The 62,959-nt window shown below is 37.1% G+C and overlaps 2 protein-coding genes across 5 annotated transcripts; both read left to right on the top strand.

Annotated features, from left to right (window-relative positions):
• The first annotated feature begins 8,795 nt into the window (after positions 1 to 8,795).
• Positions 8,796 to 26,391, top strand: LOC103718551 (cysteine synthase-like). 4 transcript variants are annotated; one of them, XM_039117461.3, is made up of 11 exons: positions 8,796 to 8,938; positions 9,533 to 9,582; positions 9,700 to 9,809; positions 9,890 to 9,947; positions 10,299 to 10,562; positions 10,635 to 10,772; positions 10,934 to 10,985; positions 23,709 to 23,788; positions 24,009 to 24,068; positions 24,238 to 24,318; positions 26,028 to 26,391. In XM_039117461.3, exons 2-11 carry the CDS (start codon positions 9,538 to 9,540, stop codon positions 26,118 to 26,120), a joined length of 981 nt encoding a protein of 326 aa, XP_038973389.2. In that variant the 5' UTR covers positions 8,796 to 8,938; positions 9,533 to 9,537; the 3' UTR covers positions 26,121 to 26,391. The 4 variants fall into 4 exon arrangements, with proteins under 4 accessions (XP_038973389.2, XP_088560337.1, XP_038973390.2 ...); XM_088704211.2 differs by having other exon boundaries at positions 8,849 to 8,938; positions 10,071 to 10,562; XM_039117462.3 differs by having other exon boundaries at positions 8,923 to 9,026.
• A 19,955-nt stretch (positions 26,392 to 46,346) lies between these two features.
• On the top strand, positions 46,347 to 51,695 carry LOC103718374 (small ribosomal subunit protein uS13z/uS13y/uS13x-like). The gene is made up of 4 exons (XM_008807165.4): positions 46,347 to 46,490; positions 46,580 to 46,740; positions 47,256 to 47,444; positions 51,342 to 51,695. Exons 1-4 carry the CDS (start codon positions 46,488 to 46,490, stop codon positions 51,445 to 51,447), a joined length of 459 nt encoding a protein of 152 aa, XP_008805387.1. The 5' UTR covers positions 46,347 to 46,487; the 3' UTR covers positions 51,448 to 51,695.
• The last annotated feature ends 11,264 nt before the right edge of the window (positions 51,696 to 62,959 follow it).

Raw genomic sequence — 62,959 nt, 5'->3', positions numbered from 1 at the left:
TTGTGTGACATATACGTTGGTTGTCTTCTTAACCAAGGAGTGTGGAGACACTGATATGTCACATAGATGAAGTGTAGGAGTATATTTTACTAAACGTGACCAATTTCGGAACGCTCTACTGTCAAAAAATGTTCCGAGTGGATATGGGTATAAGTTTGACCCTCTGACCTGAGACCACAATCTCTGACTAGCAAGCAACTTACTGTACTTTGGTACCGGACTATCTGAATTTCTAATTCAGTGACGGAAGGTCACTGGGTACAGTCAAGTACTTGCATAGTCAGTTGTGAGTCAAGATGGAATTGACCCCTTCTGGAAACAGGAGATAATGCCTTATGTTCAATTTAGCAAAACCTTAGCCAGGGTAATCTTTGTGAGGAGTCACAGGATTTTTAAAGTTGAATCACATCATGGATGCACTTATTACAGAGTTGACAGAACTCTGAAGTCATCCTGGCATTTAGGAGTCATAGGGATAAATTATACGGTAACCATAGTCCAAGGGTTCTTGAATGTTACTTTGCAATCATTTGGCCTATCCGGACGTCGGGTACCATTGCTAGATGGTCATTTCGATTAGTACAAGAAGTTGTTCTTGTGCTACCGGCTTAGCTTCGAACCTATGGGGTCACAGGCATAGAAGTTTCTAGGTTGATCAAATGGCTGATTGATGATTAAGAATCATTTAGGGGTAATTTGGTTAATTCGATTGACAAATTATCCTAAGCAAAAGTTGCATTAAAATAATTATTGAATTATTGGAGGGTTAATTAGTAATTGGATTACTAATAAATTCAATTTGATTGAATTATTGGACTTTAATTAAGCCAAATTGAATTAGATTCAATTTGGGCTAAATTAGGGTTTGACCTAATTCGATCGGATTCGACCCGAGCCGATTGGACATAACCTAATTGATCGGACGTGACCCAATTGGATTGGGATTGACTCAAATCAATTAAGAGTCCTTATTGATGAGGATTAAGAGTTTAAATAATCAAAATTTATCATGGAGAAGAATTACTAAAATTTAGGACCCTAGCTTTCTTTCTTAGAGAAGAAAGACACCTCATCCTTATCCCTAAAAGCAGTGGTGCCTATCCTCTTTATTTTTGGCAAATTTTTGGCATGAGGAAAGAGGAGGCGTGGGGCTATTTTTCAGAAAAATATGGCACATCAAATCTTCCTAAAAAGATAGGAATCAAATTCCTAATTTGTAGGGATTGCATTACGCATCAAGTAGGGTGGTGTGCAACTGAAGTTTGGGGTGCAATAACCCCCTGATTTTTAGGGATTCTTGGCACAAGATTAAAAGAGAATTTGTTCATCTCTTAGCTGCCGATTACTAGAATTTTTTGAAAATTTTATCAGCCAAATTTCTTGGCCAAAAGAGGTGTGAGGCATGGGGGGTCTTTTGGCTATAAAAGGACTCCCACACTTAGGGTTTGTAGAGATGGTCTTTAGAAAGGGTTCTAAATTCTGAAAAAATTCTGAGAGCCAGCCACCTTCTCTTCTCCTTCTTCTCCTTCATCTCCATCCTTCATCCTCTCGAAGAAGAATCAAAAGTTGAGTGCTTCGAGGGAGAAAAGTTTAGCCACTGCAGCACCTCTGCACGAGCTAGCACTCCTGCAGTTGTGGATCTTCCTAGAGCTTCGCGTGGACTATCTATAGAGGCCAGACATGTGTGTAGCTATACAAGGTGATCAAGGCATCATCAAAGTTCTCAAAGCAAAAAGGTATGAGATCTGATCTCATTAAAAATTAAAATTAGAAATCAACTAGGTTGCTGAAATTCTGCATGACTACATGCTAGACATAGAATCATGCCTACTTGTTTAAGATAAATGTTTAAAGTTCTGGATCTATTTTTGTTGTAGAGATATGATCTCTAGCATGCATAGAAATTAAATAGTTTAATTCATGCTTCCGCTGTAAAATTTTTAAAAATATATGCATGCGACCACCAGGATTTCCAACAAGAGAAAGATTGACAAAGGATGGAGTTCCTCAGGAAAGTCTTACTATCGGAGAGAGGCTTGGGAGAGGGAAGGAACGGAGAAAGCAAAGGGAACGATCAAAGTTCAAGAAAGGCAAGAAAGAGTTTGGATGCTACAAGTGTAATGAAGCACGACACTTGAAGCGAAATTGTCCGCTTTGAAAGAAGCTTCAGGGAGAGAAGAATGGCAAGGATTCAGTCAGTGCCGTGGTTGATCTCAAGATGAAGGATGACCTTTTGGTAGTTTCGAATGATCACAGAAATAACACGGATATCTGGACAATGGATTCAGCCTGCTCTCATCACCACACACCAAATCGGTCTTGGTTTGCTACATACACCAAAATCGATGAGGGGAGTGTGACATTAGAAGATGATCATCCTTGCAAGGTGGCCGGCATTGGGACCATCAAGGTGAGGATGTTTGATGGGATGGTGCGGACTCTTACCAATGTAAAGCACGTCCTGGATATGAAAAAGAATCTAGTGTCACTTGGCTACTTGGAGAAGAACAGTTACAGCTTTAGTTGCCGTTCCAGGAGTGGTATTTTGAATATATCCACAGGAGCCATAGTTGTGATGAAGGGGAGGACGTTGGAGAATAATTTGTACAAGATGGAAGGGTCCGTGGTGTGTGAGGGATCCGAATTAGCAGCAGTGGCACAGGGCCAGCAGGAAGCATATCGTTTGTGGCATTACCGCTTGGGCCACATGGGAGATTGTGGTATGAAGATGCTAAGCAAAGATGGACTGATATCAGATCTGGATGGAGGAGTTTCAGAGGTATGTGAGCCTTGCTAGTTAGGGAAGCAACACAGGGTGAAGTTTTCTACCAGTACTACATGCAGCGGTGGTCCCCTGGAGCTAGTGCACACGGATGTTTGGGGACCGGCCCCAGTCACAGCCAGGAATGGGAAAAGATATTTTCTAACCCTTATTGATGACTTTTCAAGAAGAGTTTGGATGTACTTCTTGAGGGAAAAGTCAGAGGTCTTCTCTAAGTTTAAAGCCTGGAGGGCAGAGGTAGAGAAAGAGAAGGAATGCTGCGTGAAGTGTGTGCGGTCCGACAATGGTGGCGAATTCACAAGTAAGGAGTTTCTGAAATTTTGCGAAGATTGTGGAATCAAGAGGCAATTTTCAGTAAGAAAGACTCCTCAACAGAATGGGGTGGCCGAAAGGATGAACAGGACTCTCATGGAGAAAGCTAGATGTATGAGATTGCAGGCAGGGCTTTCCAAGGTGTTTTGGGTGGATACTGTAGACACGGCCTGCTACTTGGTGAATCGATCTCCTCATACAAAGCTAGATGGGAGGATTCCAGAGGAGCTATGGTCTGGAAAGAAGGTGGAGGTTGGCCATCTTAGAATATTTGGGTGCACGGCATTTGTGCGTATTGATCCCAGTGAGCGGAGCAAGTTGCATGCCAAGTCACGAAAGATGGTGTTCATAGGATATCCGCATGGAGTCAAAGGTTATCGGTTGTGGGATCCCTTGGAGAAGAAGACTACTATCAGTAGGGATGTGGTCTTTGATGAGAATTCAGTCCTAAAGATACAAAGGGTGGAAGAAGAGTGGGGGGAGAACCAACCGGACATGGTTGGACAGCTAACTTCTTATTCAGTTTTACCTCCTGCAGGTGCACCAGAAGGACATGAAATTCAGGTGGAGCACCAGTCAGAGGTGCCTCCACATGTGGATAGGAGCGAGATGCTAACTCAGAGACAAAATGTGCAAAGAAAGGAATAAGATCCCAGCAGAAGCATCGAAGTTGCACTACACAAGCCTAAGCGGATTATGAGGCAGCCGGAGAGGTATGGTTTTGGCGAAACCATGTCTTATGCATTGGTTGCTGTGAATGGAGATCCGAAGACCTATGAGGAGGCATTGGCACACCAGGATAGCGATAGGTGGTCCAAGCTATGGCAAAGGAGATGCAATCTCTTCAAAAAAATCAGACTTGGCGGTTGGTGCAGTTGCCAAGTGGAAAGAAGCCCATTGGATGCAAGTGGGTGTTCCAATGCAAGAAAGAACTTTCAGATAGAGAAGGCATCAGCTACAAGGCCAGGTTAGTGGCTAAGGGATACTCCCAGAAGGAGGGCATTGATTATAATGAAGTATTTTTTCCAGTTGTTCGACATACTTCTATTCGGATGCTGTTGAGCATTGTTGCCATCCAAGATTTGAAGTTGGAGCAAACGGATATTAAAACAGCCTTCCTCCATGGGAATTTGGAGGAGAAGATTTATATGGAGCAGCCAAAAGGGTTTGGTGAGCCAGGGTCAGAAGAAAAGGTTTGTTTGCTGTAGAGATTACTCTATGGGTTGAAGCAATCATCAAGGCAATGGTACTTGCAGTTCGACACATATGTGAGGAGCATTGGCATGACCAGATGTGAGTATGACCCTTGTGTCTATGTGAAGACTCTTGAAGATGAATCTAGATTATATCTACTCTTGTATGTAGATGACATGCTGATTGCTTGCAAGAGTAGAGGAATTGTGGAAGACTTAAAGGTAGCCTTATCTCGAAAATTTGAGATGAAGGATTTGGGTCCAGCCATGAAGATTCTAGGCATGGAGATTCTCAGGGATAGAACCAAGAAGGTGCTGCATTTATCTCAAGAAGGTTACATCAGAAAGGTCTTGCGGAGATATGGCATGGATGGAGCGAAACCGGCGGCATTACCAATAGCTGGTCATGTCAGTCTTTCGAAGACAATGTCACCACATACTGAGGTAGAGGCTGAGGATATGAAGAGAATTCCATATGTTTCAGGAGTTGGGAGTTTGATGTAAGCCATGGTCTGTTGTAGACCAGATCTTGCACATGCAGTTAGCCAAGTCAGAAGGTTCATGGCTAACCCTGGCAAGGAGCATTGGAGAGCACTGAAAGGTGTTTTTAGATACTTGGTGGGCATAGTTAGAGTTGGCATTTGCTATGGACTGAAAGGTAGCAAGGAGAAGAATTCCAACATGACCAAGGAGAACCAGAGCCGGATGATTGGTTTTGTGGATGCTGATTACGGAGGAGACATGGACGCACGGCGTTCTACCACAGGTTATGTATTTTGCTTGAACGGAAGTCTAGTGTCATGGAGATCAAGCTTGCAACCAATCACGATATTGTCTACAACGGAAGCGGAGTATATTGGCATCACAGAAGCTGCCAATGAAGCTCTATGGCTGAAAGGATTGGCATTGGAAATGGAATTTGCACAGGGGGCTGTCAGGGTGCATTGTGATAGCCAGAGTGCATTGTGTTTGGTTCAGAACTCGGTCTATCATGCAAGGACCAAACACATAGACATCAGGTACCACAGGATTAGGGAGTTGGTGGAAGAACGTAAAGTGGAGCTTGCCAAAGTTCATACGAAGGAGAACCTGGCAGATGCACTGACCAAGTCTCTTCCAAGGGATGGCTTCCTCAGGTGTGTGGCGCTGATGGGATTGATGAACCAGGAGAAGTTTGCGGAGGCTTTGGAGTGCCAAGGTGGAGATTGTAGGCTCAAGTGTGGCGCATCCAAAGGAAAACAATAAGTTTCTGGGCTGTGAACAGTATTGGAGTCGACTCCGGCACGCTGTGAGGACTTGGCACAGTGCAGGGGTCGACCCCAGGACTTTAGGGGTCGACTCCTTAAGAGCGACAGGAAAAAGTCCGAGAGCTGTTTTCTGGGACAGCTTCAAGGGTCGACCCCAGGACAGCAGGGGTCGACCCTAGGACTGCAGGGGTCAACCTCAAGACAGCAGGGGTCGACCCCAAGACTGCAAGAGTCAACCCGAGCACTGTTTTCACGGGATTTTCAGGCATGAAGTAGGCCAAGTCAAAGTTTTTCAAGTCTCAAAGGGTCTAAGTCATTTTTGGGCTAGATTTAGGCTCAAAGGGGGAGAGCATGTAAGTCATGGACTTGGGTTGAGTGCTTTCTAATGTGACTTAGGGGCAGATTGAGTTGGTGTATGATTAGACTAAAATTGGGTGCCTATATAAAGGTTTGATGTAATCAGTTTTAAGGTTATCACTTGGATTATTGCTTGAGCAATAAAGAAGCCGCCAGAAAACTTTCTCCCACGTTCTCTCTTCTCTTCCTCTTCTTCTCCATGAAAATCCTAGTTTGTGATTGTGATTCTCCATCTCTTCTTCCTTCTTTCCCCACGTGGCCTGACGCCCTAGGGGATGCCCTAAGTTAGCGGATATCAGGGATCCACATGCTTTTGCACAGCGCCAACAATGGTAGGGAAATTTTTTGTATGTATCAAAAAGTGCCATCTTATAACATTACTCCAAAGAAGAATAAGTGAATCAATGTTACTTACGCTAGTCTTTATTATGCTACAAGTGTCATGCACGTTTGAATGAATGAAAGCAGATTAACTGGATATATGGCTCTAGGATTTCTACTTAATTTATTAGATTGGGGGAACAGGAAAGGACTTTTACTTCGGCCCTATTTGGGGGAGCTGTTAGCAGTAGAGCTTTTGGAAGTAGAGCTGTTGGAAGTAGAGCTGTCTGAAGTAGAGCTTTTATAAAAAGCTGTTTGCTGTTTAGTAACTAAATTTTTAAAGTATTGTAGCACTTTAACATGTGTTTGGTAAACAAACTGAGAAAATACTTTTGTATGACAAAAAGATCATAAAGAAGATTACTAGTATTATACAACAAAGCATAATAAAATATAAGATATATTAATATATAAATATATAATATTAATGTAATGTAATATAATATAGTACTACAACATTGTATACTATAGGATAATAATTTAATATAATATTAAATTATTTAACATAACATATCAATGTATTATGATATAATGTAATATAATATTATATTTATAGTATAATACACTAATAAATATATAAAATATTATAATTATTAGTGTAAAATTATTTTTCACCCTTCTGATGACCATTTATCTCTCTAACAAATTTTCTAGCTAGGTGATAAAATTGGTTAAATAATTACTAATATTTATTTTTATTTATTTACTTATTTATTTATTATTTTATGTCATTGAAATATATTTATTTATTATCTTATTTATTTATTTATTTATTCGTTCATTTATATACATATTTATTTATGCATTTATTTATTATATTATTTATTTATTTCTCATCATAGAGGACAGATTATTTACGACTCATTCATCATTTTCCATTTTAATTTATTTATTATTATTATTTCATTTCATTTAAATACATTTATTATCTTAATTTTCTATTTATTTAATTATATATTTATTATTATTATTATTATTTTCTTTTTTTTTTCTTTTTCTCCTCTTCTCCCTTCTTCCTTTCTCGAGCCTCTCCTCTTCTTCTCTTTATTTTATTTATTTATTTATTTTATCTCTCCTTCCCTCTTTCTTTTCCCGTAAGGGGAGATCGGGCTCGGGAGGACCGGGCAGCAGCAGGCGGCGACCCCTCGGCCGCGCCTGTGGCCGACGCCCACAGCCAGGCTTGTGGCTTCACGGCGGTTGTGTGGGATCCGGCCATTTTCTTCCTTTCTTCTCCGAAGCTCACTTGTTCCGAGAACCCCCTCCTCCATGTTTCCTCCTTGCCCTTGGATCGGGATGTCACCAGATCTGGGCACTCCGGTGGCCTGATGTTCGCCGCCGTCTTCGCTCATGCTAGGTTCTACCTCCGGTATCCTCCGTCGGCGCCTCTCCTCGTCGGACTTCGGCGTTGAGAAGAAGAAGGAGAGAGGGAGAGAGAGAGGATGGTGAGAGAGGAAGAGGCGATGGGATGGAGGATTCTGGGAGGAAAAGAAACTTTTAAATAGGGGTATTTTGGTCAAAAAAATAACTTTTCGATAAAGCTATAAACAACGTTTTCGGAAAGCTCCAAAATGGAGCTTTTTCCAAAAAGTTATTTTCAGCTTTCTGGAAAAACTAAAACAGCTTCCTGAAATTTTTTTCAAACACTTTTTTTCTTCCAAAAGTATAGTTAGAGGGTCAGAAAGTACTTTTTGACCATCTAAAAGCTCCTCCAAATGGGGCCTTCTTCATTTACTTTTTCATTCTCTACCTGATTGTTAGGATTCTCACTGCATCTTTCACATGAAAGAATGGTCCTCTTTTTTTTTTTTCTCGCGACTATTGGATGACATCATGCAAAACCCTCAAATATTGCAAACTTTATTCATTCACCTGCGAAGACCTCAAAAAAAACAAATTGTTGCGTGATCCAATTATAGATTCACATAAAGAAAAGATAATTCTTCTTTCATGCCGAAAATACAATCTTGTCCTAATTACTATAGGTCTCTACTAAAGAATCATGTTTCATAAACATTCATGCAAGAGTATTCCTATCATTGATGAGAGAGAAGAAATTATTCAACGCATGAACACAGCCGAAGCTGATCGCCGGCACCTGGCAAGGAAAAAAATAGAAAACTGCTGATCGCGAAAAGCTAAAGAGTCCGTATTCAACGCACGTCTCTCACGAAAGTCCAAATACAACTTTCCAGAAACCACATGTTTGGACTCTGGAAAACGGAGGGTATCGATAGAATAAATTAGCTCACCAGCTCCTCAAACAGCAAACAGCCTTTTGTCCCTTCTTCGTCTCCTCCGGCAGCATTGATGGTGGGACCCATTCCTATTGCCATAACGTTGTATGAGATGGGACATTAACTCGTGCTTGGTGTTTGAGACGACACAGAATCCGATCCAAGATTTGCCAGTTTTAGTTACGTATCTGTCTGTTCCGTTATGAATAAATAAATGGTAATGTCGCAGGGCAGCCATCACCAAATCCAATGTGAAGCGTCCAAACAAGCCGACTATTTTGACGTGGGTAGAGGAATTGGGCCCCGAATTCTTAGAACTAAAAGGAAACGGACGATTTAATTACTCTTCAGTTTTTTTTTTTTGCTTTCGATTCTCTGCCTTCGCCTCCTCCTCTTCTTTTATTACCACTGCTGCTACTTGCTGGATTCTCGGTATCGCTTGATTTCTTTCTTTCCCACTAATATTTCAGCGTCTTTTTCCATTGATTTCACAATCTTTTTTTCGAATTGAAGAATTAAGGTTTGAAGTTCAAAATCTTTTTTGCCATACCGTTTATTTTGGAAATTTTGACGATTTGAGGTATTTTTATTAGTGAAACTTTCTTCCGAAGTAATATTAAGAAATTTTCTTCTCGCGGCCATTCGTTTTCTGATGGCAATTTGAGGTTTTCTCTTTTTTCCTTAAAAAAAAAGCTTTTTAGTCCTTGTCATAGATTCTGTTTCCTCTTTCCTATTTTTTTAAAAAAAATTGTAACGGAATTTCCGGTTATATAATCCTGTTGTGAGAATAGAATTATTGTTTTTCAGGGAAGTTCAGATTTTATAGATCTGTTTAACATATGATATTGTTCTGATTTTTCCATTTAAATAACACCTTTAATTTACAGAAAGGATAGATTTGATTTCATGTGTTATGGTCCCAACAAACAATTATTTCTTCATAATCAAATTCTTTTGTTCTTAATTCTAGATTGCAAGGATAGTTGAATGCTTGCTAAATTTTGTGGCTATTTTTCCTTGTTGCAGTTTCAATGATGGGTGAAGTTGGTCCTACAATAGCCAAGGATGTCACTGAAGTAATCTTTCTAATTTGTTCTTCTTCTTCCCTCATTTGTGTTCTTATTTATGTTCTTGTTCTTCCTAGCTTTTATTCGCATTTAGTTTACCGAATAATTAATGTTTTATTGCACTAGTTGATTGGTAAAACCCCGTTGGTGTATCTCAACGATGTTGCAACTGGCTGCGTAGGCCGCATTGCTGCTAAGTTAGAGATGATGGAACCATGCTCCAGTGTCAAAGACAGGTAATTGCTATTCATGATTTCCTTCATCCCTTTGGCTTGGATGATTTCATATTTTATATGGCAAGTTTTTCGATGGACAGGATTGGATATAGTATGATTGCTGATGCAGAGGAGAGAGGACTTATCTCACCAGGAAAGGTTAGCAATTTGATCAAATTAGTTGGTTGGAATTCAAAGTGCCATTTGATCTTTGTGGATGATCGCTAATTAAATGTTCATCACTAATATGTCTCATAATTCCAGTAACTGTACCTGTAACAGATTCTTAGGTTTGTGACCAGAAGGTCTCAACTAATGCAGAAAGCTTGAGCTATATGCAGAAGCAATGTTCATTTTGTGTTTGGTTTCAAATGATCAAGCTGTATCAGAGTACAGAGTGAATTATGTTCTGAAAAAATTGAAGTGCCTGATGCTGAAAAGAAAGAAACTAGGAAGATAAAAATGATTTATTTGGCTGATGTTCTCCTTTGTGTTGTGCAATGTTTGTAGAGCATCCTGATTGAACCTACTAGCGGTAATACCGGCATAGGGCTGGCCTTCATGGCAGCTGCAAAGGGTTATAGGCTCATACTTACAATGCCAGCCTCCATGAGCCTTGAGAGGAGGACCATTCTTAAAGCTTTCGGTGCCGAATTGGTCCTCACAGATCCAACTTTTGGCATGAAAGGTGCTGTTCAGAAGGCAGAAGAGTTGGCTGCGAAGACACCCAATTCATACATCCTTCAGCAGTTTGAAAATCCTGCTAACCCAAAGGTAATGTAGAGATGATGTTCAAACTTTACCTTTCAAAAGAAGGCATCTATATACTTTACCTTTTGCTTGTAGGTTCATTATGAGAAAACTGGACCAGAGATCTGGAAAGGAACTTGGGGCAAAATTGATGCCCTTGTGTCCGGTATCGGTACAGGGGGTACGATTACTGGAGCAGGAAGATATCTTAAAGAGCAGAATCCTGACATCAAGGTCGGTTCATCAACATTGGGGTGGTCTATGTTACCAAATAATTCTATGCTGCATCTCTTGCAGAAGTATACTTTTGACATGGCGCATTTTTATGTTCTATAATTTTATCATGCACCAATTTCTAATTTCCATTTTATGTTCTATAATGTCCTTTGATTTAGCTGTATGGTGTGGAACCAGCTGAAAGTGCAGTTTTATCTGGAGGAAAACCTGGTGAGTCAGTGCATCTTGGTTTTATTTTGTACTTTTGGCTCCATTAGTTTCTGTTGGAGCATATGAAGAAAATATTGGATCAGTCACTTGCATGTGTACTTTCGCTGCTATTTTTGACATATTGAAAGTATATCATGAAAGAGTAGATGCCCTACAAGCCAATCGCAATATGTATTGTGAAGGATTTTCTTTTGATTTTTCAAATCATGTACATGACATTTAATATAAATAAAGGCATTGTGTTTCATCATATGCTGTTGATTATATTTGTGATGAACCCCTTAGATTAAGGCAATGATTTTGAGGCTATGATGAGATCATACTAGTGAGACCTAAAATCCTAAAACCCTAATCTTAAATATTTCCAGTCATTGGTACATCGAGTCGGGGATCAATGTTTACTGGAAAGACTGGCACATCTTATGTATGCTCGATGCAGAGGGTGATTGATCTCACAATCACTTGTGTGGAGACACTAATACAAAGATGTGGGTGCTCATTAGAGAAATGAGTTCACTAAATTGATCTACAAAGAGAAATCTTATGAAGCCTTACTTACATGTCAAAAGATGATTCTCTTAGTGGGAGTTGTGCAACTGATCCTTTGACCTGAGATCATCATAGTATCTTGTGCACATAAATCCATATTTTGGTTTCCACTCATTCATGACAATAAGTTATGTACGAGATCTTCTGGATATGGTGGATTGTGTACGAAGGTTATGAGTAGGTCAACAAGGAATTAATCACTTCTAGTAAGAGAAGATCGCATCCTATTTATTCTAATCATATGATAATTCAGGAAGCCTTTGATCAAAGCACAATAAAAATTAAAAAGAGTTTCTAATGTTCATTATTCGAATTATCATTAGAAGATTGAGAAATATATGAATATGAAATTGAGTTTGATATATATTCATACTTATATACATATTCGGGATGCAGTTTGTTTAAATGATTGAATTGCACGATAACTTACCACTGAAGGGTATTTTTGGTATTTCCACCAAATTCCATATTTTCCGGATAGACATGACACATTGCTAGACGTCAATCTTGTCTTATAGGTTTGATCGAATTAAAGAGTTTAATTCGATCACCAATTAGAAAGGATTCTAATTGTTAAGTTCGGGTTCGCGCAGTTTGGACTTAAATCTATTAGAAGAGTTCTAATCAAGTTGGGTCAACTCGCACTCACACCTATTGCTGGCTAAGTATGGAACCCAATGGGTCACACACAAGAAAACTTATTGAGGGTCTAATTGGATTAGATCATGTTTGCAAGATAGACATCCTAGCAGGTGTTGCAAACCCTTAGCTCTTGTTTCGAATTGGATTCGAATTCGATTCTTAATTGATCTAATTTGATTAGATCATGTTCTAATATGGGTTAGCCAAGAGTTGGCACCTAATTGGCTTGGCTTGAGTCTAATTGGATTAGATTTAATAAATCATTCAATCTAAACCGTTAGATCTTGATCTACCGTTGGATGAAGACATAATGGAGAGTTGGTTTAACCCAGTTGGATTGGGTTAGAGGATGGCTATCATAATTGACCATTGGATCTTAATCCTACCATTGGATGAAAACATAATGGGTCAAGTGAATGGCACCTTGCATTGGAGCCCTTGGATCATTATCATGAAAGATCAAGAGGTGAGGCGTGATGGACATGTATGTGATGTTGACTTGGTCAAAATATGGCATCACATGAAAGGACATATCATTTGATACACCTCCTCACTTGATCTGCACATCCTCTTATTTGATATGGCCCTTTAGATGATGCCCTTTCATGAGAGGATGTGTGGATGGGATGCATCCCTTGGAGATGCATCCCTACACCTATTATAAATAGGCTAGCACTCCATGGGTTTCATCATTCCAACTCCACCCCACTCCTCTCTTCTTTCTTTCTTACATTAGTTTCTTTCTTTCTAGCATTGCTTCTAGTGTGTCCTAAGCCAAGACAAGGTGGTCTTCTTTAGGACAAAAGAATGAGAAATGATTTTAGAAGGTTAAAGAAAAATAGAAAGAAAGGAAAGCAAGCCATTAGAGTTCTTTAGAAGAATTCTGCATTAAGGATCAAAGTCTTTGGAGCTTAAGACTTAAATCAAGTTTTCGTGTGGATCAACATTGGAGGGTGAACACTTGGGCACCTAGTGGAAATTCTGCACATTGGATTAGCGTTAGAGGTATTCTTCTATTTCTGCATTTATATTATATTATTTGATTGCTTCCATTAAAGTGATCTTGGCTTATAAGGGTTTTATGTTAAGAAACTTTATCAAGAAATTTTTAAAATTCCTAGCTTCCGCTGCCCATTATAGCATGCTAGAACCCTTCAGTGGTATCAGAGCCACCCTTAATTGGTTCAATCAGGTGATTATGCATGATGTATGATTGTTAAATTACTATGAGATAGTAATGTCATATGTTTAGAGGAATGCTGAATTATATGATTCATATGTGATATGATATATAATAAAATGTCATGATATGATTTTTTTTATAAGAAGATATGTTGAAGCATATTAATTGATCCAATCAATTGGTAATAATTTGTACATGCTATGAGATAGCCATGATGTATATATGCTATGAGATAGTATTATGTTATAAATTTCATGATATGAATTTTCATATGAAGATATGTTAATTGATTTAGTTAATTGGTAATAATTTATACATGCTATGAGATAGCTATGATGCATGATAGTTGGTTATGATTTATATATGCTGTGAGATAGATATATAATTTGTTATAGTATATACAAAGACATATGTTCAATATGTTATAATTATAGAATGTGCATGAGACCAGTAAGCCCTCAATAACATTATATTAAGTCATAGTGTTGAAAAACTTTGAGCTGACCCATTCTAGAACAATTAATCTAATTGGTGTCTAAGGAAAGCACTAAAAGTGGTTACTTAATTAGGACATTACTCTCTGAGTAAGGAAAGCCTCCCACCTGCTTACCTGGTCAATTGTTTGATTGCCTATTATGGATAAGCTTAATGTTGATAAAACGCTACTGATATCCTTCCTTCATGCCTCGACATTATTATGTCAAGATCCAAGCTAGTTTGTTGTACAACCACAAGACTTGCAATGAGGACTGATGTTATACTGTCTTGGTGCATAGAGATGCTTATGGCATATTTTAATATGTTGCTTTGTTGTGCAACCACAAGGGCAATATTATTTGAATATGACTATATGGAAATGAAGGGTTTGACTTAACTAAAACATTATAGTTTGTTGTGCAACCACAAGGCTATAAGTGTTTTAAGAGGATAGGATAAAGTTGAGAATTGCATGAGATGCAATTGGAAAGAGTTTCCTACCTTTGAACTCATAAAGGTTTGTTGTGCAACCACAAGGCTTTTATGATGAATTAGGATCTCAACCCTACTAAGAAAAATTAGATTTTCTCGTTTATCATAGGAGAGGGCTATGATATTCGATAAAATAGTGGGAGTAACAATTAGATAAAGTCCTTGTCTAATTGTATATATGTCATCATGATTGGTTTGTTTATGATAGTTTTGTTCTTTGCTTATGTAGAATTAATTCTGAATTAAATGGCATCTTCACTATCACTAAGAGGCATCTTGGATGCCAATAAGTTGACCGGTCCAAACTATGTAGACTGGTTGAGGAATCTTAAGATTGTACTCACTCAGGAGAAAATTTTCTATATTCTTGAAACCCCTGATCTTGGAGATCTAGGGGATGATGCTACAGAAGAGGAGGTAGGCACACATAAGATGTGGAAGAATGACAGTTTAACTATCAAATGTATCATTCTTGCCTCCATGAGCAATGAGCTACAGAGACAACATGAGAACATGGACACTCAATCCATACTTCTTAATTTAAAGGAGTTGTATGGAGAGCAGAGTAGAACTGCTAGATATGAGATATCTAAGCAATTGTTCCGTGCTAGAATGAATGAAGGAATGTCCGTGCAAAACCATTGTCTTATGGTTATAGACTTGATCACCAGATTAAGTCAATTAGGTTTTGTTATGGATAGTGAGCTCAATCAGGATTTGATCCTGCAATCACTACCTGAATCATTCTCTCAGTTTGTTGTGAATTTTCACATGAACAAGCTGAATGTCTCACTGCCTGAGCTGTTAAATATGTTAAAGACAGCTGAAACCCATATCAAAAAGGAAAAGGGTCCGATCCTTCTTGTTGATAGGGGCTCAAGGAAGAAATCAGGCAATAAGGATTTTAAGAAAAGGTTGAACCCTAATAGTAGCAAGATCAAGAAGAAGAAAGGAAAGAAAAACTCCAAACCCAGTACCTGTTTCCACTGCGGCAAGGAAGGCCACTGGAAGAGAAATTGCAAGAGTTTTCTTGCAAGTATGAAGACCGATGCAAGAGTTGTATCGAAAGGTATGTTTATGTTACATGCCAACTTATCATTAAGTTCTTCAAATTCAAATTCATGGGTATTAGATACCAGCTGTGGTTCTCATATTTGCAAATCTTTGAATGGACTACAGAAAATTAGAATTTTGAAGAAAGGTGACTTCGAGCTGTATGGCGCTGGAGGAGAGTCCATCCAGGCTGAAGCTGTTGGAACCTATCATTTGGAGTTGCCTTCGGGAGAGCTCCTGGAATTAGAAGATTGTTATTATATGCCCAAAATTATTAGAAATGTAATTTCCGTTCCTTTGTTGTTAAAGAAAGGATATGAAATTAATATAAAGAGCAATGGTTGCTCAATTTCTTTTTCTAATAAAGTCTATTGCAATGGCATTATGGAAAATGGTCTTCTTGTTCTATTACTTAATGACAATGTCTTTTATATTGATAAAAGCAATAAAAGAAAGAGAAAAAGTAAATAACACCCTTCTTTGGCATTGCCGACTTGGTCACATAAGCGAATCAAGAATCAACAAGTTGTACAAAGAAAAGTTCTTTGATCCTTATGATTATGAATCATTAGGAACTTGTGAATCTTGTCTTATGGGTAAAATGACTAAGTCTCCATTCATTGGACATGGAAAAAGGGCAAGAGAGTTATTAGGACTTGTGCATATAGATGTATGTGATCCTATGACAACTCCTGCTAGAGGTGGATACTTTTATTTCATCACATTTACTGATGATTTATCAAGGTTCGGATATGTGTATCTTATGAAACATAAATCCGAAGCCTTTGATAAATTTAAAGAGTATTAAAGTATGGTTGAAAAACAAACTGAAAAATGTATTAAAATCCTTCGATCTGATCGAGGAGGTGAATACCTTTCTAGTGAGTTTTTAAATCATCTTAAATAAAAGGGCATTCTCTCTGAATGGACACCTCCGTATACGCCACAATTAAATGGTGTAGCTGAACGGAGGAATCGTACTCTATTAGATATGGTACGGTCCATGATGTGCTTTACAGATCTTCCTATTTTCTTCTGGGGTTTTGCCCTAGAAACTGCTGCACTTATATTAAATAGGGTACTATCAAAATCTGTATCTAGTACTCCATATGAGATATGGAGAGAAAAGAAGCCTAATCTTAAGTATCTTAAGATATGGGGCTGTAAAGCTTATGTCAAAAGAAATTTTGGACATAAGCTAAGTGCTAGATCAGATAAATGTATTTTTGTAGGTTATCCTAAAGATAGTACAGGATACATCTTCTATTATCCTACCGAACAAAAGGTCTTTGTAGGTAGACATGTCACTTTCTTAGAGCAAGAGTTTATCTTAGAAAAAGGCAAGGATAGGAGAATTGAACTTGAAGAAGTTCAAGACCTACAAATGGAAACACAAGATATTCCTCAACCAGATGTACCCATTGATGAAGTACAATCACAACACACATCTCCTCTCCAAAGGTCAGATAGAGTGCGAAATGCACCTAAGAGGTATGGGTTTATCATTGAGAATGATGAAGCCCACATCGTTGAAAATGATGATCCTCTGACCTATTCGGAAGCTATCATGAGTAATGACTCTAACAAATGGTTAGAAGCTATGAAATCCGAAATAGACTCTATGTATACCAACCAAGTATGGACTTTGGTTGATGCACCAGAAGGTGTAAACCCTATAGGTTGCAAATGGGTCTATAAGAAGAAGATTGGAGCAGATGGCCAAGTAGAAACCTACAAGGCTAGATTGGTGGCAAAAGGTTTCAGGCAAAAGCAAGGAATTGACTATGATGAAACTTTTTCACCAGTTGCCATGCTTAAATCTATTCGGATTTTGCTTGCAATAGCTGCATACTATGATTATGAAATTTGGCAGATGGATGTCAAAACCGCCTTCCTTAATGGTTATCTTGAGGAAGAGATTTACATGACACAGCCAGAAGGATTTGTCTCAAGTGGGAGAACAAATCAAGTATGCAAGCTTAAGAGATCCATTTATGGATTAAAGCAAGCATTGAGGAGTTGGAACATCCGTTTTGATACAACAGTCAAAGAGTTTGGTTTTATCAAAAATGTGGATGAACCATGTGTGTACAAGAAGACTAGTGGGAGTGCCGTTGTCTTCTTAATATTGTATGTAGATGACATACTAATCATTGGAAATGATATTCCAATGTTACAATCGGTCAAGACTTGGCTATCAAAAAGCTTTTTCATGAAAGACTTGGGAGAAGCATCCTATATACTTGTTATAAAGATCTATAGGGATAGATCTAAAAGGATGCTAGGCTTGTCCCAGTCTAAGTACATAGATCGTGTGCTGAAAAGATTCAGCATGGAAGGAAGTAAAAGAGGTTACTTACCTATGAGTCATGGCATACGTCTCTCTAAGAAGATGTCTCCTAAGACATCTGAAGAGAGGAATAGAATGAATTCTATTCCCTATGCTTCGGCAGTAGGATCAATTATGTATGCTATGCTATGTACTAGGCCTGATGTTGCTTATGCCTTAAGCATAACAAGCAGATTCCAGGCTGATCCAGGAGAGAATCATTGGATAGCTATGAAAAATATTCTTAAGTACTTAAGAAGGACTAAAGATATTTTTCTAGTTTATGGAGGATCTGAGTTGAAACTAGAAGGATTTTCTGATTTTAGTTTTTAATCAGACCCAGATGATAGCAAGTCCACTTCAGGGTACGTCTTTATCCTAAATGGTGGTGCAGTGAGCTGGAAGAGTTCCAAGCAGCAAACTGTAGCTGACTCAACTACTGAGGCAGAATATATCGCTGTAAGTGAAGCCGCTAAGGAAGCTATTTGGATGAAGAAGTTTATCTCTGAGTTGGGAGTAGTTCCTGAGATTGCTGGACCAGTTCCAGTTTATTATGACAACACTGGAGCTGTTGCTCAAGCAAAGGAACCAAGGTCTCATCACAAATCCAAGCAATTCTAAGACGCTTCCACCTCGTTCGAGAGATCGTCGAGAGACAAGACATAGTCATTGAACGAGTAGACACAAAGAACAACTTAGCATACCCGTTCACTAAAGCTCTACCACAACAGCAGTTCGATTGCCACCTCGATTGTATGGGGATGAAATATAAGGGCGATTGGCTTTAGTGCAAGTGGGAGATTGAAAGAGTAGATGCCCTACAAGCCAATCGCAATATGTATTGTGAAGGATTTTCTTTTGATTTTCCAAATCATGTACATGACATTTAATATAAATAAAGGCATTGTGTTTCATCATATGCTGTTGATTATATTTGTGATGAACCCCTTAGATTAAGGCAATGATTTTGAGGCTATGATGAGATCATACTAGTGAGACCTAAAATCCTAAAATCCTAATCTTAAATATTTTCAGTCATTGGTACATTGAGTCAGGGATCAATATTTACCGAAAAAACTGGCACATCTTATGTATGCTCGATGCAGAGGGTGATTGATCTCGCAATCACTTGTGTGGAGATACTAATACAAAGATGTGGGTGCTCATTAGAGAAATGAGTTCACTAAATTGACCTACAAAGAGAAATCTTATGAAGTCTTACTTACATGTCAAAAGATGATTCTCTTAGTGGGAGTTATGCAACTGATCCTTTGACCTGAGATCACCATAGTATCTTGTGCACATAAATCCATATTTTGGTTTTTACTCATTCATGACAATAAGTTATGTATGAGGTCTTCTGGATATGGTGGATTGTGTACGAAGGTTATGAGTAGGTCAACAAGGAATTAATCACTTCTAGTAAGAGAAGATTGCATCCTATTTATTCTAATCATATGATAATTCAGAAAGCCTTTGATCAAAGCACAATAAAAATTAGAAAGAGTTTCTAATGTTTCATTATTCGAATTATCATTAGAAGATTGAGAAATATATGAATATGAAATTGAGTTTGACATATATTCATACTCATATACATATTCGGGATGCAGTTTGTTTAAAGGATTGAATTGCACGGTAACTTGCCACTGAAGGGTATTTTTGGTATTTCTACCAAATTCCATATTTTTCGGGTAGACATGACACATTGCTAGACGTCAATCTTGTCTTATAGGTTTGATTGAATTAAAGAGTTTAATTCGATCACCAATTAGAAAGGATTCTAATTGTTAAGTTCGGATTCGCGCAGTTTGGACTTAAATCGATTAGAAGAGTTCTAATCAAGTTGGGTCAACTCGCACTCACACCTATTGCTGGCTAAGTATGGAACCCAATGGGTCACACACAAGAAAACTTATTAAGGGTCTAATTGGATTAGATCATGTTTGCAAGATAGACATCCTAGCAGGTGTTGCAAACCCTTAGCTCTTGATTCGAATTGGATTCGAATCCGATTCTTAATTGATCTAATTTGATTAGATCATGTTCTAATATGGGTTAGCCAAGAGTTGGCACCTAATTGGCTTGGCTTGAGTCTAATTGGATTAGATTTAATAAATCATTCAATCTAAACCGTTAGATCTTGATCTACCGTTGGATGAAGACATAATGGAGAGTTGGTTTAACCCAGTTGGATTGGGTTAGAGGATGGCTATCATAATTGACCATTGGATCTTAATCCTACCATTGGATGAAAACATAATGGGTCAAGTGAATGGCACCTTGCATTGGAGCCCTTGGATCATTATCATGAAAGATCAAGAGGTGAGGCGTGATGGACATGTGATTAGCATGTGATGTTGACTTGGTCAAAATATGGCACCACATGAAAGGACATATCATTTGATACACCTCCTCACTTGATTTGCACCTCCTCTTATTTGATATGGCCCTTTAGATGATGCCTTTTCATGAGAGGATGTGTGGATGGGATGCATCCCTTGGAGATGCATCCCTACACCTATTATAAATAGGCTAGCACTCCATGGGTTTCATCATTCCAACTCCACCCCACTCCTCTCTTCTTTCTTTCTTACATTAGTATCTTTCTTTCTAGCATTGCTTCTAGTGTGTCCTAAGCCAAGACAAGGTGGTCTTCTTTAGGACAAAAGGATTAGAAGTGATTTTAGAAGATTAAAGAAAAATAGAAAGAAAGGAAAGCAAGCCATTAGAGTTCTTTAGAAGAATTCTGCATTAAGGATCAAAGTCTTTGGAGCTTAAGACTTCAATCAAGTTTTCGTGTGGATCAACGTTGGAGGGTGAACACTTGGGCACCTAGTGAAAATTCTGCACATTGGATTAGCGTTAGAGGTATTCTTCTATTTCTGCATTTATATTATATTATTTGATTGCTTCCATTAAAGTGATCTTGGCTTATAAGGGTTTTATGTTAAGGAACTTTATCAAGAAATTTTTAAAATTCCTAGCTTCCGCTGCCCATTATAGCATGCTAGAACCCTTCATATCATTTGTTCAGGAACCTGGATAATGCATGTGCCCATCACAATGGGTGGATCACATTTGAAAGGCTTGGTTTCTGCGAAAACTTCCCACTTTTACTGTTCTTGGCATAACCCTTTTGTTTTTCATGACTGCATGTTTTTTGTCTGTAACATAATCTTGGAGAAAGTAATAGAAAGGACAAGGTGTGGTTGTTCCTATTATCTTTGCACATTTCACAGTTCCTGAACATATCCTTTTGTGCCATTAGTTTTGCCTCATTTCTAGAATCTTTTCCTTGAAGTCTCGAATAGGTTTATGAAAAGGGCCCATGGGCTTAGAGGGTGTGGCAGACTTTTTTTTATCGTGAATCACTATTGAGCCCCAACGATCCTTGGATGCTCTACTTTAGTTACTTAAAAGAGAAATTGCATGGCAGTAAGCTGATTATCACTTGCTATATCCTGTATCATACCCGAATGTCCATGAGCAGTTATGTCTTTGAAGGCAATGAGCAGGGTACTGCCATGACTATCCGATGGCTCTTGTGCATGCAACTGATTATATCTATGCTCATGCTGATCATTGGTATTTGACAGCTAGCGAAAACTGGGCCTCCCATATAGCAACTTCTGCATCTCCTGTGGTGATTTATTTCACCTGGGACCCCCCACCCCCGGTTTCCCCAAGATTAACTTTCATGGCAGTGTATTGGGTAGTGGTGCAGAAGGAGGAGCTAGGTTCATCATTCACAATCAGGGGGCAGGCACGGTGGTGGCTGGAGGGTGTCATCTCTAGGACACTACTGACCCACTTGCTGTGGTGAGAGGAGCTTGGGAACTTAAGGCCTGGTCTATGCGGTCACAATGCTTAAATCTTTTGAGATTGTTCTTGAGGAAGATTCAAGGACTGTGATCAGGTGGATCTCTGAGCAACCCTCCTCTTCAGATGATTCACAAGCCATGTTGGGAGATTTAGGGAAGCTGACATCCATGCTACAATCAGTCATGGTGGTTTATGTATACAGAGAAGCTAACATAGGAGTAGATTGGATGGCCTCATATGTGACGAACTAGTTCAGTGATTTGGGACTCAGTGTCGTTGGTGCCTTTCCCATTGAGTGACTTGTACTTTCTGATGCAGTAGTTGTGCCTCTGTAAGGGCAATGTAATTGTGCCTCATTACAGAAGAGATAAAGGAGAGATAAAGGGTTGCTGCCCAGGCTCCAAGAAGCTCTTCTTTTCTTCAAAATATTTCTAAGTACATCATTCTGGATATTCGAAAACCAAACCACACATAAGGCCAATTAGATAAATCCATTCATTTAATATTGCTTTGGTGTCATTGACATAAGAGATGTCATTTATAGTCTATTTGTTTATATATCTGAAAATTTAAGAAATTATCATATAAGAATAGAGATCTTTATGCATGAAGATAATAAATTCAGTTCTTGTGGTCGGACTCTATTATGGATTTCTGATCAACATTTTTCATAGGGCCCTCTTCTCTCTTCCTTCTCTGAGATCTTGTTATGGAAAAAGGAACCGAGAAAGAAGTATCAACAACAACTGGTTTTATTATACGACAGCTCATGATGTTCATACCAACAAATTATTCATCTCTCTAATTGAAGAATGTAACATTGCTGATGTGATCAATGTTAGACTTTTCTACCTTATTTATGTGATTATTTACGTAGTAGATTGTCATTATTTGCAAGCTTTAACTTCAACCTGCAGCTAGGTTAACTAGTTTCAGACTCCGTACCGGTAATATGCTGGTACAATGTCAATGCACTTGGCGTAGGGGTTAGACTGGTCAGTTCAATGTATCGAGACTTAGAACACCCTCCATATTGAGTCTTGGTTCGGTATCAATATGGTATGGTCCGCTTGGTAGGGGACGGTATGCGCCAGAATTGCGAACCTTGCTTGGACCATTAGTTTTCAGCCATGGAAGTTCTAGATCCTAATATTCCCCTGCTTTATTTCACTTATACAAGGATGTTGTTGCTGGGTTGTGGAATGTTTCTGCAGCATTTATTGAAGATGCTGCCCCGAGACTTGAGGAGGACATTGCCACCGAGGGAGGATGGTGCTGCTTGCAAGAGGAGGATGCCACCGGAGAGAGTATTTCATTTATGGGAAAGAGGAAGATTCAGAAGGAAGGTCTAGGATGTCCTCTTCTATTTGTTTTTTTCTTTTTGGAAGGAAGGTCTAGGATGGTTATATGGAGAGGAGAGGGCTGGATGTTTAAAATTAGAGAGGAATAAGGACTAAATTTGGGAAGGAAAGCATATCTGGGGATTCCACTTAGAATGGGATAAACCTTGCCTGTTCAACTGTGGTTGGTTAGGATCCCATTAACAACCATCAAGTAAACCAGTAAATAATTACATAAAAAATATGCAAACTGGAAGCATTTTTTTTTTTTATTTGTCTTAAAGGTTTTTACCTTAATGATGGATAAAACCACTCGGGGCTTATTGGTTATGGCTACAGAAATCTTTCCACATCAATTCAGAAACACGTTTCTTCATGGTTTTGATTTGCTGAGCTAATATATGACTCAAATCACAAAAGGAGATATTTAGCTTGATAGGGGACCTATGTTGGTCTAAAAGTTGTAGCATCAGATGTTTGTCACATGCTTTAGCACTGTTGTCATTTGTGGTTGTTGGCACAATTAGGAGCTCTGAATTGTTCTGGCTGCTGTATTAACATAATAATAGATGATTTGTTGGCAAATTTGCTTCTTATACTTGCTGGTGTTGTGTCTGCGATGCCCCCGTCCTCATTCAGTTTCTTTGTCGTGACAAATGCACATTCATTTTCTTCTGTTTCAAGATGTTTAAATAAGAGGAACACATTGTTTTAACATTTCAAAATTGTGATTCTCATAATTTTTTGGTGAATTTTGTTAAGAGTTTATTCCTTTTGACAATTATAACATGAATCTGACAAAATATCTGCCCTTCTGCTTATTAAATGACCAGGTCCACATAAGATCCAAGGTATAGGAGCTGGCTTTATTCCTGGTGTTTTGGATGTCAATCTCATTGATGAAGTTATCCAAGTAAGCTTTAAAGATCAATTAGTTTGAGTTGAATGGAGTTTCCAAACATATTGTGTTCTTTGATAGGTTGGTCAGAATGTCGGGACCTAGTTATAGTTTTTGTTCTTCTGTGCAGTGATCTTTCTGAAACAATAGATGATGTCGTCCATCAACTGTTTCCTGTTATTCTCAAATTTTTAGTGTGAATCACTTAGTTTTCTGTGATGGTGTGATTGTCCAGGTCTCAAGTGCCGAAGCTATTGAAACAGCAAAACTTCTAGCCTTGAAAGAAGGGTTGTTGGTAAGCTTGTCGATCCTTTAATATTTTCTATTGTTGTTTATATTACCTTGGCTTCTCTTTTCAATCCTCTTATTTAGCCACAACAAGGGTTCTGTTATCGATTCTTTTCACCTATTTAACCCTCTATTGATTCTTCTGCTGCTTACAGTAAGAGGTATGCCCATTGCAGGTTGGAATATCATCTGGAGCTGCTGCTGCTGCTGCTATTAGGATTGCACAGAGACCAGAAAATGAGGGAAAGCTCATAGTTGTAAGTTCTTAACTTTCTTATTTCTATAATTTTCTTTTCCTATCCTATCAGTATTCCGTTGAGAATTTCATGGTAGAACCTTATTATTAAACAAATAAATTTGTTGTTCTAACTTGGACTATTTGTTCTGTTCTCACTGACTATTAAGCAGAATATATTTGAGAGCTGGCATCATCATTTTGTCTTTCTTAACAACACAAAAAAATTTAGGAGTTTAGGTACTTGAAATGCTGCTTGAAACTTAGCATTATGATGATGCTTGAGTGACCAGTTTATGACCCCCAAATCATTTAAACATAACAATATGTTACCTGGTATTTTGATGCCCTCTATGTATTTAGAATAACATCTACTTCGAATCTTGCTGGTGTCACATAATCTGTTCATTTCTTACATAGCTGATCTCTATAACTTGTTCCTGTAGCAACACTGTTACTTAAATACATATTTTTTGTAGTTATAGATATGCCTTACATCATAGACTAATAATCAATCAACTTATTTCTTGATGATGTCCATGCTTAATCATAGGCATGCATATATGAATCCGTAGATCTTGGTATTGTTATCCTAACATTTATTTTTTTTAAAAAAAAATCTTTTTATTTTTTAGATGTATAAAAATTTGCTAGCTTCAGTTCTGCTGTCTTGCTGCGTGCTGTTTATAGGGATGTCAAACAAACTGAGAAGCTTGTCCTTGGCTCGAGGAGAGCTCAAATCAAGCTCCGTTCGAGGCTAGACAAAGCAAGCTTGAACGAACTAAATAGGCTCGAAATTAGTTTCAAGCTGAGCAAAAAATCGACCCTGCTTGATCAGGCTCAGCTTGATATGACTTGAATACATTTAAATTATAATGGATCATTGGATTAAGGTTTTAATTGGTGTATTTTTTATTCCCTATATCAATTATATGTTAATTAAAATCCAAACTAGATCCTAAACCAACCAAGCTTCATTTAATCTTGAGTTGATTGTCGCTTGATCTAGGATTATCAAGATGATCAAATAGGCTTGTGTTTGGCACCATTTGAATAATATGGTAAAAAACTTGAATTTAGCTCAAAATAATGGTAAAAAAAAGAGAAAAGGCATAACAATATTAGGAGCTTTTGTCTTGTTAAGCCCGATTTTGTATCTGAAGATGGGTCATATTCTGACCCCGATGAATCCTCTTGCCCCCTTAATGTCACTTGCTATGACGTGATTCAGCATCCAGTGAATGACAAATCAGGCTTGATCCCAGAGTTCAAGCTCGAAATTAGTTTCAAACCGTGCTTGATCAAGCCCATGCTCAGTTAGGCTCGGCTTGGCTCAATTACAGCGCTAAATGTCTATACAAGATGCAAGAGAGGTAGCAAGTTTGACTCGGTTGTCCAAAACCTGATATATACTGCAGCTTGGGTATTGTGTTAACTGATCACCATTTTGTTCGAAATGCTTTCGATGATCCTATGTTTCAAGTGGAATCTTGCATAAGCGACTGCTGGATCAACCAACATCTCCTTCCATAAATGCAACATTACAACCACAAGTAATTATAGAACATAGGATTGTATTTCTGTTGCTGATGCTTTATTCCAAACTTCATAATTGTTTAGTAATTTTCCATGTTAAAGCCAGCTAATGACATTGCACCAACAACAACAAAAAAAGACAGCTAATGATGTAAAAAAAAGCCAGTTGCTCATCAATATTTTCTGTGGGTGTAGGTTGTTTTCCCAAGTTTTGGCGAGCGATATCTTTCTACGCCCCTCTTCCAGTCGATAAAGAAAGAAGCTGAGAGCATGGTGTTTGAGCCCTGAGGGTGATTTTTGATTGTCATCGCCGCGGAGTTACCATCTCCATAATTTTATGATAATGGTTTTTTGAAGAGGCTCTTGTATGAGTGGTTGTATCAGAATAAAAGTGTGGATGGATTCATGACCAAGTCTCAGACATTGAAAATGGAGGATGTGCTGTTATAACCTTGACTTGTTAGTACATTATACCTTCCTTAGTTGATTGGCTAGAGTATTTTAATTGTCAGTGCATAAAAAGTGCATAAATTTGCAAATAAAGGATAGAGTTAATCTAGTTATTATTTGGCATGTGCAGTGATCCTGGTTAATCTAAGATAGAGTATTTAATAAGTGATTGCAATCTGAGTAATGGTGTTTAATGCTTCCTTTAAATTAAAAATATGAATTTATAAGACAACTAAATCCTGTAAATTTTTTGCCATGAACAGCAGTAGAATCATTACCATCCACAAAAGTGATTCTTTAGAAATTGATTTTTCAATCAAATCTTCTTCCTTGTTTCTCCGACGTGGACATTCCCGGATTTTTTTTTCCAAGAACATTTCTAAACATAAATTACCTTTTTTTTCTTCTGTTAATTACTTTCTCTTACATTTGTCATGTCTTTAATCAGAGTGTTGAAATTGCATCTGCCACCTACATCCACTTTAGGTCATTTTGATAAACTGGTCATAAGGCATGTGCATTGCATATGCAGGAGTTTTTAAGAAATATTAGATTATTGATTTGATTAATATTTTATAGATCCATAGGCTATTTCATCTACCATATATACAAACATGTTTTTGACCAAAAGTTTTGATAAACAATAAGATTTTCAATTACGAACTGGTGGACTAAAATTTTTCAAAAGTTTAGCTCAAGCCCAACCCAAACTTGAACCCAAGGACCAGAGCCCAAAACGGGCCGTATCAAATCATGACTAGCCTGAAATGCTTGGGAAAGAATAAAGGACCCTAAATCCCTAATCCCCAATCTAACTGCAAAACCTTAATCCAAAACCCTATCTCTAAGCACTAACCCCCATCTATTAAGGCTGGAGAGTCGGAGAGGAGGGCGAGGGTCGCTCGTGAGGTCAAGTCCCTTGGCCACTTAAGGTGGTTGGCTGCACTGTGGGCTTAGGGTCTAGGGTCAGGCTCATCATTCTGAGTTGGGCTTGGGTTGGGCATTAGCTTGGGCTCTGCCAATTTTGAGCCGCACCTTGACTGAAAAGTTAATCAAAAGTTTGATTTTGAACCCAAGTCGGTGTGAAGTTGCTCGAAAAGCACCCAATGCCCAAATCAACCTTCCAAGGCTCTTTATCAGGCCCATACATATTTTTCTTTTATTTTCTTTATTTTGTTTCAGAGCTGATCCCTCTACCTTCTATCCTATATCGACCCTATCCCTTTGTTTGTACCACATCCTGGTATCCGAGGATAATTGTACACATGGTAGCTCCGAGACAGTATACAACAAAAAAGGATGTCAAATTAAGGAGGGAAGTCTTGAATCAGTACCTAAGCCAAATATCTAAACATGAAACTCTGATGTCATTTGGTCTTGCTTGAGGAGCAAGCCGAGTAACTAAGAAGCAACTTGAACATGTCACTTAATAGACTAAATAAGATGACCATCAGACTGAGTTACCACCAGAGAGATCGAGAGAAGACTAATGTCGAATTAGAAAGATTGTGCAAAACAACCATTTGAGTAAGTATTTATAGTCTTTGAAGAAATATATATAATTTAGAGACTGCAATACTTTTTTTGGTAATTAAAAAAAAGAAACTGCAATACTTTAATACATAGAAGTGGGTGGTATATTGTATCATACGAACACTACTAACATTAATTTGGATTCCCTTTATGGTCATATCCTTTTCTTAGCTAGGAGAGATTTTAGGTTTGATTGTTGGATGGCTCCTCTCTAAAAATTTAAACCTACATGATTATATTGCCAACGGATCTCTCTCTTTTTTTTAAAAAAACAAAAGATTTCATAACTAAAATTCTATTAAATTGATTTGAATTTCAAAACAAAGTACATATGCATAATACAAACCATATTTTTCTCCTCCTCTTTCATATGTGTGATTCACATACAACATAAAATGAGTGAAAGCCCCCAAATGATTCCTATTTACGTTTTTAAATAACAAAAGGTAATTGGATCGAAATAAAGAAAATATATAAGCATTTCTAAGGATACTAAGAATTTGTAGGTGAATATAACTTACCATATATTAGCACGACCCAAAAAAATTAGGTATAAACAATTTGTTATAATTATCGACATCCCACTTCGCAATAGAAGAAATGGAAAAAAGACAAAAAAAATGATGAATGTTAGCATGATATGGTTGACAATCTTTTGATTACCTGCAATGTGAATATTTGTTTCGATGCCTAGATTGTGACACATGGCGAGCGATCTTGGAGACAAACCACCACTATTAGAAGTAACTAACCAAAAGGTAGTTTTAGCTAGAAATAACTAATTACTTATGAAAGGAACTATTAGAGACCATTCTACACATTTTGAAACTATCAGATGAGATCACTGCATATAACATCCAACTCCAAATATGGCTTGGATATTTTTGATGAAGATCAGACATCTATGCCTTTTTTATCATGTACCTTTTATATTTTTGTTGTCACTTACAAGTTGTAACTTTTTATTTTTTTGTAATGTTTCATTTACTATACTTTAAAACTTTTAGGTCCTTATAGGTGTAATCTTCTTATCCTTTGATGGATATGATTAATTGATTTATTCATGTTATGATTATTGGAGACCTTGCCTTGATCGTGAGAAATTATATATGAAAACATGACATTAAATCATGCATCAAATTTTGAAAGGCCTTAAGAATAGATTTAAATTTATCACTAAGCTAGGCTGCAGTCACTAATTAGACAATGAATTTTATGTCTTTTCAATGAGGCAAATCAAAGAATCCACCAAATTTTTGATTACGGGTTGCTCATTTGGTAATCATTTGATTGTTGGTGATAGATATCCGCTTATCGATTAGAAACTAATTATGTGTCAATAAATACACTATTTTAGTTATTATTTTTTTAATAGAAGGGGATGGTTGGAACTATTAATTATTTCTTTTGCTTTCTTAAGCATTATGCAACTTTAGATTTCCTTCTTTTTTTCCTAACCAAATTTTTGAAAAGAATAAGGACTAAAATAAAGGTCAAGATAATTTGTAACAACAATTGTCTCAATTTCAAGCTTCTCCATTATATGGAGTTTGAATAACAATGGATCATTGCTTGTTGACCTAATTAAAGAGAAAGATAGTACAAAATTTGATAGTTAATAAGACATGGCGAGTGGGAGAATAGTAGTCCGAATGGTTGAAACTATCCAAAAAAAAAAGGGTCCAAATGTAGGCAAATACCCATTATAGAGGTATGATGGTATAGAGAACAGATATTGTTATTGTTACAAATAAAGACAATCATATAATTATTATTGTCACGTCTTAAATGTATAGATATTTAATTACCTTGAAAAGGTACCAAATAACTCAATTTATGCTTATATAAGTACTGTTATTTTATGTAATGAGACCTTTCAATAAATCACTAAGCCCTCTTTATAGAGAGGTAGCTCTTGAGAGTTAGAAATAGTTGGGTTGCTTTTAAAAGATTATTTTGCAGAATTGCAATGGTGAAACATATAGTGATATTCATTCAAACATATTACACAAAACATCTAAATTTAGATCTAGTTATTTTTAAGCATTTTACATTAGTTGCTAGTGCTAAAAAAAATGCCAAGATTCTTGAGACAGACATATTTCAACTATTGGATAAATAAACATTTAAAACTATTCTTTTTACCTAGAAATACCCAATCCATGATTGTATTCTATGTTTTTGTTCTTCTTCTATTTTCTTCTTAAATTTCTTTCTTATTCCATGAGTGATGACCCAAAGATTGATTTAAAGATTGATTTTGATGATCACAAAACCTTGAAGTATAAATACTAACGTTTGTGTTGCAAGGAGAAAGATAGTTATTTTGCAAGGAATATAGCAAGTTGGAAGAACACAAGAAGGCCTCCAAAGCTCTCAAGAAAAGTTGGAAGAAAGCTACAATTTATTGACCCAAGTTTCAAGTTCAAAGGACTCAAGTTGGAAGAGCAAATTCAAAGAAAAATCCAAAAGAATAGTCCTCGAGTCGACTCCTGGATAGTACGAGTCGACTCCAGGGAGTAACAAGGCAGAAACACAGAGAAGCTATTTTGGACCCTGAGAGCCGAGTCGACTCCTGAGGAACTCGAGTCGACTCCGATGGTTGGCAGGTCGACTCCAAAGGAAGCTAGAGTCGACTCCCAGAGGAAAACAAGCAAAAAGTCAGAGAGCCAATTTCAGACACTGAGAGCCGAGTCGACTCCCGAAAAATCCGAGTCGACTCCGAGGCAGCGCAACCCCAAAGACAGAAGACGGCATTTTCGTCCCTGAGAGGCGAGTCGACTCCAAGACAGTTCGAGTCGACTCCAAGGCAACGCGACCCCAAAAGACAGAAGACTGTTTTTTGGATACTGAGGGCCGAGTCGACTCCGAGACAGTTCGAGTCGACTCCGAGACAGCACGAGCCAAAAGACAGAAGCTCGGGAGTTCGGACTCTGAGCACCGAGTCGACTCCCAGAATTTCCGAGTCGACTCGAGTAAGCAAAGTTGAAAAATGCATCCATGGATTTCTTGGGATGAGCCGACTCCAAAAGTGCAAGGTCAGCTCCAGATTTTGGCGAGTCGACTCCGGGTTAAGTCGAGTCGACTCCCAGTCGAGAAGACCACTTTAATTCAAATCTGGAACAGTTGCCGAGCCGACTCCAGAAAAACATGAGTCGACTCCTGCTACAGTCGAGTCGACTCCAGATCGCGCGAGTCGACTCCGATCCCAACGGAAACTTTGTCAGGAGTTGCAGACTGTGGACAACGGCTCTATTTTTGTCTCTAACGGCTAGATTTCTGGTTCCACGACATGTAAAGCTATAAAATCAAGAGGAGAGCTAGGGGAGACGGTATGGAAGTGGGAGAAAACATTTAGGAAAGAGATCTCAAAGAAAAATCTCCCAAAAGCACAAAAGGGCCATTCAAAGCAAAATAGAGAGAAGAAGAGCATCCGAGTGAATCCCAAAGCTTCCTCTCCAACTGTGTGCTGCCTCAGTGATCCTCTACCTCGTGCGAAATCAGAAGAGGGTCAAGTAAAGAAGAAGCCGAGTTTCCTCATCTACACAACTTGTTTGAGGGCTTCTCTTTACCTATTTGTTTATATTGTTATATTTGCTTGTTTAAGAAGCTTTGATTTGTTTTAAACCTTTGTTTTAATATCTTGTAACTTGATTCAATCAAGGGATTGAATCAAGGGGTTAAGGTTTGTTGGTGAGCCAAAGGGGAAAACCAACGGTGTAAGGTTGTGGTTGGTGAGCCTTTGGAAAAACCAACTGGGTTGGATTGTGAGCCCGTGAAAACAATCGGTAGGTTCTAGTCGGTGAGCCTGTGAAAACCGACCGAGTTCGTTGTGATGTCGCAAAACAACAAGTTGGGTTGTGAGCTTGTAAAACAACCGGCTGTAATCTGTAGGATTATAGTGAAATTCCCAAGAGGTCTTGGGGAGTGGATGTAGGTGCTGGGGTGCACCGAACCACTATATGTTTGTTGTGTTTGTGATGCTTTTTGTCATTGTCTATCTTGCTCACTTACTTACCTAGATAAATTGCCTGCTTAACTCTTATCCGCGCATCCTTTAGTTGCAAGCATATTCAATTTACTTAATCAAGTCTCATTCGATAAATCAACGTATTGCTAAGTTTAAATTCCACTGTGCAACTATACAACTTAGCATAATTAATTGAAAAGTGTTAGAAGTAGCTTAAAAGTTTTAAAAGACCCAATTCACCCCCCCTCTTGGGTTGTATCTACTGGGCATCAAGTGGTATCAGAGCAGGTGCTCAAATATTATTTGTAGTCTTAACCGACTAGAGCCAAAGATCATGACAACCCCACATAACATATTACTTGCTGAGGGACTTTCCACAAACAGACCTCCACTGTTTGATGGATCTAACTATATTCAATGGAAAGCTAGAATGAAAATCTTTACTCAATCACAAAACTATGAGTTATGGAATGTCATAATAAATGGCCTACACACACCCACGAAATTAATTGAAAGTATGTTCGATAAAAATTTGGCTGAACTAAATGCTAAGGCTATGAACCTTCTCTACTGTGTATTTAATAAAAATATTTTCAACCAAATTTGTATATGTTCATCTGCCAAACAAATATGGGATACTCTTGAAGCAACTTATGATATTTCCGAAGAACCCCATGTTAGTTTACTTGAGGATAATTGCAAGACTAACATTGAGCATGCAGGAAACACTCTAAATCAGGAAGAAAGATTCAAAAGCTTCCTAAAGACAAAGAAGAAGAGGAAGCTAGAAGAAAGGAAGAAAGAGATAAAAAGGAAGAAAGCCTTGACCAAGAAAGAGTCAAGCAAGAAATTAAAAGTTAGGAGCAACAATGATGATATTAGCTCCAAGGAACTACAAGAGGTAACTAACTCGTGCTTTATGGCACAAAAAGACAAGGTAAAATCTGAATCTACTCTTATCTCAAATGATTTTAAAGAAGAATTCTCTTATGATGAATTATTAAATGCTTTTCATGATTTGTATGGTGAATGTAGAAAATTAGCTGTGAAGAATAAAAATCTTAAGAAACTAAATCTGAAAATTTCAAAAGAAAGAAATTCTAATGATGAAATACAAGATAAACTAAATTCTGAAAATGAAATTTTAAGGTTAAATTCAGAACAATTAATTCAGAAAAATCAGAATTTAATTAAAGAAAATCAAAACTTAAGTAAAGAAATTAACCAATTGAAGTCTTTTATTAACAAATTTACTGTAAGTTCAAAAAGATTAAAAATGATGTTTGAAAGCCAACATGCAGATTTTGATAAATCAAAATTTGGCTTAACTCCTTCACTTAGCAATGAATCCCTAAAGAAAAAGGTTATCAATTCACCAAGCAAACCATTAAATAAGATAACTTATTTCAAACATGAAAAGAATGGGCATAACAACTTTACCTGTCGTTCTAACATAAATAAATCAAGTAGTAAAGTTATTACAATTAAACAAATTTGGGTTCCAAAAGGAACTATATGTCCTAACTCTCAAGAACCCAAGCAAGCTTGGGTACCCAAAATGAAAATATGAGGATGTAGATTAAGGTGTGCCAAGATACCCATGAAACAAATAGAACTTTCATACAAATGGGTGCTCTAGACACACATTAAAGAGTGAAACTTAAAATACACTTATGAAAAGTAATTAAAAAATTAATAATAATGAAATCAGTAACCCTTGCATCTCATCATTACTTTTGCTTTAGTATTTGATTAAAATATGAATTGCAAGTATTGATCAATTTTGTGATATAGAAAATACTTTTGAAAATATTATCAAATCACTTCATTTTATAGTATGATTTACTCACTATTGGATAAGTTGCTAAGAATAACTCTATGAATTCTCTATATGCTTGATTGAGAGTTTTTATCCATGGCATTATTGTTTATCGATCATAGATATGAAAATGTGCACTTGGTATACCTTTGAATATATGCACTATGAATACCAAGATTAAAGAAACCATTTTGGATATAAAATCAACTCATGCTAGTATGTACTTAATCTCAAAAGACCTTGCCTTTGGCTTACTTAGAGTATCTTCTGAAAGGTCAAAGTTTACTATGCATGTTAACTAAGGAAACAAACAAAAATCAATTTTTAAATCTAAAAATGTTGTTTCCAACACTAAGTTTTCAAAAGCTTACATTGGTTTTGTTCTTGGCACTTAAATTGAAATATTTTCTGCATTGGCACAAACTCACAAAAAGAAATCAAATGAAAAAGGTTTGCAAACTATGAATCATGGCATAGTGTTGAAAACCAATTTTGTATTAAGTTGTGCACAGAAGATAATATTGAATGCAATTGCTTCTGCACCAAGAACACCATAAGTTAAAATAGGATCAATAGAATCCTTGAAGAAATGAAGAAGGCAATGTTGTATGATAGTCTGATTAAAAGCTATCATCATTGCTTGTCATATATATGGTATCTATTAGGTCTATTATTGATGAAAACTCCATTTGATCTTCTGAAAAATAGAAAATGATCTATTGCATATCTTTCATATTTTTCAGTAACTTATGATATGCTTGATATGGTCTTTTGAAAATAATGCCAAATCTGATACAGATATTTTTATCTTTGGATATCATTCATCAAGCAATGCATATAGAACATTCATGAAAAGATTCTAGTTGTAGAAATATGAATTCATTTTATTCTCTATGAGACTAATGATTTATTATCAAGATACTAAAATTAGATTATATATGTATATGGTTAATCTTTTACATATAACAATCTGAAAACTTGTTAATAATTAGAACCAAATTGAGTTTTTCAGAAATGCACTCAATAAAGAAAAATTGATAACTACTAAAAGACTAAATCAAGAAAAGATGAAATAGATCTTGATGAAATTCTTGCATGATTAGAAGTAAAGATCACCATTATCATCTGCTTGCTTTATGAGCTTTATATTCTGTCAAATGAATGTGTAGAATACACTCCTATGTGGTTATTTCATTAAAAAGGGATCTATGTAAAATAACCACCTTATTTGAAAACACTCATTACAAATATGATAAAGCAATTTGTGATTTGGAACAAGCATCAAAAGCATGATAGAATAATTATTTAATAGACCAGACTGTGTGATCATTATGTGCCCTTGTGCAAGACTTCAATCTAACTCTAATGAATCATAATTTATTGATAACAAATGAATCATAATCTGAATTTTGATAGAAACAATTGTTTAAGGCAATTTGATCAAAACTTAGCTAGCATGCCTTATTGATAATTATCTTAAGCAAATAGAATCTAAGCTAAATTGATGTTGAAAATAAGAAATTAATTTGACCTTGATGAATCTTCCTATTGCTTCACATGCTTGTCCTTGAACAGTCTTGGTTAATGAAACTATCTCTTTAGTTCAAGTGACATATGTTTGCTTATATTTAGGCAATCTCTTGAGTAAAGTGACTCAACATTCAATGATTATCATATCTTAGGTTGAGTTACCTAGTTAAGAAATATGTTATATGAATGTTTTGTATCTTGAAGAAACTAATGACTTTCTTTCAAGAAAGAAAAGAATTTTGTTAATAATGCAGGATCCTTGAGCAAGAAAATGAGAGATTTCAACTTGAAGGATATCTCCATGTAAGATACAATAAACATTCTCATGCAAACAAGAGAAAGGACCTTCTTCAGCCAAAAGTTCATACATAAGAAATCTAGTAGGTATTTGACTGAAGAATGCAGAATGGATTGGTAATTCTAGATACCTCTCTCATAAATTAATTGAGCAAAGTCAATAACTTAAATCTTAGTATGGCATGGTTAAAATCTTTAATTATTAATTCCTTGATATCATGTCTATATATATGTATTCATTGACTTATGCTTTCAGAAATTGATTCATGGTTTGCTCAAATTAAAATGCACCTATGCCTATATTATAACCATGAAATACACAAGTATATGCTTAAAATTTTGATGTAAAATAACTTGTGAAAAGTTATGAATCCTTGAGCACAATGAAAATATTGTTTGCATGATATACATCTATATGATACATAAGATTATTTCTTTATTCTGCTCTTTCATGTAAATTACTTGAGAATAACAAAAAGAGAGAGAGATAAAGAAAAGAAAATAGATATTATTCAAGAAATGTAAAATCTAAGCAAAGGCAAATACTCCAATCTTAAGGAAAAGAAAAACAAGCATAATATATTCAGCACTTTTGGAAGGGATAAAATCTGTAATTAATTACACTTAAACAGAGAAAGTTTGAAGTGAACATTTGAACTTTTCTATACTGCTCATCATAGGGATGGTGCCAATGGGGAGGCTAGTGGTAGTACCCGGCACTATTTGACCCAACTATTCGGTGTAGAGCATATTAGGGACGCACAAGAGGGAGGCTAGTGGTAGTACCTCGTGCCCCTTCCAACTCCACCAGATAGGGAGCAAATAGAGAATAGAGCATAAGAAAGTAAAAATGAATGACAAAGTAAATGAAAGTATATAAGAAGCATCAAGTCAAGCTTTAATCACTTGGAAACACACCTTAAGGATGAAATCAATGCAAGATTATATTTAAATAGGGGGAGTTTATTTGAAAAAGAATTGATTTTGATCCTTGACATGCTTATTCTTAATATTTTAATGCATGACTTAACACGTAATATGTTTTGCATGTGGCATGATACTTTAAATTACGGACTCTCAATATTGTGTAATGCTCCATGCTTGGATAATTTGATTGAATATTTGAAGTACTATTTTTTTTTAAGTAATATTAAAAAAAAATTTCAGTTTTGTCATTCACGTTTATCTTTGAAAGTTAAATAGATGTGCAAAAAGAAGAAGAGAAGGATATTTCTATTTAGGCAAAATGAATTGATCTTGATCTATCTTTCTACTTGCCTAACTTTTTGATACATAATGTCCTAATACTTGTTAAAATATCCTCCATCGTGTATCGAAACTCAATATTAAATATAAAGATTCTGAAAGTGCTCTAATGTTATTGAAATATGTGTTTTCAATCATAATAATTTAAGATGAGCTACAGTGTGGAAGATACATATCTCAAATTATGACTTTGAAAGCCTCTATTGAAAATCTTTATGAAATTCAGAATCTGATTTTATATAAAAGCTTAAACTCAATATGATTTCTAAATAAAATCTTAATGTAAGAAAAACAGAATTAATTTACTTAACATCTTGATGCCTTGGTTGATTGCTCCGATACGCATCCGAAACATATCATTACTTATCTTTAGAGTGTACCAATATTGGTCCAAATGATGTGTCTTTCGATGATCTTGATTGCAAACAAAAATTTCTAAATATATGATTTTATTTTGATATTAAAAAAATTTATTGTGTTTCATGTATACATTGCTGAAAAACTGTGATTAAGTAATTGAGTTCTATAAATCTATATACCTCAATGATCATCTATATGTTTTTCTCTCCTACATTCTTCAAGACTTCCATCAGAATATATATAGAGTGAATGATCTTAAAGCTAGAAATATTTCAGCTCACTCAAATGATTCTAAAAGAAAGAAAATGTAAATGCTTTTGAAAGAAACTGAGCTTAAAATGAATCATTTTCTGTTTAATATTTCTATATATTTTCTCTAAGATTAAGAGAAAGCATAACTTGTTCTTGAAGGATTAGAAAGAGTAATTGCCACAAATTTTGAATAATACTAGATTACACTACATTCTCGATATCATAGAATTTCAGTCTTATTCACGTTTATCATTAAAATCTGAAATTCAACAATAGAAAAGAATGATTAAAGAAGAATGCATCTTTTGAGGGGGAGCTTTAGATATTCAGTATCTTTTTATGGATTGATTTTAATGAACCTCCTTATATTGCAAGACTTGCTTTAATTATATAATGAGTTTATACCTTGAGATGAGTTCTATAAAGGTTGTCTTATCTCAAACATTGAGTCTTATGAAAATAAGCTGAAACTTATAGAAAATATATTTTTTTTGAGATTGACAATTTTACGGAACATTATCTTCAAATTCTAAACTCTTAAATGGAATGATCAATTGAGGGGGAGAAAGAAAATCTCAGAAGGAGAGATCTTATGGAACTTAATCGCATAAATCTATAACTAAAGGAGAGAGAAAGCATACTAAATGAAAAGTGATCCTAATGCTCTCCAAAATGTATCATCTGAAATTTAAATATACAAATCTTTATGATACACCTTGAGGCTTGTTATTTGGTTAATATATCTTATGCATAAATCATGAACCAAATTGCAATTCAAACAGTTGATCTTAAGAGCCTCTAATTTAATAAAAAAGGGGGAGTATGATATGTTGAATTTGCTTGAGTATCTTTTAGAAAATCTATTTTGAAATTTACTAATGAGTCCTAATTGGCTTGCTCTTTAGAACTTCAAATTTTATGCCAATTCATATTTTTATGTATCAAATTGTGCTTATTTTCTAAAGAAATAAAAGAAAGTCATTAAATGAGCTCTAAGATGTATCAAAAATTGCATATTTTGGTATTTGTGCCCCAATGTTCTTATTATCATAAAAGAACTTTGAAGTCATTAAGAATTAATGATCCAACATGATGATATGTTTTTCAAGTATATGAGTTTTGCACTTATACTCTGAAAATTAATTAAATTGCTCTCATGTTGATAAAATACTTAATATATTGGGTAAAAGATCTTAAATGAACGAGCTTTCATACTTATTATTGAAGAGAGGTTAGATTTCCATTCGTGCTTTCTTTGAATATCATTCGTGGTACTTCTTGAATTAACTTAAGAAAGATTCCATCTACACTTGAGTTGAAAACTATCCTTGGAAACACATTCGATGTGTTCTGCTCTGAAATTATCTTAATTGGCTCTGATCTATGCTCATTAATCTTATTCTAATATTATTGCCTTGAGTTATATGATTCATATCCTTGCAATAATTTGACATGCAAATCAGAGTACAATAAGAAAAAAAAATATTTGAGTAGTCTTATCTTTGTGCTTAATGTTTCACTATCTTTTTGATGTTGTCAAAAAGGGGAAGAAATACCTAACTATATGCGCATAATGCTTTATATTCTGTATGTTCTGAATTGAATACAAACCAGCTTAAATTTAGATATGTTGATTATGTTAAGCTGATTAAATCTAAAGCATTATCATGAAGTATGTTTTAAATATATATGTTTTCTACTTCATGCAACTTAGCTATGCACTACTTCTAGAACACAATATATTTTATATTGCATATACTCCAAGTTTTGTCATCATCAAAAAGGGGGAGACTGATGACCCAAAGATTGATTTAAAGATTGATTTTGATGATCACAAAACCTTGAAGTATAAATACTAACGTTTGTGTTGCAAAGAGAAAGATAGTTATTTTGCAAGGAATATAGCAAGTTGGAAGAACACAAGAAGGCCTCCAAAGCTCTCAAGAAAAGTTGGAAGAAAGCTACAATTTATTGACCCAAGTTTCAAGTTCAAAGGACTCAAGTTGGAAGAGCAAATTCAAAGAAAAATCCAAAAGAATAGTCCTCGAGTCGACTCCTGGATAGTACGAGTCGACTCCAGGGAGTAACAAGGCAGAAACACAGAGAAGCTATTTTGGACCCTGAGAGCCGAGTCGACTCCTGAGGAACTCGAGTCGACTCCGATGGTTGGCAGGTCGACTCCAAAGGAAGCTAGAGTCGACTCCCAGAGGAAAACAAGCAAAAAGTCAGAGAGCCAATTTCAGACACTGAGAGCCGAGTCGACTCCCGAAAAATCCGAGTCGACTCCGAGGCAGCGCAACCCCAAAGACAGAAGACGGCATTTTCGTCCCTGAGAGGCGAGTCGACTCCAAGACAGTTCGAGTCGACTCCAAGGCAGCGCGACCCCAAAAGACAGAAGACTGTTTTTTGGATACTGAGGGCCGAGTCGACTCCGAGACAGTTCGAGTCGACTCCGAGACAGTACGAGCCAAAAGACAGAAGCTCGGGAGTTTGGACTCTGAGCACCGAGTCGACTCCCAGAATTTTCGAGTCGACTCGAGTAAGCAAAGTTGAAAAATGCATCCATGGATTCCTTGGGATGAGCCGACTCCAAAAGTGCAAGGTCAGCTCCAGATTTTGGCGAGTCGACTCCGGGTTAAGTCGAGTCGACTCCCAGTCGAGAAGACCACTTTAATTCAAATCTAGAACAATTGCCGAGCCGACTCCAGAAAAACATGAGTCGACTCCTGCTACAGTCGAGTCGACTCCAGATCGCGCGAGTCGACTCCGATCCCAACGGGAACTTTGTCAGGAGTTGCAGACTGTGGACAACGGCTCTATTTTTGTCTCTAACGGCTAGATTTCTGGTTCCACGACATGTAAAGCTATAAAATCAAGAGGAGAGCTAGGGGAGACGGTATGGAAGTGGGAGAAAACATTTAGGAAGGAGATCTCAAAGAAAAATCTCCCAAAAGCACAAAAGGGCCATTCAAAGCAAAATAGAGAGAAGAAGAGCATCCGAGTGAATCCCAAAGCTTCCTCTCCAACTGTGTGCTGCCTCAGTGATCCTCTACCTCGTGCGAAATCAGAAGAGGGTCAAGTAAAGAAGAAGCCGAGTTTCCTCATCTACACAACTTGTTTGAGGGCTTCTCTTTACCTATTTGTTTATATTGTTATATTTGCTTGTTTAAGAAGCTTTGATTTGTTTTAAACCTTTGTTTTAATATCTTGTAACTTGATTCAATCAAGGGATTGAATCAAGGGGTTAAGGTTTGTTGGTGAGCCAAAGGGGAAAACCAACGGTGTAAGGTTGTGGTTGGTGAGCCTTTGGGAAAACCAACTGGGTTGGATTGTGAGCCCGTGAAAACAATCGGTAGGTTCTAGTCGGTGAGCCTGTGAAAACCGACCGAGTTCGTTGTGATGTCGCAAAACAACAAGTTGGGTTGTGAGCTTGTAAAACAACCGGCTGTAATCTGTAGGATTATAGTGAAATTTCCAAGAGGTCTTGGGGAGTAGATGTAGGTGCTGGGGTGCACCGAACCACTATATGTTTGTTGTGTTTGTGATGCTTTTTGTCATTGTCTATCTTGCTCACTTACTTACCTAGATAAATTGCCTGCTTAACTCTTATCCGCGCATCCTTTAGTTGCAAGCATATTCAATTTACTTAATCAAGTCTCATTCGATAAATCAACGTATTGCTAAGTTTAAATTCCACTGTGCAACTATACAACTTAGCATAATTAATTGAAAAGTGTTAGAAGTAGCTTAAAAGTTTTAAAAGACCCAATTCACCCCCCCTCTTGGGTTGTATCTACTGGGCAACAATGAGAAATATATATATTAGAAACTCTTTTAACAAATCATTACAATTATCAAGAAATTGAAAAAAAGGACCACCTCATACAAGAAATCTCATAAATCCTTCATCTAGCTGTTAGCAATGAGGGTGAACCCACCTCATACAAACAAGCTGTTTAGTGCCCTAAATGGAGGAAAGCAATGACAAAAGATATAGATGCTCTTGAGGAGAATAACACCCGGACTGTTACTGATCTACCACCCGGTAAGAAAACCATTGCTTGCAAATCATGCTACAAAATTAAATTCAACTCTGATGGCACTGTCGAACGCAAGAAAGCTCGCCTAGTTGTCAAGGAATATACTCAACGAGAAGGCTTTGATTACTTTAAAATATTTTCACCAGTGGCAAAGCTGGCGTCTATCAGAATTCTACTTGCAGCTGCAGCTGTAAACGAATGACATTTTCATCAACTTGATGTTAACAATGCTTTTCTTCATGGTGATCTAAATGAAGAGATCTACATGAAGATTCCTTCTGATTTTGCTGGTAAGGAGGAGTCCAAGGCTTGCAGGCTCAATAAATCCCTTTATGGTCTGAAACAAGCTTCCAGACAGTGGTTTTTCAAGCTATCTTAATTTCTGTTAGACACTAAGTTCATACAATCTAAAGCTGATTATTTTCTCTTTACAAAGCAATTTGGTTTATCATTCATAGCTCTCCTAGTATACGTTGATGATATTATATTTGCTAGTAATGATCTTGCTGCCATTGAAGGTTTTAAGACCGTTATAGATCAGAAATTCAAAATTAAAGACTTGGGCAAGCTCAAGTATTTTTTGGGAATTGAAGTTGCAAGATCAAGTGAAGGCATTTTTCTCTGTCAACGCAAATTTACACTTGACATACTTTCAGATACTGGTTTTCTTGGTGCTAAACTAGCTAAAACTTTCATTGAGCAGAATTTAAAGTTGATTAGAGATGCAAATTCACCCCTTACCGATCATAGTGTATACAAACGCCTCATTAGGAAGCTTCTATATCTTACCATTACAAGACCCGATCTCTCCTATTGTTTACAAGTTCTCAGCCAGTTTATGGATAAACCACATCATCCCCATCTTCATGCTGCTCACCGGGTGCTAAGGTATCTCAAAGCTTCCCCTGGCTAAGGTTTATTTTTCTCATCATTCTCTCAACTAAATATCAAAGCCTATTCAGATTCTGACTAGGCCGATTGCCCAAAAATAAGACAATCTCTTATAGGATATTGTGTGTTCCTTGGTAACTCATTAATTTCATGAAAATCTAAGAAGTAATCAACTGTTTCTAGGTCCTCAGCTGAGGCCGAATACCGGGCGATGGCTGCTACATGCTGTGAGATAACTTGGATTAAATACATTTTGGCCGATCTCCAAATTTCACACCATCAACTTGCTTTGCCATTTTGTGATAATCAAACAGCTTTGGCTATAGCTGCTAACCCTATTTATCATGAAAGAACAAAGCATATTGAACTAGATTACTATCTAATTTGAGAGAAGATTCAATCTGGACTCATTCACACTTTGCATGTTCGTTCCTAATATCAGTTGGTAGACGTTCTCACCAAGTCACTCAGCTCTGCTTAGTTTCATTCCCTCCTATCCAAGATGAGCATTCACAACATTCATTGCTCCTCTTGAGGGGGAGTATTGAAATCCAATGGTTATGAGGTGTACATTGAACCAAAACAGCTTATGTATATCATCTGAACTTCCACTGTTTTCAATGCTTTGTTCATTGCTCTGCTCCTGATACAGCTGATAGGCCTGATACGCCACCATTTATGCTGATGTGGATTGCTATAAGGAGCTGGAGCTGATGTGGATAAGGAGGAAGCTAACAAACAACTGAATTCAGTTAATTAGTTGGGATAACTGAATTCAGTTGGAGTTGCATCAACTGTGTACAGTAACTAAATCCTGTTCATAAATAGAGATCTGATGCATGTAAGGTGCAACTTTTGGAGGAATAAAAGTAGTGTTCTTCCTCTCATCATCTTCCTTTTCCTGTTCAGATATATCACCTTTCTCCTCCTATCTTCCCTGTTCAGGAGTTCTCTTTTGATATAGGGGATTACTAACATTTTCTGGTGCTTAGGAGAACTAAGCACCAGTAATGTTCATAGCCTATCATGTACCATCTCTTTCATGGAAGCAAGTGTATTTATAATGTTACCAAATTGGTCTACCTTTATGCGGAGGTAAGCATACTAAATTAGATTGGCTGGTATTAATGTCCATCGGGTGGAATCGAGATTGTCATCCCGTTTGGGGAAGGCTAACTTTAGTGAATTCGGCTCTTTCTTCTCTTCCCATTTTCTTTACATCAATATTTAAGCTTCTTATTTGGGTGAGTGATTAAGAGGATTGATAACTATAGAAAACCATTTTTTTAGTCGAGCTCTTCGAGTTACCAAAAAGGAGTAAAGGATCTTGCTCAATTCAATCTTTCTTTCTTATTGAAATGGGGGTGGAGGTACCTTCAAAGCATCTTTGCTGGCTCTCTTCGGAAGCTCTCCTCACCTCAAAATGTTTTCTTTGGTTATGGTGGAAGAAGAAGCTCAGTACAAGACAAAATCTTGGTAAGAAACTTGGGAAGCATCTGGGTGGTTGTGTGCCGTTCCATCAAGCTACAGAAACTCTCGATCATCTCTTCTCTGCATGTAATTTTTATTCTTCCATTTGGAAAAGCATCTGCTCTTCTCTTGGGGTGCTCCATCTCGAACAAAGCTTTGAATGCATCAAATATGCATCTCCAACTTTTGCTTTGCTCCTGGGCTACCGGACAAGAGCATGTTTGGTTCAAGATTATTATTACAACTCCTCGGGGACATCACCAAGTTAGGGTCCTCCCGTCCTTTATCAGAGGAGCAGTAACAATCTTAAAACACGTAAATGTGACATCAGTTTATACAGCTTGTAACAACCAGATAGTTAATAAAATATATGTTACTATTTATTTCTCGTACAATACCATATAGTAAGGTATACCTATCTAACTAGTTGTGATAGTCCTGATCTCTGTCTTGATTGGAGATTGAGCCATTTTTAAAACTCAACATAGCCTATCATTCTTATGCTGCTTGCTGGATTGTTATGGGTCTACTTGAAGGAAAGAAACTCAAGGATCTTTCAAAATACAAAATCTTCAATTGCCTCAGTGGCTGCGAAAGGTCTGCATTTTTTCAATGACTGGTCTATGTTGTGTAAGCCTAATCAACTACGGGATGCTGGAAAAGTTTGCATGAAAATTAGAAGTATTAATTCAAAGCTTATTGATGTTTGAAGAACCAGATCCAGTTGGTAAATGTTTTGAACATTTCTTGCAGCAGGAGGATTGATCTGTTGTGGCAGAAGAGGGAGCAACTCAGAAAGTCTGAGATGGAAACAAAAATAATGATTAACATAATGTGTTGTATTTAAAATGGGTTGTACTTGTTAAGATGCTCAACTATGGACTCTCATTCTTTATTATTTCAAATTGACCAACTTCTAGATTAGAAATACTTTGTTTGCAATGGTCTTTCTCCCATATAAATTGTCATCTTAATCTACAAAAACTCGGCGGGCAGCTCGTTCAACATATGATGAAACCCAACATCTTTCTACCATTGTCCAATCCTGCTAATGACTTTTCAATCTATCACCTTCCAATTATGCTCCGAGTATCGTTTGTCTTGCACTCAACCTCTTATTCTAGGAGCATATTAATCCTTGAATTATGGAAGGCCTTCCATCCTTGGCTTATGCATCATCTTTTTTCTTTTTTCCATTAAGACATGCTATCTTATTTGAACTGTTCAAAATCTATCCAATTTCCTCGCTGTACAAGTAACAAAGAGTGTCATGTAACAGAAGCAAAACTTGTGAATGTAAACAATCAACAATCAAGAGCAACCAAAGAGAAGAGCATATGAAAAATTTTATCAGCAAAAATTCATAAAGAAGAAAAACTATTGGGCTATCTTTATCATCCCTGACTTAGTACATGAAATATATTGGAATAGAGTCCTCCTAGATACAACTAGAGATATACAACCACCAATTGCCAATAACTCTTAGATAGAAAGGCACATTTCATCCTTAGATGGATTACAAGATATAAGGGTAAGAAATTCTCAAGGGTAACAAAAATTTATAGAACAACCTCTTGGAAAGTGTAGCAGATCAGCCTGAATAAATAGGTTTGATTCTCACAAACCCATGGAGAAAACATTTCTACAAAATAGAGAAAAACATCTCTCCAAGGATTTTCTTCTCCTAATTATTTTTTAGGTTGTCACTTTTAGTATACTTGAGATGTTTTGGAGAGGTGGAAAAAATATATTAGCACAAGGGCCCAGTTGAGTCCACTCATTTTCCAAGTTCAGCACCTTAAGAATCTTTTTCATTTGCAAACCGTCATAATATGAAGTGAGATGCACAATAGTCATCACAGTTACTAAAGCTTCCTCTAATATGATCAATAACCATCCATATTTTTTCTTAAGGATTCGTTTGGTTTGTAGGAAGAGAAGGAGAAAAATGTGGTCAGTGAAAAATTAGAAAAATATCTCATATTTGGTTAAACTTTTCAATAAAAAAGAAATAGAAAAGTAGCTTTCCTATACGAATAAGATTCCTATATTTTATTAAAAAAAATCCATACTAGACAGGGAAAAGTCCAGTTCCTACTTGCTAATAATTAGAGTAAATTTATTTCTAAAAATACTCTTAAGCTTTTAGATCGAATAAGATAAGATATTTTCTTCATTTAAAGTATAATAGATATTTTATATAATTTTTTGAGAAAAATAGATGCTGAATTAAATATAATCTACTATGCAATCTGCTTATTATTATTTTGATCAACTAAAATACAAAAACTATTTTCTCAAGCATCACATATCCAGGCATCTTATAAAAAAAAATATTTTAGTAAGAAAAAATTCTTTTCTTGAGCCAAATGAGACTAGAATTATTATTGGTCCAGCCATCTCTATCCTAGCATAGAAGAGATTAAGAGGTCTAAACAAATACAAGATTAGTGTTTATTTATCAATCTTCTTCTTTTGTCTACGAGAGTTAGTTGCTATGATGTTGAATTACATTGGGATCAAAATTCTCCATCTTGCCAAATTTATGGGCTGGTTCAACCCAAGGTGCTCGTTTTCATCCATCAGGTGAAGCCTAAACCATCAGAGAGATCTCGACCGTCCAGATACTCTACCGTACGTTCACTGGGGCTCTTCCTTCCCCTCCGCTTTGATCTTATACCCCCGGCCTGCTCACCCCGTTGGCGTGCGCGCGAGGAGAGAGAGAGAGAGAGAGAGAGAGAGGGCGAAAGGAAACCCTAGCTGGCGCCGCCATCGCCATGGTCGGTCTTTCGCGTCTCGAGTCTCGAATTTGTTTTCTGCTCGATTCGATTCGATTGATTATTTTTTTTGGTGCCTTTACTTGGTGCAGTCGCTGATCGCGAACGAGGATTTCCAGCACATCCTTCGTGTTCTGAACACGAATGTGGATGGGAAGCAGAGGGTCATGATCGCCCTCACCTCCATCAAGGGTATCGGCCGCCGATTCGCCAACATCGTCTGTAAGAAGGCCGACGTCGACATGAACAAGAGGTGAGAAGTCTCTTTGTTTTTTTCGCTGCGGTGATCTTATGATTTCTTTCTTGGTCGCGATAATATTATTACTTCTGTTATGATTCGGACATGGACTTTGTTTATGGTTTGAATCGGTGATTTTGATGATTATTTGTCCACCCTAATCTGCTTTATCAAATTTCTGGCTAGCTACTATGTTGCTTTTTTGTATTCCCAGACGACTTTGGCTCTGTTTTTTTTTTTGTATATTTTGCTTTGAATCTTTTGGTTGTGTTTTGGGTACATATTTGGGAAACTGATGTTGTAATTTTCTCTAATTTTGATTCCTGATATTTAGTTTCTTTTTATGTCTGAAGATACCGGTTCTAGGATGGAAAAATGTTTCCACAAAAATGTTTTTTTAAAAAAAAATTGGTGAGCAGTGCTTCTCAATGCAGCTATAATACTGAATTGTGGTGGACCTCCCTTTGTTCCCTTATATTTATTTTCATATATGAGTTTCACTTTTCATGTTGTTGTTCTGGTTTTTGTAGGGCTGGTGAGCTCTCAGCTGCTGAGCTCGAGAACCTCATGACAGTTATTGCAAACCCTCGCCAGTTCAAGATCCCAGATTGGTTCTTGAACAGGAAGAAGGACTGCAAGGATGGTCGGCACTCACAGGTTGTCTCCAACGCCTTGGACATGAAGCTGAGGGATGATTTGGAGCGACTGAAGAAGATAAGGTTGAGTACTCATACAACTTGCTTGTCTTCTGTGTTGCTGCAGAGTATAATCTTTTTTTCAGTCTGTTTCACATTGATGTTATAAATCATTGAATTTTATAACATATGTGCTTCTGTGGCATCAGCTCCTATGTCTTGACAGCAATTCTTTTGAAATGGTTAGATTCTTTGGAATTGATTAGATACCAAAAATTTAAATCCAGGTGTTTCTTTCTTGTATAAGAAGTTGTGGCTTAAAGACATTGGATATAGAGTTGGCTTTATCTCTTCCATTTCATATATTTTTTTCTTCTTGCATATTTCTTGTTTTGTTTTATTTGAATTTTCAGCTTTTATTTGATATCCACAGAGACCTTATTATTCACCTTCTTAGCAGTCCCAGATATGTGCTTGAAGTTTATCTAATCATGCATGCATAAATTCTCTAACTTTCTTTGATGGATGCATCCATACATAAGTACACACATGCGTATATGTATCTGGTGGACAAGAGCTGTATTTTTGCAGGGTTGCAGGACCTTTAATTGTCTAATTGCATTATGATAAAACTTAGCTTGATTAAGACAGAGAGAAAGAATATAGCATCACTTGTATGCGAATTTATTTAAAAAATATGCTGATTTATGCATTCACGTGACATTTGAACATGCATAATTTTGGCATCCTGGGGGCAGGAATGTGATTGGGTTGGGAGTTTTTTACATCATTCTATGGAGGTAGCTCAAAAAGCTCAAGTTATTTGTTTTTGTTGTTTGTTAGTATGTGATGTTACCTTTGTCATGGATCTCTTTTTTCTTAAAAATTTATAAAGGGAACATTCACTTTGAGGTTCTGGTATGGGTTTTGGTTAAGGAGCTAATTGATGGTGCATCTGTGAGTTTTTCTTTTTTTTCAGAAAAAGAAAAATGTATTCCAAACTAATATGTTCTTGATCTTTGTTATGCAAGTTTGTGTCTACAGTTACTTTTGAATCACATATCTGACTTTCTGAGATCCTCATAAATTTACTTATTAGAAACAAATCTTGACATGAAACTATAGCAAGGAATAATGCTGAATGTTTGAAAATGTAACATGGTAGAATTTTCAGTTCAATGTTTCAGAGATATTTAAGTCTCATGGACACTTCTAAATACAATTTAAAAACATTTTTTTACAAAATATGAATTTTCACAAGTCATCTTGATTTTGTGGTAGAGCTAAGCAAATCCTTGACATTGGTGATATAATGTTTCTTGCTTTGTTCATGATGTTTGATTATGAGGAATCCTTGAAGTTGCAACAGAGCAAGTGCCTATGTAGTAAGATATGTAGAATTAACCATGATATTGTTCTTGTCAGGATTAGGAAACTTGGTTGTGGCATTTGTATTGGCTGGCTTGATAAATCATTATGTAGTGTTGATTTCAAGTTTGTCATTAAGAATACATCTAGTAACAGCAATCTCGTCCATCCTTCCTCACAAATTTCATCCATGAAGGCATGTCACCCTCTGATATTCGGTAGTCAGTTTTGTAAGCCATATAACGCCAGGGGTCATTTTTTAACAATTTTTCAATGATATAACATTTGATTCCAGACTGTTTAAGAATATGAAAAAAGAAACATAAGTGAGCTCTAAAAATTAGAAGAAATCTAAAATTTAAAGAGCTATAATGTGTTAATAAATCTTAGATACCATTTGGAGTATAACAGGGTCTTTCTTGAAATATGCAAGGAACTGGGAATTTTCATAAAATACTAATGAAAATAATAATATAATGAAAATTTGGTTTTCTTATTTTAATAGAAATTTGTTATCCAATTTAGTCATCTTATTAAACAATAAACCATATTTTCCCTAAAATTTGTTGTAGATCAGCATTTAAATGCTTCAAAGTCTGCCTGAAAATTGTAAGATCAAAGTTTATCTTGAGAAGATTCTTCTGAAATGATTTAACTTTCATTACCAGAGTCCCTCTCGCTTGACTTAAAAGGAAGGGGGAAAAAGAGAAAATGACCAAAAAATGTGACTAATAAGTAGTAGTTATTTTTACAACAATAATCATAAAATTTTTATAACTAATAGTGATATTATAAGAATAATATTTAGCAATTAATGTTTACAATGTAGTATTTAATTCTTAATGGTAATAATGATAACATAATTAACATATTATATTATTAGTATACATATATGTGACTTGATTAAAATCCAAACCTAACCCAACCACTAGCTTGAACTTCTCTTGTTCGCATAAGGATGCATAAGGGTGGATAGGCATGTGATTGTACAATGCTAGAAGGCCCACATTTGGGGTCACATAAGTAGGATGCATATGCAGCCACACAATGCTAATCATCTTGCATGTGCCTTAGCAAAATGCTAAATAAACTGCCCTTTTCGGCCAATATGTGAGTAGTCCATATATAGTAGCCACATATAGGGTATGTGGTGTGATATGAGGATTATTTATACATATGCAGCCTCATTGACTGCATTTTCCAACCCATGGATTTTTTAGTGGTGGTATCCCCTATGGTGCCATCTAAAAAATATAAAATATTGCGCTTGCTTTAATAGTTGGATGAGTATAATGCATGGGTTGGAAGTTAGAGCTTGTCTTTTTGTTGAGAAATAATGGAGAAGGTTGTAAGCCTCGCTAGAAGTGCGAGCTCATTGCAACACTATGGACGTAAGTAACATCCTTATAAGAGGAGGAGCGCGTGACTCATGAAATTTAAGGTATTTTCTAATCTTCAACTGTCCAAATATCATTTGCTAGAATGGCCAAGGTAGGACAAAAGTCATGTTTGCCATTTATAAATAATATATATATTGTAGTATATTGCTATGGCTGGTAGTGGGTCCATTATCAACAGAGGACTGAGTGTTTAAGCATTTTGGACTGCACATTCTTGATAGCAAGGCCTATTGTTAAAGCTTTGAGTATATCGCTAAAGAGATTGGGGTTGTACGGTTGTGGAATGAGAAAGAATAGTAGAATAAATAATGGCATGTGGTGGCTGGTGACTAAAGGAGTGGTAGTATAGTGCGTGCTGAAGTTGCTATGGCTGAATATACATCAATAGTGCTGCATTATTGACATATAGAGATTTATTTGAATTTCTTCCCCACTAAAAGGTGCTCTTACTCTGAATTGTGTGATTTCTGGACAATCTAGACTGCTGAGTTGGTTAGTCTTGCTAGCATTTGAGGCTTGGCCTTTTTCCGAGTTCTGTGGGTCATTACTTGAGCTGGGAATGATAGGGGCACTTGTGTGACAGCTTGGGGATGAATCCTGGTTTCCTGTTCTCAGGAACTCTATTGGCACATAAATGTGGAAGCACTAGTATAGGCATCGATGTGTGGAAGAAATACCATGAGCATTTATTCAGGCATGGACTAGGTACTGCAGGGCATCGATGTCTGGAAGAAATAGCATGGTCATTTATTCAGGCATGGACTAGGTACTGCAGGGCATCAATGTGTGGAAGCAATAGCATGGGCATTTATTCAGGCATGGACTAGGTATCGTAGGGCATCTGATATTCTGAACAGGATAACTGTGATGCTTTTTGTTTCTGTTAAAGTCTCTGGTTAATGGTCATTCAATCATCTTTCTTTCTTTCTTTTTTTGAACAATACTCAGTATTTGAACCTTGATCTCCTGAAGGGCAAGCCCTTAGGCATGGGGTGCCAGCCAACTTTGCTAACAGTTCTTGGCCATTCAATTATCATTTGACATTGGTTGTCTTTGGATATAAGGCAGTTCATTACTTTCATCTCATCAAATGCGATTATGAGACTTTACTTAAACCAGTCAGATTACATTTTAAAAAAAGAAAAAAAAAAGATGTCTTTTCAAGACCTCATGTTTATGTACAAGATCTTATGCGTCAATTATTTTGCTGCAGGAACCACCGTGGTTTGAGGCACTATTGGGGCCTTCGAGTTCGTGGTCAGCACACGAAGACTACTGGCAGAAGGGGAAAGACTGTCGGTGTGTCGAAGAAGCGATGAGCTTAACCTTCTATCCCTGCTTTCAAGATGTGTTACTGTTTCATTTCTGACCCTTAAGGTCTAGTGGAAATTGTGTTTGTTTTACTTGGATGTGAACCACTCGTGGATATCTTTAGCTATGTTTTTAGATATCAGTTTTGATGATTGGTAGAGCTATAATATCGGCAATGTGCTTTTGTCTTGAACTCTAATAGTGACAATCAGGTCATCTTTTTCTGGTATGAGTAGTGATTGGTGGGTTTGACTTATGATATGGAGTTTGTTTTGGTCAGTGACCTTTTGGATGTACAACGATTGTACCTGCAACAATTGGGTAAGTTTCGGTGCCTTAGTATTTTATTGATTGTTTTAACAGGGTCATAGAAAGCTTTCTATGGTTCAGGTTATGACACCAATGTTTGCAAGTTCCAGAGTGTTGCTTGGGAGTTGATCTGCATGATGCCAAAGCAAAATGGATCTCTTGGTATTCCCAACATCAAAATCTGGTGGGAAGCTTTACCTCAACATATCTGCTGCGAGTAGCTTCTTTCTCTTGGTTGCTTCTACCTCCCTGGGGTTTTTCCTAGTATTGCCCTGCTGTTTGAAATAACTGTCCAGGGGCAGGCAAGCTTATTGAAGGGAAATTTATCTGGTTGGTCTGTTGCTGCTCCCTTATTCATTGTGACAGATTCCTTTGCTGCCAGGGATCGAGCAGCTAGCCTGTGTTGGTTGATAGATTCATGGTAGGGTTCTTTGTTTTCTGTGCAAGCTGGCATCTTCCCTTGAACCTGTGCCCGTTGCAGTTGCAATAGTGGCCAAATCTATTTCATCACCTGTTCCTTCAGTTTTCTGAGTCATGCAATATCTGGAATTTCTGCAACCCCTCCTGCTCTTCAGAGTACTTGGTTCTCCTGCAGGTTATTGTTTGGGACTATCTTGGTAATGGCCCCTACCTGATAACCTTACGTTGGATTGCAGTGGACTGATCTTAACAAAGTGTTCATAAAAATGAAACTCAAACGAATGGAAAATGTTTCAACTGTGTTAGCCCCTCATGGGGAGATGGAGGGATTTCAGAGGTTTTACAAGTTTCCTGTCCCTCACATAAAGACACAGTCCGGGGCAGGCCAGTACATATAAATTTGATCGAATCAAATTGTGCCCAATCTTAGCCTGGTTCAACCTGTCAATTAAACTACCCTTGAGGCTATCTTCAGGCATTGTATAACAGGCTCAGCTTCTGACTGGATACACTCAGGCCTATGATGGAATCCCTGCATGGAATTGCCCCTTAGCCTAGTTCAGCCTAGTCTTAATGGCTGATGGGCAACCTTTGTTTCAGCTTCTTGTTTGGTCCTAAAACTTTGAATACATGAACGCAACTCGTGACTTTATAATAAAAGCTTGCTTCAGCAGCGGTCAAGCAATTAGAAGTGTCTTCTGAAGCCATACCTAGAATCAAAGTGAGAGGAATTTAGATTGTCTTTGTTCTTGGTGACTTACTGACCCAATTAAATAATGTGGTACTTAAAATGGAAATCTCTAGAAATTACAACATGAATCCGATCTGTTTATTAAACAGGTCAGAAATTACAACCTGAAACCGACCTGTTTATTAAACAGGTAACCTGACCCGTTTAATCTGTTTAACAAACAGGTTGATTAAACAGATCGGGTTTGCTGTTATGACCCGTTTAACCAAATGGAAAGAGAGAGACGGAGAGAGAGAGATGGGAGGGTGGCTCCGTGGCTCGGTGGGTTGCTTCCGGTGAGAGAGAGAGAGAGAGAAGTGGGGGTTCGATGGGGGGAGAGAGAGAGAGAGAGGTCTCTCTGATGTTCAGAAATCGGAGCTTGAAGATCTGATGAGGTCTGGGAGGGGCCGACGGTTCCTCTCCCGGACCTCATCATGGCAGCTCCACCTGCGAGGCTGCGACCAAGTGGTTCAAGTCACGACCTCAGCAGAAGGGGGAGGAAGAACCCTCTCTGCCTTGCCTACCCGTAGCAAGGGATGGAAAAGAACCCCTCAGAGGAGGGAAGGAAGAATCCTAGCACAGCCGTCGACAACTGCGGCCACGGCGGCGATCAAGCGCGGCGCCGGATCCATAGCCGGAGACCCTAGGTAGGTTCCTTCCCCCTTTCTCTTCCTCTTATTCTTTTATTTTATTTTGTTATCATGGGGTAAAATGAAACAAGGGTTAGGGTTTACGGTTTACCTCGCTCCGGGAAGAAGCTGCAGCTGCTCTCTCTAGTGGCACCAGTTGTGGGTTCTGAAAACCCTAGCCGAGGAGGAAGAAGGAAGGGGGCGTCGATGTAGCTGCGGGGGGCGTCGACTGGGTGATGTAGCCGCGATGATCTCGTCCCAGGTGAGAGTGGGATCGGCCGATCGGGGGGCAGATATAGCCGCGGTCGCTGACTTGCTGTCGACAGGGAGGTAGAAGTAGTCGACAAGGGGGAGCCGAGGAGGAGAGGGCAGAGGCGGAGGAGAGGAGAGGGGAGACGAGAGAGTAGAGAGCTCGGTTGCTCGGGCGGCACTTGTCACAAACCCTAGCCTCAAGTTACCCAAATGGCCAAATCGGGCCCTCGCGGTGAAGACGGGAGGGAAGACTAGAGAAGATTAGAGGAACACTGAGGGATCGTGATTCGTGCCGACATCGCGGTGAAATCGGGCCGCGGGCTCGAGGTGGTGGAGTGCCATGCGCGCGGCCCATGCGGGTGTGCGGCAGAAAATTAGGCCGGTCCTGGGCCTTGTCTTCTGGCCCTTATCTACCAGCCCAATAGTTAAACAGGTTATATGGGTTAAACGGGTTGGACGTCTAAAATCATAAGCAACTCAGCTACCCTGTAAGCCTCCGGTGCGCACAACAACCAAACCACTTAACTAAGCCATAGCTAGCAGTATATTTGAATCTATTGGGGCCCCTCATCCTTATTTTTTCCGTATCCGACCCAATTAATAAACAGTTTAAACGGGTCAACCTGTTTACGACCCGAATCTGTTTAGGTCAAACCCAAATCTGTTTATGGCGGGTCGAATATGGGTCGGGTTGGCGGGTCGGGTCATAGTTTGCCACCCCTAGAAATCTCTCTACTAGAGCTTCTTTTAATTTCTCATAGATCTTCAGCATTTATTTGACAAAAATCACAAGTAATGTGAGGACTTGTGCGGGCATGTGTTTAGTCCCACATCAGTTATTTACTGGGTAGATCTTGGGTACTTATATAGGATCAAGGAACCCAAATAATAACTTTCGGCTGCCATTTTGGGTGAGGTCCTGAGTTGTGACAAATGGTATCACAGCGGACCCAGCCCATAACCTATGTGGATTAGGGGACACTGCAGCACGGATCCATTGGGGTTGACCACGGGACAATCGGGGTGTTTGTGATTAGATTTGAATAGATATGAACCCTTAGCCTGACGAGGACGTCAGGGCTTGGAAGGGGGGAGTATGTGAGAACCCGTGCGGGCGTGTGTTTAGTCCCACATCAGTTATTCGCTGAGTAGATTTTGGGTACTTATATAGGATCAAAGAACCCAAATAATACCTTCCGGCTAGCCATTTTGGGTGAGGTCCTAGGTTGTTATAAATAATGTAGCCAGCGGCTACATCATCCCTTTAGAATGAAGTTGTCTTTGCAAGGAAGCCAGACCCCAAGCGCACACTCCACCAAAAAACCTTAACACCATGACCAACTTTCTGTCGCCATATCCAGCTTAAATTCCGGCAGACATCAGCAGTCTGGTTATTGATAATTTCTTCATATACATCCTTAATTCTTAGTTTGGTGGCTCTGGTTCTTTTTGAAGCAAGCCGATCCTCGCAGTGGTGTATGGGAATCGGGATGGCCAGTATACGAGCAGCATATTCTTTCCCATACAAACAGTTTCCCAAGACACTAAATGCAGCTTCCTAGTTTCAGGTTCGTGTCCCCAGAGGACTTTCATAGGATCATTAACGACTTTCATAGGGACAGCCACATTTGTCAAAAGATATATATATAACTCGAGTACAGGATGGATTGAAGCAAGGTAATGCGACCGGCTTTGACAAGTGCTTCCACTTCCATGGTTCAAGTTATGAGACAGAACATGGAGTATTGGATGCAGCTCATAATCCATTTAACAAAGTTCAAATGAAAACCGCAATGAGTGAGGACCGAGTTAAGATGCCTCCATAAGACTTATTCATAGGCTTTCGCCATGTCAGTTTTTATCACCATTAAAGAGCTCCATTTTGAATTGTGTTCATTGAATGAAACACCTCCTGAGCTATCATTATGTTATCAGAGATGTTTCTTTCCGGCACAAAGGCACCTTGTTCCATCGACACCAATGCAGGCATGAGAGATTCCATTCTGTTAACAATGATTTTTGCAACTAATTTATATAAGGTATTACAGAGGTTGATCAGGCGATACTGTTAGACTTCCACTCATCTGGCATCTTAGCACTTCTAAACACCTCCTGAATGGCAGCTATCACGTCCTCCCTTACCATAGACCAAAAGCTTTTGAAATATAATGGTTGGACTTGGAAGCCATCTGGTCCAAGAGCCTTGTCTGAAGGAAGTCGAGATAAAGCTTCAACCATACCCCAAACCTCTCTTGTAGCTCTGTTGCAAGTGCTAGTATAAATTATACCCAAAAACCACGGCTTCATACCTTCAATCATGACTACCCCAAACACCGCCTATCTGTTACTGCTATAGAAATCCACTTGATACAAGTTTTTCGTCCAAGCTACGACGTCCCATCAGACAACCCCACTGAAAAACATCCACCGATTCCCAATCCTCGTCTGAAGCTGCAAAATATAATCTCCAGAAATTCTGGTTTCCGGCAAACAAAATATCTGGGCTATGTTTCCTAACAAAACCGTGAAAGTTATTAAGAAATGACGGCTTGGCCAACCCCTGCAGTTCCAGGCAATTAAATTCATGAGCGAGAAGGAGAAGGGGCCAGGGCTTCATTTACTTGGCAGTTTGGGCATCCCTCCTCCCTAACATTTACGGGAACCCTATCTTCCTGCAGGGAGGGTTGATTTCCGGCAATCAGCATGCTAGATTCTTCCCTAGCTTCAAGCTGGCTACCATTCGATAGGGGTGGCAAAATATGACCTAACCGTCAATCCGACCCATGTTTGATCTGCCATAAGTAGGTTTAGGTTTGGCCTAAACAGGTTCGGATTGTAAACAAGTCAACCTATTTATTGATTGGGTCGGATTCAGAATTTAGATGTCTGACTCATCTAATCTATTTAATATTCAAGTCAGATTGGATTAGGCAACTTGTCTACCTGTATACCATTTAAAATATAAATGGGCTGAGTTAGGACCAGTAAGTAGCCTATAGCCCACGATTCGTGATCTCGCCTCGTGGTACTGTGCTGCTCTCGCTTCTCGGATATTGAATCCCAACTCATGATTGATGCCACATTGGCACGTTGCCCTTTTTCCACCTACGCCATTGCCCATCAGCCATCGCGATTGAGTGAAGACTCTTAAAGTTTCCTACTTTCTTTCCTGGCTTTCTCTTGGTTGTGCGGTTGTGCCCCCTTTCCTCATCGATGGAGCGGCTAGCTGGCGACCTTCCTCGCATTTAGTTAGCCCCCTTCCTCTTTGCTCTTTGTTTATCTAGACTTCGGAGTCTCGATTGGGCTGATTCCTGAGTGGAGCCTCCTCCCACCACCCGTGACCGACCTTTGTCCTCTTACGATCTTGTTTCTAGGGAATTAGTTCTATTCTTCCTCTAGAATTTAGATTCAATCGTCCATCTCAAACCCTAACTCTCTCAAAACCTCCATCACCTTCCTCAAAACCTCAACTCCATTTTTATTTTTCCCTTTTATCGCTCAGTTATGGTTTGCTTAAAAGGGACCCTTTACGAAGTAGGAGTCGTATAACTACGAGATCAAGGTACCCTCAATCTTCAACGTAATGAGCACCGGAAATATTCTACAAGACCAAGGTCAGTTTTCTTATTTTTGATCTTTTTTTGTTTTAATTTTGTTCTTAAAATATTCTTCTGCTAGATCTGTGTTGGACTATTGGTTGTCTAGATAAATAGTTTTAATAGGTTGTCTTCTATTAGATCAATGTTAGATCTGTTGGTTTATCATCAATCTAGTTCCAATGATAATAATATTTTTTTATCTTAATTATTGGTGGAGTAAAAATAATAGTGTCCTCCTCAAAGCTTGTGCAAGATTTTCTTTTGATGAAGATATTGTTCTAGTGTGCTACATTTGTTATTGACTGTCATAGTGTCAATACGGCAAGGATCTTGTAGATACTAGATCATTTATTTTGACTCATAACATGAATAATAAAGATTGATGCAACGTAGTCGGAGACTTGAAGTGGCTTGTCATTTGAAATTCATTATCCTTTTAGTTTCAAATATCTGGAGATAACACAGTCATAACATTTGCATTCGAGTGCACATAGTAAGTCCAAAATTTCAGTTTTATGATATATTGAATTTATTATTGAAGTGGTCATTAGATATCCTTTTACTTACCCCTCTCATGTTTCCTTAATCATGCCATAGTGTCCATGTTAGTAAGCACTGGTATCATGAGAGTCAATTATGTTTATCATTGTAATATTGTTGATCTATTCATGTATACCTTCTGAATTTTGTATCAGGCTAGAAGAGAAATATAGTGGTTGCACTTATTTTAAACATTTATATGTAACTCCAACTATAAGTCTGCAACTTCTTCATTTTACTATTATAAAATTCTGATATTTGTATAGATTATTGTTGTAAAATTATTTTGGAATTTTGATTGTCTATTTTATTTGATGTTGTTTCCTACTGGATCTAGGACAACTCTATGGAACAACTTCGGCCATAAATGAAATTACTTTTAGGTATGTATGAAGAGGCTGGGGAAATACTTAGGTGAGATTTTGCTAATTTGTGAAATAAGAATCGGCTATTTTTGATGGCAACCAATCTTGGATAGCCTGCTTCTATAGGCAACCGATTGTACCCATTTTGAATTAGCTGCAGATTAAATAATGAATATGAGCCTCCTCTTCCTCTCCCCTTCTTTTCTTTCCTAAATGTTTAGTGATCATGTATGTTGGTTTCTTAAATATTTCTTTAATTTCTTTAGCATGATTAATTTTTTTTTATATCTAACATTTTGTGATTCTAATAGAAGAGTGAATTATATAATTTTAATATAATTTAAAATTATATTAGAAGACCAATCTAGAAAGAAAGTAGAGGCGCTTCAGATTGAAATAATCAACATGTTGGACCAAGAAAGTATTATAAAGGCATTTTGGTCAAATCATAAATTTATAATATTTTGTGATGGCCACATACCACAACTCTATTAACCGAGATGGATGGAAGGACCATTTTGGATCAATTTGAAAATTTGAAGGACCTATTTAAAAATTTTTAAAGATGAGGAGTAAATCTATGGGGAGCTTTTGATTATTTGTCTGATTATGTGCCACCTACGTCCTAATCAACCAAAAGCTTTCTTTATTTATTTTAAATTTTCATTGTAGTGAAGAAGACCCTTGGTGGATTATCCCAAAGGAACTTTGGATGTCAGACGTGTTGCGTTTGTGTAATGAAATCAGAATCTTCTTTTGGGGTAGTGCATTGTGGTGCCCTCTCCATAACAACATAAAGAGAAAGGGCATCCAAGGGACCACCACAGGCTAGTGTTAGCAACAGCAGCAGCTTGGTGAAATCCTCTACGTTTTAGGACGGAATGGCAGTGTAAAAGTTGGCAAAAAGAAAATCCACTGTTCCAAAGTATTTGGGACACACGTGAGGCGGTGAGCCACACGTGAAAACCGGCGACCTGTATCGAATATTCCCTGATGAAAGGGGGGCTTAGTGGGGGCTGCTACGCGGGTGGGCTGGTCCCTTCCCCTACATTTGGGACACAGAATGATTCCTAAGCCCCCCTTCATGCCACTAGCCCCCAAGAAAATTCTTCTCAAACCACGAGAAAGGTAGGGATTGTCCTCCTTTCATCCACTCCATGTGTTTTATCCCACCCGTCATCCCATGAATGTTTTCTCTTTTTTCTTTTTTTGTTCTCTCTTTTTTATAGAACATAAGCATGTGTATTCTTGTTTTGGAAATCGTAACATAATTTCTTTGTACTTGGGCTTTGAAATAATATTATCCCATGCATCTATCTCATAATGATGGAATGGATTTGCTTGGGCACTTGTGGTGAGCACAACCAATGTGCATGAACGGTAATGAGTTCAATGCTTGTTGGTTCTTGCAGAGGCTACAAGAGGAGGTTGTGCTGTAAGCTGGAGGTTTAAAACTTGCACTATTTGCTTGCTTGCTAATTACCTAAATTAAACTCAACTTAACTAAGCTTTAATTCCAAACTTATCTCTTGATAATTACCCATATATTCCTCTTCAAACTAGGTCTCATGTGTGGCTAGTATCGTTAACTTCTATTTTAACCACCAGATTTCATTTTGGATATTACCTCCTCTTACCCTCTAAGCAAGAGATGGATGGTTTACTTGCAGTTGGCAAGGTCCTCTTTTCGATCCTCAATTAGTATATCTCTGGTTTCACAAGCAGTCCCTCCTCTACCCTGGAGCTTAGGCTCTTGCTTAGATGAGATAGGATGGATTTAGGATGGTATAAAGGTGGAATTAACCTATCCTGATTTAAAAATAGAACTTCCGTTTTAGGACTGGTTATCTAATGAAAGCCACGATCTGTATTGTGCCCAACACATTCACTCCTTGCCTGCTAATAGTGGCTGGGCTAATTATATATTAAGTCCTTTCTTGCTACTTTATCCCAGAGTTAACTAATTGTCTAAATTACATATCATGTTCTTCCTTACTACTTTATCGCATGCAATTGCTGGTCTACCTCTGCCTCTCTTTCCCTTTGCATGTATCAAATTACACCTCTATATTGCTTCATGTTTTGCCCATATTGTACATGTCCAAACTATCTAAGTTATTTTTCTCTCTCTTTTTTTCAATTAGTGCTACATCTACTTTTTATAATGATTTCATTGTTTTCCTTTTTTTTCTTGCATTATTACACATTCATTTCAACATTCTCATTTCGACCATACTCATTTTTCCATATATTGTTTTCTAACTGCCCGATATTTTGCTTTAATCCTATGGATAATATCCTCTTCAATCTCTCCTTTCTTATGAATAATCAATTCTAAATAATGAAAACGTTTGCTCTTAGAAACTTCATGATCCTTAATTTTAACTCCACCATTATCTCTATTTCTAATTTTTCTAAAACTATATTCTATGTATTCCATTTTGGTCCTAATCAACCTAAAATCCTTAGGTTCTAATGCACTTCTCCCTAGTTCTAACTTATGATTAGCTCCAATCTTAGTTTCACCCGCTAAGACCATAGATCCACAAATAGCATGTACCAAGGAGTATCTTCTAAAAGAATTATCATGCCTTTTGCAAGTGTGTGAGGGTCTAGAGTGATTAGTGACAATGTGGTGGGCTTTGGAAAAAAATTCATTAACCTTTTGAGTTTGTTTCAATTTTCTATTATTCTCTTCAACTCTAATGTGTGCTATATTTCATGTATGGTCATTTGCTTCCTTTAAAGGCCTTAATTGAATTTTATAATCTTTTCAAGAAGGAGGCAATTTTTCAATTAGGCAATCATGAACAAATCCATTAGGCAATATATTTCCCTCACTAGCTAATTCACTAACTAGATTTTGATATTCATGAACTGGACTAGTGAGATCTTTTTCTTCAATCATTTTGAAATGCAACAATTTACTACATAAAAATCTCTTACTACCAGCATCTTCGAAAATATATTTAGAATGCAAATCATCCCAAATATCTTTAGCATCATCAAAATGATAATGGACATCAAACAATTCATTAGATAAGCAATTCAATGTAGTGTTTCTTGCTAGTTTATCCACAGCCTCCCATTCTTGCTTAGTCTTTCATAATTATGAATTCCTTCCTAAGGTATAAGTTTACTTAAAACATAGGCAATGTTAGTGAAGTCTTATACAGTAGAAACCTTTTGATTTTGATCCCGGCTAAAATAATTAGACTGTAATCTTGAAAAGATTGTAATAAAAATTTCTAAGAAGGGTGTTTTGGAAAGGAGACGTAGATACAGGGTTGGCACCAAACTACTATAAATTTATTGTATTTGTGATGCATTAATTATGTACTTTGATCTCTTATATATTTATTTAATTACTCATTACAACACATACACGTTCATCAAGTTTTATTCCGCTATATTTTACTTAAAGTTTTTGAAAATTCTAATTTACCCTTCTCTTGGGCTGCATAGCTAGGCAACAAAAATATTCAAAATTTACTACCCCAAAACTCATGCAGAAATTATTAAAACTATTAAAAATAAAATTCTTTTATCTGCCGCTTTAAAATCCATGCTGAAATTTTCAAAACAGATACACAAATCTGAAATAAATTATATCAACTATTCTGATAACCATGTAGAAGTTAAAAAACTGTTTTCTTCAAAAAAAAAATCAGAACTCTCTTTAATTTCTGATTTGAATTCGAAAGTTGAAAATAATTACGGTTTAAAAATTGAGTTCAAAAATTGAACCCCCACAAATAAACTTAATGTTGTTAAGGTTTTTGAAATCTATACATTAGAATAATTGCTCTCTTTTTTAGTGCTCATTATCGTATACTATTTCTATTAGTTGCTCTTATTTTAGTGCATATATTTAAATTTTGAATTTCAAAATCTAGTGTTATGATAATTGGTCTCTTTTTTAATGCTTATTATCGTATACCATTGCAATGAAGTGTACTTATATTAGTGTATATATTTTAATTTTGAATTTCAAAATCTAGTGTTATATTATTGGAAGCAATTAATTAATTACTTAAACATATAGGTCAAAACCTCTGAAAACTTGTGTGTGCAATAATAATTAATAGACCACATTCTATAAAATGGCTTCTTTCGATGATCATTCAACCTGAAAAGTTTAATGGTTCATTCTTTAACAGGTGGTAGATCCAAGAAGTGAGAAGAGAAATAGAAAGGGCTTTTTTAGAAAAGAAACTGAAAGAGATTCGTGTCTAAATGAGAAGAAAAATCACATATTTATAGCAGAATTTTTACGTTAGTCTAGTCAATCTATCCAAGGTAATGACTGTCCAATAACAATAGCAACCATTTAGATATAAAGGTAACATTTCTAACAGAAATAGACATATAATGGCTAGTTGTAGATGGATAAGAACAAAGATATTTAAGGTGTTTTGAAACACCCAAAAGGATAACATTCAACGCTATGTTAGGCAGTTAAACTGTATAATATTATAATCTTTACATAGAACTCATCACTCTTTCTAGTAAGAAGAAATCTGTTTGACTAGTAATATTCCACTTTTAAAACTTATTAAGTGAGATTTTTTTTAAAGCGATATTTGTTGGAATTTGAATGGAATTTTATTAGTTTTAAAGAGGTGTTAATAAAAAGATTTGTAACCCACAAGGTTTTAAGAGAATTATTTTAAATT

This window comes from Phoenix dactylifera, chromosome 9 (assembly GCF_051530095.1).
Source record: "Phoenix dactylifera cultivar Ajwa chromosome 9, Ajwa_hap1_PhDact_Kaust_v1.1, whole genome shotgun sequence".
Classification (NCBI taxonomy): domain Eukaryota; kingdom Viridiplantae; phylum Streptophyta; class Magnoliopsida; order Arecales; family Arecaceae; genus Phoenix; species Phoenix dactylifera.
The sequence above is the reverse complement of the archived record's forward strand: the minus strand, read 5'-3'. Positions and strand labels throughout refer to the sequence as shown.

What these genes read in the sequence shown, in the direction of transcription:
- LOC103718551 (XM_039117461.3), top strand. Translation starts at nt 9,538, where the DNA reads ATGATGGGTGAAGTTGGTCCTACAATAGCCAAGGATGTCACTGAA. An exon ending in GACTTATCTCACCAGGAAAG is followed by an intron (nt 9,948 to 10,298) that starts GTTAGCAATTTG and finishes CAATGTTTGTAG; the next exon opens with AGCATCCTGATTGAACCTAC. An exon ending in ATGAGGGAAAGCTCATAGTT is followed by an intron (nt 24,319 to 26,027) that starts GTAAGTTCTTAA and finishes CTGTGGGTGTAG; the next exon opens with GTTGTTTTCCCAAGTTTTGG.
- LOC103718374 (XM_008807165.4), top strand. An exon ending in GACGTCGACATGAACAAGAG is followed by an intron (nt 46,741 to 47,255) that starts GTGAGAAGTCTC and finishes TGGTTTTTGTAG; the next exon opens with GGCTGGTGAGCTCTCAGCTG. An exon ending in GAGCGACTGAAGAAGATAAG is followed by an intron (nt 47,445 to 51,341) that starts GTTGAGTACTCA and finishes ATTTTGCTGCAG; the next exon opens with GAACCACCGTGGTTTGAGGC.